The following is a 72,089-nucleotide window of genomic DNA, read 5'->3' as shown; positions in this document are numbered from 1 at the left end:
TGCTATCATTTTCATTGACTTCCATATACTTTTTAATTTCCTCTTTAACTGCTTGGTTAGCCCATTCATTCTTTAGTAGGATGTTTTTCAGTCTCCAAGTATTTGTTACCTTTCCAAATTTTTTCTTGTGGTTGATTTCAAGTTTCATAGCGTTGTGGTTTGAAAATATACACAGTATGATCTACATCTTTTTGTACTGACTTAGGGATGATTTGTGTCCCAGTATATGGTCAATTCTGGAGAACGTTCGATGTGCACTGGAGAAGAATGTATATTCTGCTGCTTTAGGATGAAATGTTCTGAATATATCTGTTAAGTCCATCTGGTCCAATGTGTCATTCAAAGCCATTGTTTCCTTGTTATTTTTTGATTAGATGATCTGTCCATTGCTGTGAGTGGGGTGTTGAAGTCTCCTACTATTATAGTATTACTATTGATGAGTTTCTTTATGTTTGTGATTAGTTGATTTATATATTTGGGTTCTCACACATTTGGCTCATAAATGTTTACAATTGTTAGGTCTTCTTCGTGGATAGACCCCTTGATTATGATATAATGTCCTTATGCATCGCTTGATACAATCTTTATTTTAAAGTCTAGATTGTCTGATATAAGTATGACTAATCCAGCTTTTTCTGTTGACTATTAGCATGATAGATGGTTCTTCATCCCCTTATTTTCAATATGGAGGTGTCTTTAGGCCTAAAGTGGGTCTCTTGTAAACAGCATATAGATGGATCTTGTTTTCTTAAATATTCTGTTACCCTGTGTCTTTTGATTGGAGCATTGAGTTCATTGATGTTTAGAGTGAGTACGGAAAGATATGAATTTATTGCCATTATGATGCTTGTAGAGTTGGAGTTTCTGGTGGTGTTCTCTGGTCTTTTCTAATCTTTGTTGCTTTTAGTGTATATATACTAATATATACATATATATGTATATATGCTAATATATACATATATATATATGTGTGTGTGTATATATATATATATATATATATATATATATATATATATGTATTTATGTATGTATTGTCATCTTTTCTCCCCTCAGAGAGCCCCCATTAAAGTTTTTGCAGGGCTGGTTTTGTGGTCACAAACTCCTTTAAATTTTGTTTGTCTGGGAAACTTTTTATCTCTCCTTCTATTTTGAATGACAGCCCTGCTGGATAAAGAATTCTTGGCTGCATATTTTTCTGATTCAGCACATTGAATATATCTGCCACTCCTTTCTGGTCTGCCAAGTTTCTGTGGAGAGGTCTGCTGCAAACCTCATCTGTCTTCCCTTGTTAGTTAGGAACTTTTTTTTTCCCTTGCTGCTTTCATGATTCTCTCCTTCCCTGAATATTTTGTGAATTTGACTATGATATGCCTTGTTGATGATCGGTTTTTGTTGAATCTAACGGGGGTCCTCTGTGCTTCCTGGATTTTGATGTCTGTGTCTTTCCCCAGGTTAGGAAAGTTTTCCATTATGATTTGCTCACCTAACCCTTCTACCCCTTTTTTCTCTCTCTTCCTCTTCTGGGACCCCTATGATTCTGATGTTGTTTCTTTTTAATGAGTCACTGATTTCTCTAATTCTTAAATCGTGCTCTTTTGCCTTAATCTCCCTCTTTTTTTCTGCTTCATTTTTCTCTTTATGTTTGTCCTCTATATTGCTGATTCTGTGTTCTGCCTCATCCATCCTTGCCGCTGCTGCATCTATCCGTGATTGCAGCTCAGTTATAGCATTTTTAATTTCGTCTGGCTATTTTTTACCTCTTTTATCTCTGCAGAAAGGGATTCGAATCTATTTTCGACTCCAGCTAGTATTCTTATTATCGTGATTCTAAATTCTAGTTCAGACATCTTGCTTGTATGTGTGTTGGTTAAACCCCTGTCTGTCGTTTCTTCGTGCTCTTTCTTTTGGGGTGAAATCCTTCGTTTTGTCATTTTGAAGGGAGAGAAGGAAGTAATGAGATAGAAAAATTAAAATTAAAAAATTAAATTAAAAAATATTAATATTAAAAAATTACACACACACACACACACTCAAATCGAATAAATGATGCTAGATCCTAGGTGTGTTTTGGTCTGGGTGTTGAAAGTGGTTTGGCAGATTAGAGAACAAAAAGGGGGGGGGACAAAAAAAAAAGGAAATCATTTGAGAATTTGAAAAAATGAATACACTGAAGTAGACTAAAATGAGATGATGGAGGTAAAATAGAATTTGAAATAATATACACAGACATAAAGAATATAGTAGAAAAAAATTAAAGAAAATATTTTTATTAAAAATTAAAAATAAAAATGATTTTTCTTTTTCTATATTCAAGAAAGAGAGAAGAAATGAAAAAGAGGAAAAAAAGAAAAAAGAAAAAAGGAAAAAAGAAAATCGTTTGGAAATTTGAAAAAATTAATATGCTGTAGTAGACTAAAATAAAATAATGGCAGTAAAATAGAATTTGAAAAAAATTACACAAAAGTGAAAAATGTAGTAATAAAAATTAAAGAAAAATATTTTTAATAAAACTTGAAAATAAAAATGAATTTTTTCTCTTTCTGTATTCAAGAAAAAGAAGTGTAAAATAGAAAAAAAAAAAGAAAGAAAATTGAGTAGATGGACCTGCTAACAGATTGAAGTAGGACTGAAATTACTTCATTTTCCCCTAGAAGTCAGTCTATGTAGCGCTTTATAGTCCATAAAGGAAACCGGCGGTGAGGTTTGTGTTCTTGAAGAGAGAGGTTGGCCCATTTGGGCGTGGCTCAGTGTAACGGCTCTGCTCTCCACTAGATGGCGCTGCTAGCCTACTGCGGTGGAGTGTTGTGGCGCTCATAGGTGCATATGCGCAAGCTCAGCAGCGGTGAAAGATGGCACCACCCAGGTACTCAGTCTGTTCTCCCAGATCAGCAATCGTGTGCCCGTCCTCTGTCTTCAGCTTTCGTCCACTCCCCTTTTTTTCACTCTCCGTGACCAGGCCCCAGGCAGTACCTCTCTCCCCGGTTTTGTCTCAGATGCGGCTGTTTTCCCCAGCCCCTTCCTTCTGAAGGACTGCGGCTTTGACCTGCTCCGACCCTCTGTGGGAGGGTCTCACCGAGCAATGGCCGAATGAGCAATGGCCGAATGAGCAATGGCCGAATGTCGGCTGCACCCAGGAACGCTTGCTGGGCCCTGCTGCTGCTGGTGGCTTGAGACTGCAGCTGGGTGCCAGCCCGCCCCAGAAAAAGTTCACGAGATAGTGTAGCAGCAGCGTTTCAGGGATTATGGAAGATCACATCACACATCTGGCACCAGGCTTCACCCTTAAGGACCTTGTTCCAGCAGCAGCGAATGTGGCCACCTTCTGGGGTCTGCTGGGACCAGGTGGCTTCAACAGTCTCTACCAAATGTCCTTCCAGCAGTGGAACCGCTTTTCCCTGTGTGGCCCGAGATCCTCCCGTCCCCTACTCTGTTCCTGGGGATTCACCCTTCCCACCAGAGTACCACCAGGTATGGAGCTGCCAAGTTGCAGACTGCACTCCTTTGTTTGTAGTCTTAATGGAATTTAAACCCTCTCATTTCTCCTTTCTCCTTTCTCCCTTTTTAGTTTAGTCCCTGAAGCTGTTTCCAATTTTCCACTTTCTCTCCAGCTGCTTTTGGGGAGGAGTGCTTTTCCCAAATTCTCCCCCCCCCATTCTCCGTCCTCTCTCCGCTTGCAAAAGCACCTCCCTTCTTGCGCCTTCTCGCTCCCCAAGTTCACTTCTCTGCGCTGCGTACCTGCTGAATTCTGCGGTCCAGGTTGTGCAGATTGTTGCGTTAATCCTCCAATCAGTTTTCTAGGTGTGTAGGATGGTTTAGTGTTGGTCTGGCTGTATTTCATGGACGTGAGACATACAAAAAACTTCCATGCTCGTATTCGTTTTCTATGCTGCATATAAAATTAAAACAAATTTAGTGGATTAAAACTATACACATTTAGTATACCACAGTTTCTGTGGTTCAGGAGTCTGAGCCCAATGTGGGGTGGGTCTCCTGTAAGCCTGAAATCAAGTTATCTGCTGGTCTGCTGGGATTGGATTCTCATCTGAAGGCTCAACTGGGAAAGCATCGACTTCTCAATGCCCAGAGGTTGGTGGCAGAATTTATTTTCTTGAAGCTGTAGGATTCATGGCAGTTTGCTTTTTCAAAGTCAGCAATGGGAGGTCACTAAAGTGAGTCTGCTATCAAGACAGAGTGTTATATAATGTAACATAATTTTGGGAGTGACATTCTCTCACTTCAGCCTTATTTTATTGACTGGAAGCAGGATACAGGTGTTGTCTGCATTCGAGCAGCACTATTATACTTGGTTATGATCACCAGGAAGTGGAGATTATGGGGGCCACTTTATTTTTTTAAAATATTTTTTTTCAACGTTTATTTATTTTTGGGACAGAGAGAGACAGAGCATGAACGGGGGAGGGGCAGAGAGAGGGAGACACAGAATCTGAAACAAGCTCCAGGCTCTGAGCCATCAGCCCAGAGCCTGACGCGGGGCTCGAACTCACAGACCGCGAGATCGTGACCTGGCTGAAGTCGGACGCTTAACCGACTGCGCCACCCAGGCGCCCCATATGGGGGCCACTTTAAAATCTGTCTACAAGAGTCTGTCTTCTGGTTTCCATTGATTCATGTTCCTCCTACATGCAAAACATACCCATCCTCTCCAGGATTCCCATGAATCTTGTTCCATTAAAGCATTTGTTTAGAGTAAAACAAAAAAACTTATCATGTAAATCAAGTGTATCCAGGTGAGATTCCCATGTGCAATCTGTTCATTATAGCTCCTAAGGTATGATTCCTCTCTGTCTGTGGCATTGCAACACTACAGAGACAAATTATCTGCCTCCTTCAAGACTATATGTGTGTGAATATATATGTATCTCACTATTTATTAGTCCATCAGCAGACATTTAGGTTGTTTCCATATCTTTACTATTGTGAATAACACTGCAATGAACATGGGAGTATAGATATCTCTTCTAGATACTGATTTCATTTCCTTTGGATGTATACCCAGAGGTGGGATTACTGATATTATGCTAAGTGAAATAAGCCAGACACAGAACAGCAGATACTGCATGATCTCACTTCTATGTGGAATCTGAAATAGGCAAACTCATAGAAGAAGAGAATAAAATGATGGTTGGTAGGGGTTGGGGGAAAAGGAAATGAGGAGATATTGGTCAACGGGGACAGTTTCAGTTATGCAAGGTGAGTAGGTTCTGGAGATCTAATGTACAGCAGTATGACTGTAGTTAACAATAGTGGATCATATACTTGAAATTTGCTAACAGTGCTTTCACTCTTAAGTGCTTTTCACTACACACAAACACACACAAAAAATGGCAACTATGGGAGGTGATAGACATGTTCATTAGCTTAATTGTGGTGATTATTTCAGTATACACACACTCATGTACACATGGAATGTTATTTGGACTTAAAAAAGAAGGAAATCCAAGTCCAGGTTTTTACTAACAGTCTGTTCAAGACCAGTTAGGCTTTCTGTGATTTCTTCCAGCCTCTCCCTTATGCTAATTTCTAAAGGCATTCCCATACTTTTATGTATTTCTTACATAAGCAACCCAGCGCTCATACCAAAATCTGTATTAGTTTTCTATCTGTGTAACACATAAACACAAACTTGGAAGCTTAAAGAAACAAACTTTTGCTATCTCATAGCTTCTATACAGGGGGATTCTGAGCATAGCTTAGCTGGGTCCCCTGCAAGGCTGTAAGCAAATTGTCAGCCAGGGCTGAGTTCTTGTCTGAAGATAGAGGTTATGGGGCTACCTTAAGGTTTATCTGCCATGCATGTTAAAAAATTATATGTGAAATAAATAAAATAGATTTTGCTATGTAAGACTATCTAAAATTTCTGATTGTAAAAATGATGAAAAGTTATTAAAACCAATTGAGATGTAATTTCAATAATTCTGATTTTAAAATATCGATATCATAAACATATATAAAGCTCACACAGATTGACAAGGAAAACAGTAGATGCTCAGTAAACAAGAGACACGGAACATGGAAACGTGTTCATAGAAAAAAATCACAAAAAAAGAAAATATATAAATATTTAACTTTGTTTATTATTAAAAAATAAAGCAATGATAATACTTTCAACTATCAAATTAATAAAATCGTATGCCAAATTATCAATTCTGGTAGAGATATAACAATCAGCCCCTGCCTCACCACTGCTAAGAGTGGAAAATTAGTATAACTGATATGAAAGCAATGTATTCAAAAGTCTCTGTTGCAAAATCTGCAAAGTTTTACATATTGTTTTACCTAGTAATTCCTCTTCCAGGAATCTACTATAATAAAATGATCAGCAGTGCAGACAAAGACTTATTCACAATGATTTTCTTTGAGGCACTGTTCATAATAATAAGACACTGAAAATAAACATCTATCAAGAGGGGAAACGTTGAGCAGATTATGGTATATCTACAGTGTGGAATGTTGTGTGGCCATTAAAATGATATTTAAGATGAATAATGATATGGGGAGAAATACTTAGGTGGGTACAAAAAAGGCAGGATATGAAATTGCTTATAACGTGGAACTAATATGTAAAATAATTTATTATTAGGAGGAAGTGTATAAAGATATTAACGGGTTTTCTTGGGGTTTGAAATTAACCCTGTCACATTATTGTTCTCAGTAAAGAGCTAGTTGCCTTATTTCTGAGCCTTTATACATGCATACAGCCTTTCTCATCCATATTCTTTCTCTCTCTCTCTTTTTTTTTAAGAAGAAATTAATGTTGGGTAAGCAAATTTGCTTGAAATGATGTCCATAAAAGCTAGTTTTGGACACTGGTAGAGGTTCACTGGATAAAATTGGTGGAAATGAAGGCAAAGAAATTGACCTCAGATTTAGTAATTATTCTTGGTCATCCTTACAATTGCCAGAATAGAATGACATGGTAAACAGTACACAAGTGTAGAGAAGACTTTAAAATAATAGAGTAAGTTTCGCATTTTGTTTGTTCACATTGTGAACATATTACCCACGAGTGGAATAAAAAAATTACTGATTTGTGTGAATGGGTACTTTTAGCTTGGGATGAAATATCTGGTGAGCATCACAAACATTTCGAAATATTTTACCTGAAGCAACTCAGTGGAAGTGAAAATGATGTGTACCAGGACACTGTTAGATGAGGCTGTGAGTTCACTTAAAATTATTTTAAGGAATATGAGAGAGAAAAAATATTTTTTCTATGTTCAATATAATAAGTGATTTAAATAATGCATACATAATAAAATTAAGACCTTAAATATTGTACGTATATATTTCATCATTTGATTTATATTACTAGTGAGTAAATATTTAGCTTGGCTAAAATAAACAGTAACAGCATCAAAACTTTGATCTCAATGAGAATTGCCTAATATACATGGTCATTTTCTATCTGAGATAAGCTGTTTTATCTCCTGTATTTTTTTCTGAGAAAAGTACCATGATAGGGACGCCTGGTGGCTCAGTCAGTTAAACCTCTGACATTGATTGGCTCAGGTCATGATCGCATGGTTCGTGATTTTGAGCCTTGAGTCAGGCTCTGTGCTGAAGCTAGGAGACTGGAGACTGCTTCAGATGCTGTGTCTCCCTCTCTCTGCCCTTCCCCTGCTCTATCTCTCTCTCTCTCAAAGAATAAATAAGCATTAAAAAATTTTTTTAAGTACCATGACAAAAGAGTAGATAGGAGTTTTCCTTTATAATTTGAAAGAAAATTTAAAATTATAAGTACCTGTAGGAGAGTGAAAATATCCTTAATTCCACTCTAAGATAAACAGATCCCAAATTCTTCCTACATAGGTGGTTTGGAAGTGTGTGTGAGAGTCTAGAAATCCCAGGAAACCTACAGTGGTGGATTAAGGAGACGAGAGAAAAATATACAGAATGGGCTGTTGTGAATGCTGGGAAATCAACTCTTCATTTTTTTATAATCCTTTTTATGACTTGTCTCTTGAAAACTGGTATGACATTTTTTCCCCTTTAAACAGAACCTTTTTCTTTCTTCTTTTGTTTCTTAAGCTTCAAAAAGAACTAGAGAGAACTCTTTTCTCCAGAAGGGGTAATGGAGCCTTATTTGGCACATTCAGCCCTTGATCTTGAGATGAAAGTCAGCTCTTTGGATTAATTGAGATGGTGTTGGTAGCCTTTGTGTTGTGGTCTGGGGCTTTCTGGGCAGAGGAAGATGAGAAAACAGGATTATATGCATCTTTACCCATTTTAGCCCCAAGTGCCTACACCTGGTCTTATTTAAAATAAAATAGTTACAGTTGGAAGCAGAAGAGATGTTTTTAAGTCATGGAGCCCTAACTTTGGAATTCAAAATTCATATGATAAAGAACAACATGTAGTTGGAGAAAAGAAAGTTATTATTTGTTCTTTGGTCCAATTCTCATTTTTTGTTTTCTCTAGGTTTGCTTCCTTCTGCTTTAAAATATATTAAGAAGGAGAAATTTGTACCTTCAGAAATTGTGTTAAAATTGAGTATTTAGGACGAATTCTGCCATCCTTAAACAACTAAAAAATTTTAAATTTTACGTCTTTTCTCAGCCCTCTTCCTCATTTTCTCCCCCCCCCCCCCGAAAAGAAAGGAGTTAGGCTCAGCATGCTCTTCTTCCCATTAACTGCTGACTTTTGTTTAAAAAACAGATAAAGACTTCTGACAGACTGACAATCTCTTATCCTTGAGTTATTTATATCTCAAGCAAGCTCCACATAATGATTATCCACCATAACTTCACCAGGGGCTTGAACTTCATTATTCTTATTAAGATACAATTTCCAGAGCCTCTCTATTCATTACATGTTTCAAATGATTGTATAGCCTAGGCTTTGCTAACCAGTTACAGAAATTTCTTACAAAATTTTATTGAAAATAATGGCACGAATAGCTAATATTTGCCAAAAGATATATGAGTTGTGTGAAAGAAGGGGTAATTAAGAGCAGATACTTTCAGGGGCGCCTGGGTGGCTCGGTCGGTTGGGCATCCGACTTCAGCTCAGGTCACGATCTCGTGGTCTGTGAGTTCGAGCCCCGCGTCGGGCTCTGTGCTGACAGCTCAGACAGAGCCTGGAGCCTGTTTCAGATTCTGTGTCTCCCTCTCTCTCTGACCTTCCCCCGTTCATGCTCTTTCTCTGTCTCAAAAATGAATAAACGTTAAAAAAAAATTTAAAAAAAAAAGAGCAGATACTTTCAAAGTGTGGGTAGTGTCCTCAAAGTGAATCAAAATGTCGATTAATCTTTTGATGTCCATTCCACATTATCCTAACATGATAATTTGTTAGGATGGAAAGATCTACCAATAGGTCTATAATGCATTTCTCCCTTTATAAGGTGATGCCTCAAGAAAGAATGATTATTTGGTCAAATCTTTTTTAAACATGTTAATAAAAGGCTTCCTGGAGACACATGGTATTTACTGGTAGGAGAATCTTCATCTGTGGAATCCTTTTAGAAGAGTGTACCTGGTCTACCTAGCACTATGATAAACAAACCTAGAATCTATTGATTCATCAAGAATGACTTTTGGAAAATGTCTATGTAACAATTAGAATATAAAATGAAAATGTATCATGACCAAACAAGCTCCCTTTTTTGTAAGTGATGTTCCTGAGGGCATGACTTCGAGATCTTATGTTAAATATGGTTTACAGTGTGTCCTTATGTGCATTTACGGCCCCACATTTTCCCCTCCCTGTCTATGTCTTGTGATAATTTGTATTTTTGGATTATTAATGTAGCTCGATGTTGGGAAATATCTCTGATTCTTGTCAGCCTGATTTTACAGACACTCCAATCCTTTATTATATCTTAAATGAAAACTTAATTTTTAAAGTTAATTTGTTTAAAAAAATTTTTTTAATGTTTGTTTATTTTTGAGGGAGAAAGAGAGAGAGTGAGGAGGGAGAGTAAGAAGGGGAGGGGCAGAGAGAGACACACACAGAATCTTAAGCAGGCTCGAGCTGTCAGCACAGAGCCTGACGCCGGCTCGAACTCACAAATCACAAGATCATGAGGTTGGATGCTCAACCGACTGAGCCATCCAGGCACCCCCATTTATTTATTTTAAGAGAGAGAGAGAGAGAGAGAGAGAGAGAGAGAGAGAGAGAGCAGGGGAGAGGTAGAAAGAGAGGGAGAGAGAAAATCCCAAGCAGGCTCTGCACTGTCAGCGCAGAGAGTGATGTGGGGCTCAAACCCATGAACCATGAGCTCATGACCTGAGCCAAAAACCAAGAGTCAGATGCTTAACTGACTGAACCACCCAGGTGACCCAAATGAAGACTTAATACAGGTTTAGGGAACATTTGTATTTTTTTTTTTAATTTTAATTTCAGTGTAGTTAACATAAAGTGGTATATTAGTTCCAGTTTACAATATAGTGATCCAACATTTCCATACATTACTTAGTGCTTCTCAAGACAAGTGCACTCCTTAATCCCCTTCACCTATGTCACCCACCCCCCACTCACTTCCCCTCTAGTAACCATCGGCTTATTCTCTATATTTAAGAGTCTGGTTTAAGGTTTGTCTCTTTTTTCCACTTCATTTGTTTTGTTTCTTAAATTCCACATAGGAGTGAAATTATATGGTATTTATCTTTCTCTGACTTATTTCACTTAGAATTACACTGTCGAGATCCATTCATGTTGTTGGAAATGGCAAGATTTAATTCTTTTTATGGCTGAATAATATTTCGTTGTACATATGTACCACATCTTCTTTATCCATTAATCTATTGTTGGATACTCGGGCTGATTCCATAGTTTGACTACTGTAAATAATGCTGCAGTAAACATGGGGGGAAAATATATCCCTTCAAATTAGTGTTTTTTTATTCCTTAAGTAAATAGTAGTACGATGACTGGATCATAGGGTAGTTCTATTTTTAATTAAAAATTTTTTCGTTGTTTAATGTTTTTAATGTTTATTTTTGAGAGAGAGAGAAAGAGACAGAGCGCGAGTGGGGGAGGGGCAGAGAGAGAGAGAGGGAGACACAGAAACTGAAGTAGGCTCCAGGCACTGAGCTGTCAGCACAGAGCCTGACACTTGGCTCAAACTCACAGACTGCAAGATCATGACCTGAGCCGAAGTGGGACACTTAACCAACTGAGCTACCCGGCCACCACATCTAGTTTTAATTTTTTAGGAACCTCAGTACTGTCTACCACAGTGGCCACACCAGTTTGCATTCCCAATAGTAAGGAAGAGTTATCTCGATCAAATAAGCAGCACATTGTAATCAGAAGTAGGGTCACCCTGAATAGTTAGACAAGTTGTTTATTTCACTCAGAATCCTTAAAGGTGGGAAGGTAAGGTCCATTGCTGAAAATTATTTATTAAATAATTAGGCACTGATCAGGAATTTCAAGATGGCACAAAGCAACTCATTACTTTTATTCTTGTTTAAGTTTGGGTTCACTCAGAAGCAGGCCTCGAGACACAGAGCAGAGTGCTGATAGTTTATTTGGGAGTTGAAAGGAGCAGGTGCAGTGTGATACGCTAATGGAGAACCATCAACCAGTGGTGTGCTATTAGGCCAACTACAACAGTGGGTGGCGAAGGTTAAGTTCCACGGGGAAGCTCCCAAAACGATGCCAATCATACACTCAGAGTGATCTCATCTGAGGACCAAAGGAACTGGGGTATTTATATACACTGAAACCTGAGGGCCCCTGGTTGAATATTACTTTCAAGATGTGCTATTGCTATTTTCCTGGATCTTCTGATCTGTGCTTGGATAGCATGGTCTTCTGTGGTTCTGGAAAAAAAGACCCCTCCCCCTCCCCATACAGAGATTTGCATACTGGCAGTTTGGAGTTTCTGTAACATATGAAAGCTCTGAAGGACAAGAGCACCAACACGCAATCATGTCTGTGACCATATCTGCTCCCTCTGGTTGGCCATGAGTGAGTCTTTGCATTCATTCTTGTAACAAATACTTATTTACTTATGTTGGAGATATGACAGGGATGTCAAATCAATAAATATATGGCAAATAAATAACAGGTGAGGTAGTGAAATGCATTATTAGAATAAATAAGACAGGATGTGGTAGGTTAAAAAATGGCCCCAAAGCTTTCAGTCCTAATTCCTGGAATTGGTAAATATTACCTTATTTGGAAAAAGATCTTTACTGATGTAATTAAGTTAAAGATCTTGAGATGAGGAGACTATCCTGGGTCATCTGAATGAGCCCTAAATGCCATCACAGGGATACTGAGAGAGACAGAGGGGGGTGTTTCACAGACAGAATGGGAAAAGGCCACAAGAAGGCAGAGTTTGGAGTGATACAGACGCAAGCTAAGGGATGCCAGCAGCCACCGGAAGCTGGAAAAGGCAAGCAATGAATTCTCTCCTAGTGCTCTGGAAAGAGCACGGCTCCACCAACATCTTGATTTCAGCTCAGTGAAACTGATCTCAGATTTCTGGCCTCTAGAACTGTGCGAGGAAATATCTGTTGTTCTCAAGCACCAAGTTTGTGGTAGTTCATTATAGCTGCATCAGGAAACGAATACACAGGTCAAAACGGGGAGCAAATGACTGGTGGTCACCAGTTTAGAGAGGTGAGGGGCCATCTTTCTCCTAAGGATACATTAGAACAAAACCTTGAATGACAACAAGAGAATGAGTCATTTAAGGGAGGGGCTGTCAGGAAGAGGGGCAGCAAATGCAGAGATCAGTGGGTGGGAGTAAGCTCTATCTGTCTGATGAACATCAGGGAAGTCAATGTGCCTGGAGCTGAGAGAGCTGAAGGGAGAGTGTCAGGAGATGAGATAGAATAGAGTGGGGCCCAAGTCACGTTAGGGTCTTGCATAACTTGGATCTTTATTCTGGGTAAAGTGGAAGACATTTGCAAGTTTCTAGAAAAGTGACTGGAATTGACTTTTAAAACTTCCTGTCCCATCATAAGGCCCTCTGACTCACTCCATCAGTCGTTAGGTTTCACTTAATCTTCCCCTCAGTAATATTGGAGGAAGTTTTTCTAGTCCCTTCAAGTCCTTGAGGTGAAGGAGATAGGGTATGTTCCCTCCACCCCTGCTCCAGTTCTAGCATGAATGATCTATAAGCCAAACATCAATTTCCTTTCACTGAGATTACTTCCTTCCTTTAGTTAACTCCTGTACATTTTTAATTCTGATATAGGCTCTATCACTTTGTCCTGTCTTTTTGTGGCTTGCTTACTATTGTGCTTTCAGGGCCCAGAAGGGATGTGAGTATCAGTCCTATCCCTAGGTAGATGAATGAGTGAGGCTGAGGATAGGGGTGTAGGACAGATGGGGACTGTAAGCAAACAATCATCCACAACCACATCCCTTGTTCAACCATTGGCACAAATAGCATACATGATGATGTGTCTTTTCTTAACCTTGGCTGGAGCCTTAAACTACTTCATAAGGTCAAGACCCATATTGCTGTGTGTGTTATATGATTCACAGTACATAATGCATTGCCTTATATAGATTAAGTGTTCAATACATATTTATTGAACAATTTGTTGGTCAGAGTTTGATGTTTAGAGAGAGAAAAAGGACTGAGCTATGAAGGGGAATGAATCAAACCCATGCTTCCTGCTTTTTCTTATCTGACATTCTTTATAAGCGCAGGTTGTAGGAATTGACTGTGTACAAGACCTTGGAGTTGTTTAAGCTGAACACCCACCTTCCCCTCCTGCACATGTATTCTCAGAGTTCTTTGGGGCCCTTATAGAGGCAGCTTCAGGCGTGGCCATTTCAGTTTGAGTAATAGAGCTGACTCATTAGCTCCTAGGAAAAGCTTTGTATTATGCTACCTTCTTCCCACCTCCCACTTATTCCCACCAACACTTCTACAGAGAAGAACATGTAGATCTAGATTATTTTGTATATATACTCTCTATGTTATGAACACTAAAGTCATTATCCCATTGGCTAGGTAATTTTAATTCACTTATCCATTTATATGCCCCAATTCCGCAAATTGTTCCAGAGATTGTTTGGTACAGATTAGAATGTAATAAGCGGACAAAGAATTGGAGAATCACAGTGGATGGATTAATCAGAAATACCTCCTCAGAAGCAATTAATTTGTTATGACACTCACTTATATTCATTCAGGTCCCTGAAGTTATTTTTTTCTGCAGAATTGTTGTTAGACGGATGGCATAATGAAAATACTCATCTTTAAATAATATTCAAAATTTTCATCATGTTTATTTCCACAACAACAACAAAAAAGAGGAAATCCTCTAAGGAATGGGAATTTATAGCTTGTTTTGGTAAGAAGCCTAGATATTTCACAGAGCACAGCATTTTTAGACATTATCATAGAAATAGAGAATAGCCTTTAGGAGGAGAATTGGAATTATCCAGAAGGAAAAGAAAATCAGAAAAAAATGGAAGAAACTTCAAGCAAAAGGTAAACTTTTTAAAGGCTCCTACTGTGAAAATAAATGACTATGGTCAAACCAGTTTAAAGCTTTGCTTTTCATTTTGAAGTTTTAGATCAGGGAGAGATCTTAGAGTTCATTTAGCTCAACCTCTTCATTTTACAGATGACAAAGCCAAGACCCAGAGAGGTTAAGTGATTTGCTCATGGTCACACAGACAGTATGGGGCAGAACTCTAATTGCATTTCAGATTGAATGACTCCTGGTCCTGGGCTGTTTGTACTATATCTCATTGCTGCCTCCAACTGATGTCATCTTGGGAGGGAGGCATCCAGGGGCTTCAGCAACATGGACCAGCAGGGAAAAGGAGAGAAGCAGGATACACAGGACAGCTGGAGACACTTAGTGGCCAGGCTGGAACCAGCAAGGACCAATGGACAAAGCTCTACAAAGGGTGTGGCAAATTTTGATATGGTTCTGGCAGAAAGCAATATTAGGGATTCACTCCAGTAAGCAGGACCACAAGAGAACTGCAGGACCAAGTACATTAAATGATGGAATCTAAGGTTTGAAATCATCCTTTTAGTAAAAGCAGGTCTCCAACTGTGGGTTGAGGTATCAAGATCCATGCCCAGAGGAAGGCTCTAGGCAGGACTAAGCAGCATATCAGAACCTCAGCATCCTAAGGTTGGGTCAGGGCCAACTTCAAATCCAGAATGGTGCTTACATAGCCCATAGAGAAAACTGAGCCCACACTTTATTTAATATAGAAAGAATGAGACTTGGAGATGAGATGAATAATCAGAAATCACCTGTTATATAAGTAATCATAATTTCAACCCTCTTCCCATGCTAGTCCATAGTTGGACCAGATATTTCTGGTGTTGAGCCAGATATTTCTTTCTGTCATCAGGGCAGACTATTTAAGAAGAGGAACTGAGCACGCAGATTAAAGACCTCTTGAATTTAGCTGATAGGGACCCTGGAACACAGGTGGATCCCTAGGCATATGCATATTGTTATCAGTTAGGATGAGTTTGACTACAAGTAACAGATTACCTGATTCAAGTCAGCTTATCCCACATAGATGCTTATTATTTACTGAACATTTATTCTGGAGTCACAGAGTCATTCTGTGCCTGAAAGTGAAACTGTTCAATTTTACCGCTCTATCACTCTTAGTGTGTTAATGATGACTCCTCTCTTACTTTAAGATGGTGACTGCAGCTTCAATCAATGTCTTTATGTGACAGTATTCTAAATAAGAAGTAGGAATGGAAAAGGAAAAAGACTTTTCTCTGCATACTTCTGTTATCATCAAAAAATATATATTTCACAGAGGCTCCTCTTGGGAAGTTTGCCTTACATTTTATTTTCCAAATCTGGGTCATGTGACATACCTAAACCAATACTGCCTAATGCAAACAGGTTTGCCATGATTGACTAAATGTAGTTGATCATTGAATTTCTTCCTAGTATTTGTTATTTGTCTTCCAGGGCTAGACATATTTTTACTTCATCAAAATTTGTTTCTCTGAGGAGGGAACACTGGGAAGAAAACTAACAGTTGGCTGTACTTTGTTAACTGACTTACCACTTCTATAACACTTTGAGCCACACCCGACTACAGATAGTACACCAACTTTTCATATTGTTTTACCTAGCCACATCCTGATATGAGAAATAACTTCAAAGCAAGTTTCTTTTTTTTTTTTTTTTTTTTTAATTTTTTTTTTCAACGTTTATTTATTTTTTTGGGACAGAGAGAGACAGAGCATGAACGGGGGAGGGGCAGAGAGAGAGGGAGACACAGAATCGGAAACAGGCTCCAGGCTCTGAGCCATCAGCCCAGAGCCCGACGCGGGGCTCGAACTCATGGACCGCGAGATCGTGACCTGGCTGAAGTCGGACGCTTAACCGATTGCGCCACCCAGGCGCCCCTCAAAGCAAGTTTCTTAAAGGTCCATCCATAAATTCGGAAGTCTCCCCTTTAATTTACTGTAGTAATAAAATACTGAGTTAATTAAATACATTCAAAAGTAAACAAAGGAACAAAACTTAAACCATTTGTCTTTTTTCTCTAATCCAAGTTGAGTGAAAGAAGTGTGAAACAGGAAATAATGCCACATTCCCTTTTCTGTCTCATATTCTTCCTTAACCCTCTTTTCTAACATTTTACCCCAATCCTATTTTAACTAAGAATACAGAGCATTTTCATTTTCATGAATGAAAATAGGTCAGTTATCTTTACAGATATGTATTTGACATAACTTAAAATTAACTCACAACCATGTTTTCAGTGTTTCTCACCAGTAGAAGGTAGAGAATTGAATTACTTGGGTTGTGCGGTTACCATTTGTGGCATAAGTGTTATGTATTTACCAGCTCCTGTGCTACACTGTATTTCTCAGACTCAGTTTCAGATCAGTGGACCCATATGACTGAGTTCTAGCCAGTGAAATGTCTTTAGGGGGAAAATATACTATTTCTATGCTGGCTCATAGAGAATTCTCTATCACTCTGGGTTGAATTGTGCCTACCTGTGCCCCCGCTGCACTTCCTCAAAATAAGCTGTGTTGAAGTCTTAACTCCAAGTACCTCAGAAGGTGATCTTACTTAGAAATATAGACATTGCAAATAAAATTAATTAAGTTAAGATGAGGTCATAAGGGAGCAGGGTGGCTCCCTAATCCAATATGACTGATGTTCTGGTAAGATGAAGAGAATGCCACATGCTATGGGCTGAATGTTTATGGTCCCCTCACCTGGCCCAAATTTACATGTTGAAATCTTAACATCCAAAGTGATGTTATTGGGAGGTGGGGCCTTGGAGAGATGATTCAGGTGATGAGGGTAGAACCCTCATGAATGGGACTGTCACCCTTTTGAAAGAAGCCTATGAAATATCCTTTGCTCCTAACACCATATGAGGATACAACGAGAAGTTGGTAGCCTGCAACCTGGAAGAGAACCCTCACTAGGACCTGACCATGCTGGTACCTGATCATGGACTCCCAGCATCCAGAACTATGAGCAATAGATTTCTGCTGTGTATAAGCCACTCAGTCTGTGGATTTTGTGACAACAGCCAGAACAGACTAAAACACCATGTGAAGGCACAGAAGCACAGAAGAGTGCCATTTGACAAGGGATGCAGATATTGAAGTATTGCATCCAGAAGCCAATGAGTGCCTGGGGCTATCAGAAGCTGGAAGAAGAAAGAAGAATTCTACCCTAAAAGATTCAGGGGAAACATGGCCTTGCCAGCACTTTGATTTTGGACTTCTAGCTTCCAAAATTGTGAGAGAATATAAAAGTGTATAGTTTTCAGTCACCAAGTCTGTGTTCCTTGTTACAGCAACCCTAGAAAACAAATGTACTATCCTCTATGCTCAATCCTTCTCTTCTTTCACCAGCTAGCCAAATCCAGTGATCAAATAGAAAATGGGATGTCAGAACCCCTAGTTGGAAGGAGCGCAGGTCAGTAAATAGCTACATGGAAAATTTTGTTTGGTAAGGCAAAAAAACTAAAATATTAAAGAAAAACATGTCCAGTTTAGCCAGATACAAATAGCAAGAAATGTAATCTAGCTTGTATTCAGCAATCTGGTTTGATACCCACAGTGAGCATTCATTAGCTGTGTGACTTAGAAGAATTTTCTCTGTTTTCAGAGCTCTCTTCAATTATCTGTCATAAGAAGGAGTGTGGAAGGATTTTAAAAGATGTTTGTGGCAGTCAGAACCTTCCAGGTGTTTCCTCAGAGGCTAACTCAAGAAGCTTCCACCAGAATCACTCTGCCTTTATATGTTTTACACATTAACTTCCGCAGAAACAAACAACAGAGAGACAAAATGAAAAAGGATGCAGCTGCTGTGGAAAACAATTTGATAGTTGTATAAAAAGTTAAAGATAGAATTACCATATGATCTATTAATTCCACTCCTAAGTATATACCCCAAAGAGTTGTAAGCAAATACTTGTATGCCAGTATTCATTGTAGCATTATTCACAATAGACAAAAGGTAGAAACAACCGAAGTGACCCTCAACAGATAAATGGATAAACAAAATGTGGTATACACATTCAAAGGAATACTATTCAGACATAAAAAGAACACATACTACAACATGGATGAACCTTGAAAACATTATGCTAAGTGAAAAAGGACAAATGTATGACTCTACTTATATGAAATATCTTAAGTAGGTAAATTCATAGAGATGGAAAGTATATTAGTGGTTACCAGGAACTTGAAGGGAGGAGAGTTGAGCAGTTATTGTTTTTTTGGGTACAGAGTGCCTCTTTGGGGTGATGAAGAAGTTTTGGAAGGTGATGACTGCACCACTAGTTGTGAATATTAATGACATTGATGTTATTAATGCCACTGAATTATACATTTAAAAATGATGAAAGTGACAAGTTTCATATCATACATGTTTTACCATAATAAAATAAATAAATAAATAAAAACTGCAATTAAAAACAAATAAAATTCTTTGACCAAGAGGTTCTATGCCAATGAAGGTTTGGAAACTACTATCTGTATCACGCTAAAAGACCAACATGACTTTTTCCTTGATGAACTGAATCTATGTATAAGATTGCCTAACTCTTCTGTAATTAGACACAGATAATTCTACCAAATCAAGCAAACTCTTAATTCTCATCAGCTCTAGATCTCAGAAGCAAGCCGTGTAATAATGGCAGTTGGTGGCAAACAGTGCTTGCATGGGGAGCTCCAGCAATGCAGCCAAAGTAAGTAACTGTCCCTCTGATCAGTGACAGTTTCACTGCTAAATGCTTCAGAGAGAACATATCTCTAGGTTCACAAAGTTAGGGTATTGTGGTTTCCTGAATACTGGAAGGTCAGTGCAATAAATGGTGGTGGAGTGGGATGGGGCCAGGAAACACTTCAAGCCTTTTTTTCTCCCATCTTATGTAATTGATGGCACTTTTTCTGAGGGTTATAAGGAGGGGGTAGTTTTGAGTGTTTTATACAATGATTGACATGTACAAATATTTTTTAAATGATCCTTACCTCTGATAGTGTCCAAAAATAGTGATTATGATTTATAATCATCAAAGAAGTACATATTCTTTTATCTTTTTCTTAGTGTATGGGCAACATGTGTGATGGTTGCTAGAGACTGTAAGTGGGCAATCTGGAATAGGTTTTCCCCTTCCACACCCTTTCTCTATGCCTTATGTTCAGAATCTATCCTATTGACAGTCTGATGAGAAGTGTTTCTTCTGTGAGCCTGATTGGAAGAGTGAACAGTTAGAAAAACCTTTTATTGTTTTCCTTCGAGCTTTCCCATGGTAGAGTCCTGCCATCAACCAAGTCTCTCCTCATTGTTTTATGTCTTAGAGAAGAGAAACTTTTAGAGGCACATTTAAAGAACTGCCACATGGATTTCAGAGAGCTTTACATAAATTAATTGGGAGCAACAGTTGCATATTAACATTTTACCATTTGCCAGTTACAGAACACTAGATGGCAAAATGGAATGACTCTTCTTTTTTCCTTATATCTTATGAAACATTACTAGTATGCCATTATATTAGAACATGTTTTAATTATTTTAAATAGTTGGCAATGGAAAAAATTAATTGGCAGTGTAATGCCCTCTTTAAGGCACTGTTACTGAAGATATTCTGGAAAATAATTTACTACATCTGGAAGTTTATTGTTAGCATTGCACTTCTGTTAAGTGATGCTCATATCAGAGCGAGTGTACCCCTTTCTTCCTCACTTTGCTAAATTCAGCATATATCTTTAAATATTAGACTCTTGTCAATTCCCAAAAAGTGCTGGGCCCCATTTCTAAAAGACAGGACTTATGTTTCCAAATTGCCATTACCAAACAAATTTGTAAAAGCACTATGGAGGATAAGACTCACCAATCTTGGATACATTTGATTTTTTGTCTGAATAAAAATAGGTTTTCAACGCCCAAATTCTTTCAACACTGCATTTCTCTTATCCTAGTTGTTGACCCTCAAAACTTTCTAGAGATAGAGAAGTTTCAGGAATTAAAGGAGGTGGCATCTTGAGTTACATGTGCATGCCAGCTGGATTGTTTCTCCTTAGAAGAGATGAAGCCAACAGCTAGAGTGAGATCAATTTTGATTATGATAATGTTAATAATAGCAGTTACAAAATTTTGAGACTCTATCACGTAGTTGGAACGTTCTACAATTATTTCCTTTAAACCTCAAAGATGATCCTACAAGATAAATAAAATGAAGGAAAACATACACTGTTCTACATGAGTATATTGGGGGGAAACTACTCTAAAATTTTCTTAAGGAAGAAAGACTTAAGAAAAAAAAAATCAGAAGATGAGTAGCCACCAAGAGAATGGAGAAAGTGATTCCCAGTAGATGATGGGAATATATAAAAGCTGTGAGGTTGGAGATGGTTCAAGCTATTTAAAAAGCAGAGACCAGACTAGTACAGCTGGAGGCTTGTGAAGGAAAAGGAGCATGACTTCAGGTAAGTAGGCAGGGGCTAGATCTCCAAGGACCTCTTGATATTACCTATTTCTAAGAATTAGTTACTTATATGAATCATTGCATAGACATTATGTTCTCTACCATGTCGAGTCAAATAGGACACTCAGTTACCTTCTTGATTACCACAAAAACAAAACTCACTCAAGGCTTTATGTGTGTAATAGACTTTGTTAGAATAGTGGATGCTAACCAAAGTTACAGTATGGCGTGTAAACAAATTAAAAATTGCATAATAGGCATCAATCTTTTAATATCTTGTACTGATACCTACCAATGTGGACTCTAGCCTCTCAAAAGGTTGCTTCTCCCTCTTTTATCTCCCCTCCCTTAGTTTTCTCTTTCCTTCTCTTAACCCTCCCTCTCTCTTAGGCTTTCCAATTAGCATACTTATTTCCAATTCCTCAGCTCATTTTGGATACAGATCAGTTTAGCAATCTTTTCTTTCTGTTAACTAATATCCTCAGGGTCTCACTTTCCACCCCAAATGACTTGGATAGAAAAATAAGTTCATAGAACAATGACAGGTCCTATTCCATGAGGAATTCTGATGACATGTGTTAAGGTAATTATTTTTTCCCTTATACCTATAAATTGTACAATTTTATCCTTACTGGTTCCTACACACAAGGAAACACACAAAATAGTATACATTTTATACATTTGTTTGGTGATAAACTTATTGTCAAAGGCCAATTTGGATAAGAAAATGAATTAGATGTGGTTGCATTAAAATGCTGTCAACATATTTCACTTTTCTGGGTCAGTTACATACAATCCAGAAAAGTGAAAGTCCTTTTTGTTTATGGACATAACCTGTTGTGACAACTTATTATCTAACTGTCCCTTTTCACCTAACCTGGAAAGGTTTTCTTCCCATTTTTTTTTTCTTAATATAGAAGTTAGGATTCTTGATTGTAAACAACAGAATCTTCTCTGACTGGTTTAAGAAGAGGATATTAGTTAGAGGATTTAGCTATCTCACACTTGCAAAGTTGTAGGAGAACCAGTCTCAGAAGTTATACAACCAGCAATAACACCCAATTACATTGAAATCGAGCAGGGGTGGGGGTTGCAGGAGACAAAAATATGATCTGCCTAGAGACATTAAGCCTGAAAATCAATATAATTTGAAGATTAATTGGATATGGAGATAAGAGAAGGGTTAAATTAAATATGAATCTCAGATTTATGGTTTAAGAACTATGGTTTGATAATTCCATTTACTGATCATGGTGGGCATTACCAGGTGTGGCTATTCAACATTTTTTTTTGAATTTTCTTCTTGGACCTGCAAAAATTCTTACATTACAATACTGTCATACCAAAGTGGAAGCTAGAGTTTTATTGTGACAACTTTCTTTATTGCGAAGTTGCATTACAGGAGATATCCCCATCCCGGCAGAAGGGCAATGTAAGGAAATAGCATGTAAGCATGTGCAGACTCAGTCTTTGGGTGAGCCTGGTGGCGAGTCCCAGAGCTCTTGCCTTCCAGTTTGGAGCGTGATTTGAGCCACAGAATTGCTGCCAGGCAGCGGAAGCCACGGTGTTTTTGCTAGAACAACTCTAATGGGATATAATTGGGTGTGATTCTTGGCAGCACAACTTCCCGTTTTACTGCTACAGCCTCCAGTTTCTCTTCCACCAGCCTTGCTCTCCTGCCAGTCTGTATTTTCTAGTGTAGTCAGAGCCATCCTTTTAAGCTGAAAATCGATGAGATTGCTCCCCTAATCAAATCTTGCCAGTGGCATTCCTCTGGCCAGAGGGAGTCCAAACTCTTAAGGTATCAGTTTCCTAGGGGTTGCCAAAACAAATTACTACAAATGTGGGTGGCTTAAAGTGAAAGACGTGTATTGTTTTGGAGGCTTAAGGTCTGAAGTCAAGTTCCTCTGAAGGCCTCCTAGGGGAAGGGGGATCCTTCCTTGCTTCTTCTAGCTTCGGATCCCCCCAGGCTTGCTTTCCTTCGTTTGCGGCAGCAGACCTGCAGTCTTCGTACCTCTGTCTTGACATGGCAATCTCCCTGCTGTGGGTCCCTGTCCTTTCACATGGCATTCTTCTCTTATATGAAAACCACTTACAGGGCACCTGGCTGGCTCAATTGGTGGAGCATGTGACTCTTGATCTCAGGGTTGTGAGTCCGACACCCACACTGGGTATAGAGATTGCTTAAAAACAAAATATTTTTAAAAAAGAAAGAAAGAAAACCAGTTCCATCAGATTAGGACCTACTCTAGCTCAGTATGATCTCATCTTAAATGGATGACACCTGCAAGATCCTATTTCCAAATAAAGTTATATTCACAGGTACTGGTGATTAGGATTAGGACATCATCATGTCTTTTGGGAGGCACACAATTCACTTCAACCATGGCCTACAAGGGGGTCTGTGGTGTGACCCCCTGTGCTTGCCCGGGTTCGCCTTGTTCGTTTTCCTCTCCTCTCATTCTACGTTCCAGCCACTCCTGACCTTGAATTCTCTGAAGTGACCATGATCCCTCTAATCCCACAAATGCTCAGGAGAACCCCTCGCCCTGGAATACGTTTCCTATATCCACCTTCCTCCTCGTCAATCATACCTGTTCTCCCATATCCTGTACAGGCCCTGGGTACCCTACAACGAATGGGCTCTGTGTCTCTTCTTTGTGCTTCCACAGCTAACTGGACTTTTCCTACATAACATGCATCACACTTTACAATGATTACGTGCCTGATACCCTGGCTCCAAGAAGTCTGGGGCGGTGTCTGTTTTGTTCAATACTATAGTCCCAGCCCTTGGCATAGTACTTGTCACATAGCAGACTTTCAATAAGAAAAATAAATTTAGCAACTGTTTGTAGTTTTGAATACCTGTGATGCATGTAGTATCACATGATTTATCCAGTTTAGCTTTGGATCTTGTTGGAAGGGCCTAGTATTTTGTCAATACTCCTTAATGTAGGGTCTATTAGAGGGAATAAATCGCAGTTATTAGAAGGTTTTCTGTCACAGAAAGTTTCTACAACCTCGTCTCTATAGGAATGACCTTGAATAATAGTCCTGTGATAATCTCGCATTGGTAGGCTGGATCCTCTGGCTAGTTAATGGAAACACAATTTCACAATACTCTTTTAGACTTTGCTCATTTCTCATTGATTTATTAAAGTCATTTTATAACTTAATTTTATACTAGTCATTACAATGATAATTAATCTATTACTTTCTAGTTACTGCGATCATTATTAATTTCTAGCAATGTCAAGACTTCAAACACCAAATATTAAAATCATTGTTTTGTGCAAGCTCCATAGATTTACTGTTTGTTTATATGAACTGCTTAGCATTCAGGGCTAAAATTTTTGATTCTTACTCTATTTTCTGTGTCAACTCCTCTCTCAATTACTCCCATGGAAAGAGTAAGGCTTTGTATGCTTCGAATGACAGCTAATACAAAAGTTTTTTATATTCATCTTTAGATCTTTTCTGTATTTATAGGTGAATACAGATCAACTACACACTTGTTTCTGTATTTACAGATGGATGTGAGTAGGTATATTTTGGCAGTGCAAAAATGTATATGAAATGCACTAATTTAACATTAGCATCTCATTTTCTGAAGCCTGCCCTTTCTGCTTCTTTTATGGCTCTTGAAAAAAATGTATTTTAATGTTTTTATTTTTTTAAGCTCCTCCTATTGTAATATAGGTTGTATGAAGAATTAAAAGAGAAAAAGAAATAGAAAATTTGGAAATCTTTTCTTAACTTTTCTGCTAAATTAATTTAGGGAGTACGTGTGCAATAGTATGTATAAAACAAATAGATGCTCTTTAGTTTGTCATAATATAGTTTAGGAATAATTTTTCATAAGAAATTGCTAAATATCAGAATCAAACATGATATTTATGTCTATTTTTAATATCTGTTTAGTCTCTACTGAACACACACACACACACACACACACACACACACACACGCCTGGAATTACATGAGTGCCGGAACCACTGTTCTCAGCCCAGCTGGGCATCCAGGAGGTGGGTGAAGCAACATAAGGACATTGAGATGTGTTTTAAGAAGTGAAATCACCCCCCATTATTCCTCCACTGGATGTTTCCATGTTCCTGTCCCTCTCCAGGGGTTCTCTGAAGCTGCAAAGTATGTATCAAGGAATTTAGGGGCTTGATTAATTTCACTGGAAAAGTTACATCTTTGTGTTCACTAACTTCTAGGTGACATTTAGCATTTTCCTCTGAGTGTAAGCCACAAGCCATAGTAATTTTAGCAGCATTTGTAACTTTGTCACTGAGAGAAACCACAAATATTTCCTATTACAATTATTGTATATACCTCAAAGATATTTTTGAAACAGTGGTAGTTACTCCAGCAAGATCTTAGTTTTTAGTGCATGTGCTAAATGCATGGCAGTGCAGTGCCTGCTTGGGATTCTCTCCCTCTCCCTCTCACTGCCCCTCTCCTGCGTGCTCACTCTCTCAAAAAATAAATAAAACATTAAAAAAAACTGTTGTTAACTAATTTGCTTTCCTTTAAAATAATCAGTTGCATTTTATGCATTTAAAAATATTACTTTGTCTCTAGAAGGACAAAAGAATCCCTGGAGCAAAATGTTTAAGAACTCCTGCTCTTGGCATTATGGGCTGTAGTATTCCTGATGGTTGGCAGCTCAACAGGTCTCAACAGAGTAATTCAAGAGCTCCAGTACCATGGGCCATGTGCTATGGTCACTGCCGGCTGATTAGTCCCCTGAGCATAGGACAAAATCTTTCACATCCGTCTTCACCCCCAGGACCACCCCAGCTCCAAACTAGTTCCAGCCTCTAGTTGCCTACATGTTTATCTCTTCTCTTATTTTAAAGTTATTGCAGAACCATATACCTTTTAGGCAGTATAAAAATCTGAGTTCAAGTCCTGGCTCTTTCACGTACTAATATTGTCTCCCTAACTAATTTACACAACTACTCTGTGCCTCAGTTTCCTCATTTGCATGATTAACTTCTCGTCTAGGTTGATGATGACTGTAAATGACTTAACACTTATAAAACTTTAGGATGTCTGGCAATAGAAACTGTTATGCAAATACTTGTTATTACTCTTGGATGACTATGTTCATGAGTCCTATAACTGCATGATAGATAACTATAATTTTAACAGTTAGAGCATTGTTTAAAAAGGAAGCCTTATATTATGTGCTACCTGAGATCATTTTGGCCTCACCCCCGTCTTATTCCAGCTGCTGCTAAGGCAACCAGCAATCTGTGGGCTCTCACTGACACATACAGATCCTACCTGACAGTGCTCCATGCAACTTGTGCTGCACACCTTTTGTTTTCTGCTGATGCAGAGGTTTGGAGACCCTGTGCATTTACATGCATAGCTCAATGCCCAATCCAGAAGCAGGGAGGAGTTAGTGTCCTTAGAGACAGTGGGCAATGGATATATTTTCAATGTTTCCATGTTTCTATGTTTCTTAGGGATGGCAGAAGTTCTCTCTTTCCAGAGGTGTACAACTTCTGGATTTGTTTGCCTTCACTAGCTCCCCCCCCCCCCCCCCATTCCTCTGCTGGTGTCTTTTCAGAAGGCACACGGAATGCCCCATCTAATAGCAACATTGCCTTAGATTGAAGAACCCATTTGATGGCAAAGAAAGATAAGGATATGTTAGCTATCATGTACCCCAGAACCCAGAACTGGCTCAATAAAATGATGATGATGGATTGCCTGTTAAGTGTTAGCTACCATTCCAGGTCAAAAATAACATCTTGTGGTTTGGGGATTCTGACCTCCAAAGTGCAATACATGAGCTGAATCAATGAATAGTATGGTGTCTTCAAGAAACCAGGAACCAGGGATGGAAATAGAACTGGTCCATTTTACCATAACTCACAGGGACCTATTTGATACAAGACATTTGTGTTTATCACCCTACAATTTAGTCCTCTTTTCTAATAGAGATTCCAGGTCCCAGGAAGGAATACTTCCATCAGGAGACAGTAAAGAATTTATTCACTGAATTTGCACAGTTGATTTCTTCAGGTTTGTCCTGCTAATGGACCAGTGAAGAAAGAAAGAAGCATTGAATTTATGGCAGCAATCAACCTTCATTAGAATGAAGAAGTAGGATTTCTGCTACACAATAGGGGTGAGGAACAGGCACCCACCCTTTCGGGATCTCAAGCCACTGGTAGTGGTGACAAGGGCAATACAACTAATGGCTCAAATCTCCAGGCAAACTCTTATTTTCACAAAACATAGTTCATAAATAATTTAAAACACTAAACAAAGAGTAGGAGTTGAATAAAGGCAAAAATAAAAGAAAACAAAACAAATCATAAAGGGTTAGAACATCTTTAAGGAAAGCCTGAGACCCTTTACCACTTGATTCTGATATTAGGCTTTGTGGCACACTCTATTTTATAACTATATGTTTATATCATATTTGTAGAATGAATGTGGATTTTGCGTTAGAGGTACATTAATACTAGATCATTACTGATGTTTTTGTTCCATTTGCATTTCTGTGCTGGTATTCTGCAGTGATTTCTATGGGGGTGGGCCCAGAACAATTGCTTCACTGATGCCTGTTCATTCCTTGACTGTCTTGTTTCTATTCATCCAGTTAAGAGTTGGACAATTGCCCATAACATAAACTCATGTTAACAACCCCATTAAACAACTGAATTATTTAGTTACTCCATGAACCCTGATTTTAAATGACTTCTTTGGGGGTATATTAAAGGGTTTCATATTAGTCAGCCTGTTTTCTAATAGTCATTTTCTGAAAGGCTTTCATTTTATTTTAAAAACTCTATTTTGTGCAAGTCATATTTATATTAACATTCCAACACATGTTTGTGCAAAAGCGGGGAGTTCTTATATACCTTGTAATATAGTCAAATGATTCTATGATTTCTTTTCATCACATGAATACGGTAAAGAAGATGAATCTAAGTTCTAGCTCGATCATTTTCTAATCAAATATCAATTTCAAATCGAATTGGGCAGGTTATTTTTATAAGCTTGATTTCCTTATCTGTGAACAAGGGAATGGTTCTGGTAAGAAGAGAAAAGAATGAAAGATGTAACGCTCTGAAAGAATATATGCTACTGGGCAAGTTATAAACCTTGCTTGCTGTACTTTGGTTTTCTGACCTATAAAACATGGATAAAAGTGTATCTACTTTATCGTGAGTACTAAATTAATTGATAGATGTAGAGAACATAGAATTGTGCCTGTCATGGAGTAGGTATTTATATTGTGCCAGGTACTTCATATGCATTATCAGATATATTTATTCTCCAAACAATAGAAGTAGGTGCTATTTTCTATGATCCCATTTTATAGATGAAGAAAGTGACTCCCAAGGAGATGATGTAACAGAATTTCCTTGACTTACGATGGGGTTCTATCCTGATAAACCCCACTGTAAGTTGAAAATATTGAAAATGCATTTGATGTACCTAATCTACCAAACATCATAGCTTAACCTAGCCTACCTTAAACATACCTTCAACACACTTACATTAGCCTATAGTTGGGCAAAACCATCTAACACAAAGCTTACTTTATTAAAAAAGTGTTGACTATCTCATGTAATGTGTTCAACACTGTACTGAAGTTGAAACATGGAATGGTTATGCGGGTACAGAATGGTTTTATGTATACTGGTTTACCCTGGTTGATGGCATGGCCGATTGGGTGCTGTGGTTCACTGCCCCTACCCAGCATCATGAGAGAAGACCACACCATATATCGTTAGCTTGGGAAAAGAGCAAAATTTTAAATTCTAAGTACGGTTTCTTACTGAATGTGTATTGCTTTCGCACCATCATGAACTTGAAATATCGTAAATTGAACCATTGTAAATGGGGGACCATCTGTACCCAGTCAAGTTTGTACAGACATAAGTGATAAAATCAGGTTTTCAACCAAACATTCTGACTCCATGCTATAATACTGCCTTTATAACAAGTACCTGACTTAACTGCAGATATTCTAAGAATCACATGAAATCATTGATGCACAAATACATGATGTACTGTAACTGATGTACAAATGTTAATATATTAAAATCATATAGAAATTGAAAAATACGTACAGTAATTTTATCTTAATTATTTATAAATTCTCCAGCTGGCCTTTTTAAGTGTCAATTCAATGTTTCAGGAAACTGACATGGTATTTTCTGAAACTTTGTTGTCTCCTTACTTTGGGCATTTGGCTTATTTTTACTTTAAAAAATATTTATTTGTTTGTTTATTATAATTTATTGTCAAATTGGCTAACATACAGTGTGTAAAGCATTCTTGCTTTTTGGGGTAGATTCCCATGGTTCATCACTTACATAAAACACCCAGTGCTCATCCCAACAGGTGCCCTCCTCAATGCCCATCACACACTTTCCTCTCCACCCCCCTGCATCTACCCTCACTTTGCTCACTGTATTTAAGTGTCTCTTATGGTTCACCCACCTCCCTCTCTGTTTGTAACTATTTTTTCCCCTTCGCTTCCCCCATGGTCTTCTGTTAAGTTTCTCAGATCCACATATGAGTGAAAACATATAATATCTGTGCTTCTCTGACTGACTTATTTCACTTAGCATAATACCTTCCAGTTCCATCCACATTGCTGCAAATGGGATGATTTCATTCTTTCTCATTGCCAAGTAGTATTCTATTGTATATATAAACCACATCTTCTTTATCCATTCAGAAGTTGATAGACATTTAGGTTCTTTCCATAATTTTGCTATTGTTGAAAGCACTGCTATAAAAATTGGGGTACATGTGCCTCTATGAATCAGCACTCCTGTATCCCTTGGATAAATTCCTAGTAGTGCTATTCCTAGGTCATAGGGTAGTTCTATTTTTAATTTTTTGAGAACCTCCACACTGTTTTCCAGAGCAGCTGCCTAGTTTGTATTCCCACCAGCAGTACGAGAGGGTTCCCATTTCTCCACATCCTTGCCAACATCTGTTGTTTCCTGAGTTGTTAATTTTAGCTTCTCTGACCAGCGTGAGATGGTATCTCAGTGTGGTTTTGATTTGTAGTTCCCTGATGATGAGTGACGTTGAGCATCTTTTCATATGTCTGTTGGCCATCTGGATGTCTTCTTTGGAAAAGTGTCTATTCATGTCTTCTGTCCATTTCTTCACTGGATTATTTGTTTTTCAGGTGTTGAGTTTGGTAAGTTCTTTATAGATTTGGGATACTAACTCTTTATATCTGATATGTCATTTACAAATATCTTTTCCCATTCCGTCAGTTGCCTTTTAGTTTTGTTGATTGTTTCCTTTGTAGTACAGAAGCTTTTTATCTTGATGAGGTGCCAATAGTTCATTTTTGTTTTTAATTCCCTTGCCTTTGGAGATGTATAGAGCAAGAAATTGCTGTGGCTGAGGTCAAAGAAGTTGTTGCCTGCTTTCTCCTCTAGGGTTTTGATGGTTTTCTGTCTCACATTTAGGTCTTTCATCCATTTTGAGTTTATTTTTGTGTATGGTGCAAGAAAGTGATCTAGTTTCATTCTTCTGCATGTTCTTCCAGCACCATTTGCTAAAGAGACTGTATTTTTTCCATAGGTTACTCCTTCCTGCTTTGTCAAAGATTATTTGACCATACATTTGTTGGTCCAGTTTTGGGTTCTCTATTCTATTCCATTGGTCTATGTGTCTGTTTTTGTGCCAATACCACACTGTCTTGATGATTACAACTTTGTAGTAGAAGCTACAGTCTGGGATTGTGATGCCTCCCAATTTGGTTTTCTTCATCAATATTACCTTGGCTATTCAGGGTCTTGTGTGGTTCCATACAAATTTTAAGATTGTTTTTTCTAGCTTTGAGAAGAACGTCGGTGCAATTTTGATTGAGATTGCATTGAATATGTAGAGTGCTTTGGGTAGTATTGACATTTTAACAATATTTATTCTTCCAATCCATGAGCATGGAATAGTTTTTCCACTTCTTTGTGACTTCTTCAATTTCCTTCATAAGTTTTCTATAGTTTTCAGCATATAGATCTTTTACAGCTTTTGTTAGGTTTATTCCTAGGTATTTTATGGTTCTTGGTGCAATTGTAAATGGGATCAGTTTCTTGATTTCTCTTTCTGCTGCTTCAATATTGGTATATAGAAATGCAACTAATTTCTATACATTGTTTTGTACCCTGTGACTTTGCCGAATTCATGTATCAGTTCTAGCAGTCTTTTGTTGGAGTTTTTCGGGTTTCCATTTAAAGTATCATGTTGTTTGTGAAAAGTGAAAGTTTGACTTCTTCTTTGCCAATTTTGATGCCTTTTATTTCATTGTTGTTGTCTGATTGCTGATATTAGGACTTCCAACACTATGGTAAACAACAGTGGTGAGAGTAGACATCCCTGTCCTGTTCCTGATCTCACGGGGAAAGCTCTCAGTTTTTCCCCACTGAGGATATTAGCTGTGGGCTTTTCAAATATGGCTTTTATGATGTTTAAGTATGTCCCTTCTATTCCAACTTTCTTGAGGATTTTTATTAAGAAAGGATGCTATATTTGTCAAATGCTTTTTATGCATCTATTGACAAGATCATATGGTTCTTATCCTTTCTTTTATTAATATGATGTATCATATTGATTGTGAATACTGAACCAGCCCTGCAGCCCAGGAATGAATCCCTCTTAGTAATGATGAATAATTCCTTTTATATGCTGTTGAATTTGATTTGCTAGTATCTTGTTGAGAATTTTGAATCCATGTTCATCAGGGATATTGGCCTGTAATTCTCCTTTTTTGTGGGGTCTCTGTCTGGTTTGGGAATCAAGGGAATCCTGGCTTCATAGAACGAGTCTGGAAGTTTTCCTTCCATTTCTATTTTTTGCAACAGCTTGAGAAGGATTGGCATTTACTCTGCTTTAAATGTCTGGTAGAATTCCCCTGGGAAGCAATCTGGCCCAGGACTCTCATTTGTTGGAAGATTTTTGATAAGTGATTCAATTTCTTCACTAGTTATGGGTCTGTTCAAATTTTCTATTTCTTCCTGTTTGAGTTTTGGAAGTGTGCAGGTGCTTAGGAATTTTTCCATGTCTTCCAGGTTGTCCAGTTTGTTGGCATATAATTTTTCATAATATTCTCTGACAATCACTTGTATTTCTGAGGGATTGGTTGTGATAAATCCATTTTAATTCATGGTTTTATCTATTTGGATCCTCTCTCTTTTTGAGAAGTCTGGCTAGAGGTTTATCAATTTTATTTTTTTCAAAAAACCAACTCTTAGTTTCATTGATCTGTTCTATTGTTTTTTGGGGTATTTTTTGGATTCTATATTGTTCATTTCTGCTCTGATATTTATATTTCTCTTCTGCTGGTTTTGGGGTTTCTTTGTTTTTCTGCTTCTAGTTCCTTTAGGCGTGCTGTTAGATTTTGTATTTGGGATTTTTCTCGTTTCTTGAGATAGGCCTGGATTGTAGTGTGTTTTTTTTTTTTTTTTAAGTTTTTAATGTTTATTTATTTTTGAGAGAGAGACAGAGTGTGAACTGGGGAGATGGCAGAGAGAGAGGGAGACACAGAATAGGAAGGAGGCTCCAGGCTCTGAACTGTCAGCACAGGGCCCGACGTGGGGCTCGACGTGGGGCTCGAACTCATGAGCTGTGAGATCGTGTCCTGAGCCGAAGTCGGATACTTAACCGACTGAGCCACCCAGGCACCCCTGGATTGTAATGTATTTTCCTCTTAGGACTGCCTTTGCTGCATCCCAAAGGGTTTGGATTGTTGTGTTTTCATTTTCATTTGTTTCCATATATTTTAAAATTTTTTCTTTAATTGCCTGGTTGATCCATTCATTCTTTAGTAGGATGTTCTTTAATATCCATGAATTTGGAGGTTATCCAAAATTTTTCCTGTGGTTGATTTCACGTTTCATAGCATTGTGAGCTGAAGGTGTGCATGGTACAATCTCAATTCTTTTATATTTATTGAAGGCTGTTTTGTGACCCAGTATGTGATCTAAGAGAATGTTCCATGTGCACTTGAGAAGAATGTGTATTCTGCTGCTTTAGGATGAAAAGTTCTAAATACATCTGTCAAGTCCATCTGGTCCAGTGTATCATTCAGGGCCATTGTTTCTTTATTGATTTTCTGTCTAGATGATCTGTCCATTGCTAGAAGTGAGTATTAAAGTCCCCTGCAATTACCACATTCTTACCAATAAGACTGCTTATGTTTGTGATTAATTGTTTTATATATTTGGGTGTTTTGAATTCAGTGCATAGACATTTATAATTCTTAGCTCTTTTTGATGGATAAATCCTATAATTATGATATAATGCACTTCTTCATCTCTTGTTACAGCCTTTAGTTTAAAATCTAGTTTGTCTGATATAGGTATGGCTACTCCAGCTTTCTTTTGATGTCTAATACCATGACAGATGGTTTTCCATCCCTTCACTTTCAATCTGAAGTTGTCCTCAGGTCTAAAAGGGGTCTCTTATAGACAGCAAATAGATGGATCTTGTTTTTTATCCATTCTGATACCCTACATCTTTTGATTGGAGCATTTAGTCCATTTACATTCAGTGTTATTGAAAGATATGGATTTAGATTCATTGTGTTATCTGTAGGTTTTATGCTTGTAGTGATGTCACTGATCCTTTGTGGTCTTTGGAACATTCCACTCACAGAGTCCCCCTTAGGATCTCTTGTAGGGCTGGGTTAGTGTTTGTTTGGGAAAACCTTTATCTCTCCTTCTATTCTGAATGACAGGCTTGCTGGATAAATGATTCTTGGCTGCATATTTTTCCTATTCAGCACATTGAAAATTTCCTGCTACTCCTTTCTGGCCTGCCAAGTTTCAGTAGATAGGTCTGCTACTACCCTTATGTGTCTACCCTTGTAGGTTAAGGTCCGTTTATCCATAGCTGCTTTCAGATTCTCTATCTTTGTATTTTGCCAGTGTCACTGTGATATGCTGTGCAGAAGATTGATGCAAGTTACGTCTGAAAGGAGTTGTCTGTGCCTCCTGGATTTCAGTGTCTGTTTCCTCCCCCAGATTGGGGATGATTTGTTCAAGTACAAAGTACAACATTCAACGTTCAAGTACAAGTTCAACATTTCAGCCCCTTTCTCTCTTCTTCTTCTTCTGGAACTCTTACGATATGGATATTGTTCCATTTCATTGAATCAGTTAGTTCTAATTCTTCCCTTGTGGTCCAGAATTTTTTTATCTCTCTTTTTCTCAGCTTCATCTTTTTCCCTAATTTTATCTTCTGTTTCACTTAATCTCCCCTCTGCCTCTTCAATCCTCACTGTCACCACCTTAGTTTACTTTGCACATCATTCACAGCATTTTTAAATTCATCATGACTATTTTTTACTTCCTTGATCTCTGCAGCAATGGATTCTTTGCTGTCTTCTATGACTTTTTCAAGTCCAGCAATTAATCTTATGACTATTATTCTAAATTCTTGTTCAGTTATATTGTTTATATCTTATTTGATCAATTCTTTAGCTGTCATTTCTTTCCAGAATTTCTTTTGAGAAGAATTCTGCCTTTTTCTCATTTGGCTAGTTTTCTGTCCCTTATGTGTTTTCAAAGCTTCTTATATGCCCTGCACTTGCAAGCACTACTGTATTAAAGAGGGGTCATATACTTTCCAGGGCCTGGACCTTCAGGAGGTGTTTTTCAGTGAGTGTTACTCGCTCTCTGTTGTTGTGACTGGTTATTTTATTCCCCTGCTTCTGGTGATGTTTTGGACCCTCCACCAGGTGTGCTTTGATTTGTTTGTTGAAGTAGCCCTTCTGAATCCAGCCCACACAGGAGCCAGGGAGATTATCCTAAAACACAAATCCAGCCACGATACTGCTTGAACACAGTCAATAGTTCTCTTATAATTCCTATTCCCAAAGAGAGTCTGTAGAATCCATGTAGACAGGTGTCTGAGATGCGAGCAGACAGCACTGCAGGGTTTCTCTGAGGTGCCTCCTGAGGTCGTAGAAGGCCAGGTGCCTTGTTCAAAGCTGGCTTCCAAGGATGCTGCACTTTTCACACTCCCCAAGGGGTGTAGAGATGCTCTTGGGATTTAGAATGATCATTGCACTTGAGCTGAGGGAGAGCTGAGAGTCAGGAAGAAACTTTCCCATGTGGAGAGGTGAGGCTTATTTTTACTCTTTATATAACTTTATTTTTTACAACTCTAAGAAAGGGTCCAGACCTCAGCCAAATAGATTGCTGTATTAGGTAGAATTTTAGCATCAATAAGGGTAGTGTGATAGGCAAAGAAACTGAGGCAGTTGAGTACAATGACCTGGGGCTGGGCAGGACATGGGAGACATCTGTGAAGAAACAAAACCTCTCCACTGCTAGACAGTTGAGTTTATTTATCTATTTTTCACATAGTTCTGTGTTAGAAAAATGCCAAGTTAACATACTCATGAAATACTCCAGTGTGTTGAAGATGCAGATTTTGAAATACTTCTTTGGTTAAAAGTTTATCACATCTGTTTCCTAAGGCCATAAAAAAGACTGAAGGTAGAAGTGGGTTATAGTTGCTGAGTCTAAGTATATTCCCACGTGGCACAGTGATACTTATGGGACTTATGTTATGGGGTTGGTGTAGGGATTGAGTGAATACAAGAAAAGCAGTATATATAGTGTCTGGTGCATAGTCATTGCTCATAAAGACTACTTATCCTCAATATCCATATCAGTGAGGTCTCACAGCTCTGAGAAATTTCTATTATTTCTGGAAGTCACCAGGGCATATCATTTGTGTGTTCATAAGGAAGTCTTTCCTGTGATGACATTATGGTCTTCATCTCATTTCTTGGGCTGGGTCTGCAATCCTTGCTGGGCTGTGGGAGGCCCTTCCTTAATTCAGCTGTTGCCTCAGCTGGTGGTTGCTGGTGCTGGGTCAGAAGGCACCATGGTAGCTTTGTGGAGTGTCTGGTGTATTGATGTGACAGAACCCTCCTCCTCTCAGGCTGTACTCCATTCTGGAGTCCCAGTGTGCTGGAAGCATGTAGTCTGTCTCATCCTGTATTTTGCAAATAGATATTTCAGGTTATATTGCTCTCAACCTTCTCTCATAGGGCTGGAAGGAAAAGTTCTTGAGGGCTGGCTGCACTATAAGACAAATTTGGGTGAAAGACAACACTCTGTCCTCCATTTTGCTTTTCCTCTTGGCTCCAGACTTTGTCTTTTCTTAAAATGAGTGCTTTCCTGGACAGCCCATCCATTCCTCTTGCAAAAATGCACACATACCCTTCCCCCCAACCGAACCTCCAGATATTTGTTAATGTCATTAGTAAGCAATGCTTAGGGTCAGACCGGACCTATACCCCAAACATATACATGATGCATTTATAGTAGCAAACAGAAAAAGAGTATTAGTGTGCCAGAAGGCACTGATATTTTCTTCCAGTTGATTATGTGTAAAATGTGTAAATACTTTATTACTTTTCTTTTTTTTTTTTAATTTTTTTTTTTTCAACGTTTATTTATTTTTGGGACAGAGAGAGACAGAGCATGAATAGGGGAGGGGCAGAGAGAGAGGGAGACACAGAATCGGAAACAGGCTCCAGGCTCCGAGCCATCAGCCCAGAGCCCGACGCGGGGCTCGAACTCACAGACCGTGAGATCGTGACCTGGCTGAAGTCGGACGCTTAACCGACTGCGCCACCCAGGCGCCCCTTACTTTTCAATTCTAGCAGATATTGGCTTCTATGACTTAGGATGACATTGTACAGTATAGTTTTTTTTTTTTTTTTTTTCCAGTAATAAAGAACTGTTTTGTTGGAGGTCATTCTTTCTCTAGAATGAACTAAGCAACACAACAATAGATCATGCCACTCACTCTCATTTGAGCCATCGTCAAGCATCCTACTCTTTTTTGAGAGTTCAAATATTGATGGCTGTTAGTGTTCTTATAGACAATTGTTAGTAAATTATTTGGTATCTGTTATAAAAACTTTTTTCAAATGATGAGTTCCTTGGACACTCAACATCTAAAGGAGAAAGGAAATATTGATATATCCCATACTTTGTTAAACCCAATGCAGCTAGAATTAGGTTCTAATCTGTAAAGATTTTGTTATTAAGGGAACCTGAAAGCATCAAGCCAAAAATAAATCAGCAGGTAATAAGTATTCACTTATGACTTTGTACCATTGCTGTTGATATGACACCACAGCTGAGACACTGTCATTTTTGAATGTCTAGTCAGAAAATGACAGGTCTATTTTCTTTCTCTAACACTGAGTAACTTCTATGGTATCAACAGCTTTAGTAATATTGCCTTCGATGTCTATATTTACCTTACCTGAATTATAAAAATATAACTAAGTTGATGGTAAGACCTTGAATTTTTATAACTTTTTGTTTTTTAAAGTGTTTTTTCTGCAAATTATTTAAAAAGTCTATTTTTAATAACACACAAAAGTGTCAGCTTATTTTGCTTATGAAACTATGTATTTTCATTATCAGTTTTTTGAAAATAAGCTACTGTTGTATTGTCATTTTTTCTAGATAAGAAGAGGTTTAAAAACTTTATAGATATAAGTCTCTTAAACCCAAGAAAACTGAATTTATACTCCAAACCTCAAATTTTATATTCCAGTAAGCAATGAATCTTCTGTTACAAAAATTTAGTGCTATCTCCCACACCAATAAGAGTTGCACAGAGGATCATTATTATTTTTTTTTAAATCTGAAATGCTCTTTCTGTTGGCAAGTTTCCTTGCCTTAGCTAATTCCTATACATTTCTGCAATTCTAGCTTACATGATGCTTCTTAAAGAAGGGCCTGTTGGGCCCACTAGCTTATGTTACATGTCCTAATCTCCCAGGTATTCCTATTTATTTCTTATACTTTCCCTTTTCATAACAAAACACGTATCAATTGTTTATGCGAATTTCAGGTTTACATTGCACTGCTAGGATTTCTGTCCTGCAAACCTTCCTTAAACTTCAGATAAGATACAAGAAAACAGTGGAAAAAACAGTCATATTGTTGTGGAAGAACTTAAAACTTGTTAGAAGGGTGTAGAGTCACATGAGTTTCCTGTCTTAATAGCTTTTATCTTGAGGATAGGCCAATGTCAGCACTACATAGGGTGCTCAAAATTCAGAAAATCTGAAGCTGTCCTGAAGAGCAGAGTACATATGTGGAGGCCCTTAGCCATGAAAAAGAGAAGGGGGCTGTTGTGAGGGAGAAAACCAAAGAGAGGGAGCCTCAAATTCTATATAAAAATACAACTGAAGTCTCTGGCTGACCTCCTGATCCATGCAAGGGCAGAGAAGACTCAAATTTTCACAGCTAGTGATAAAAGACTGAATTGAAATTGAGCTGCTACCCAAAAGAGAGTTTGCACATTGGGTGCGATAAAGTTAATTGCCTACAAAAACTAAGATGTCAGTACTTTTTTGATGAACATGATAGGATCTAGAATCTCTATGACATAGTATCTGCACTGTCTGCGATATAATACAAAATTATTTGATATATGGATAATCATACTTTTTTAATGTTTATTTATTTTTGAGAGAGAGAGTGTGAACAGGGGAGGATCAGAGAGAGAGACAGGGAGACACAGAATCCAAAGCAGGCTCCAGGCTTCAAGCTGTAAGCACAGAACCTGACATGGGGCTTGAACTCACAAACTATGAGATCATGACCTGAGCAGAAGTCAGATGCTCAACCTACTGAGCCACCCAGGCACCCCAAGAACCATTCTTAAAAGAAAAGGAAGTCAGCTGAGATCAACCATGAGATGATTTAGATGTGGGAATGAGCAAAGATTTTAAAGCAGTTATTATAATTCTATCAGTGAAGTTGAGGAAAATAAGCTAATAATAAATGGAAACATGGGAAGTCTCAGCAGAGAAATAGAAGTAAATGAAAATTTTAGAACTGAAAAATAAAATACCAGAATTAAAATTCCCTAGATAGGTCTATTGGCAGAATAGAGATGATAGGGAAAGTCATCAATAAACTTAAAGTTAACTCAATAAGAGACTAATCTAAAGACAGAGAAAATAAGATTGAAAAAAATGAGCAGAGCTTTGGGGACCTGTGGGCAATTACAAAAGAGCAAAAACAAAAACATAGCATAATCAAACTGCTGAAAGCCTAGGATAAATAGGAAATTTTGCAGCAACTAGAGAATAATGGCATTTTACATGCAAGGGTATAAGTGAAATTAATATATGGTGAAAGAAATTAGAACAGTGGGGGCAGCAGGCAGGGACTGCTTGGAATGGACAAGAGAAACTTTTGATATCATGATAGAGCTTTGGGTGACATAGATATATGCATTTGTTAAAACAGCAAATACACACTTTATATCAGTATATCTCATTTTGTGTAAATTTAAATTTTTCATTAAAAGAAAAAGTCTAAACTAAAAATTCTAGTTTCCTCCCAGCTTTGGGTATTCTGAGTATAGAGCCCCACTTCATTTCTATCATTGTGTCCCTTGGGCTGAAAACAATAAACAACACGGGGTATGTGCTTAGAAAATTTTTGTCAAGTTAAATTTCATGTCACATATTCCTTTTTTTTTTTTTTTTATCTCTACTGATCTAATGCAGAATGACCAAACCAAAACCAAGGTCCTGGAAAATAAATAGAAGTTTGAAATAAAGAATCTATATAAACATGAACATTGCATGCCAATGAGAACTTAAATATAATATACAGTGTAGGCCATGTAATAACATGTTAGAGTTTGCATTTTTAGGACTGTTGCTCTATATCAAATCCCTAACATAAGCCAAGCACTTAACATATATGATCTCAAAGAACATATATATTATCTAGAAGAATACTGCAAAATAGATATTACCTCCTTTTTGCAATTGATCAAATGGAGACTAAAGAAAGGTAAAGGATTGAGGTTATATGGTTGATAAATGAGTAGCTGTGTCAGTTTAGGGTACTGACAGGAAACAGTTCTTCCAAGATGGTTCAGATGAAGAGAATTTAATGACAATCTCCATGTGGAGGTGGGGGTAGGGTAAAGGGAATAAAAAAGAGATGACTGGGTACTCAGAGAAAACAAGCAACTTAAGGAAGCCATTAAAACGCTTCAGGTCTGGAGAGACCAAAGAAGAAAATACTATTTCCAAAACCCAGTGAAAACTGGAAATACAGAGGAGAAATAGTTTGCTGGGAACTAAATAGTGGAGGCTTGCAGCTACTGCCAGAGCTGTACAGTGAAGGAAGGGAAAAGACATTTAACCCTTGCTTCCTGCCTTCTTATCTCCTGCAGGTGCCTCCCACTGGTTGAACCCAACTGGATGTCAGTAGCCAAGGGAGCTGCCAGATGCAGCCTCCCAGGGCACAGAGCTGGTCAGGGAAGAATGGAGAGTAGAATGGGGTGAAAGGAATTGGAAATTAAACGCTACTTGTAGCCATATCCAGATTTGATCCCATGTTCTTGTGTCTTCTTGGTATATGTTCCTTTTCGTACATCATGTTGACTCTCATTTTAGACACACATTTTAGTAGTAACCACAAATTTTATTATAGCTAGAGACTTGTTGAACTAGGCACTCTCAATTTCTTTTCTAGCAGTCAGAAGGTCATCATGTACCTCCTAAGTTTAGATGGGAAAGAGAGGTTGGGCATGAACTACTATCACCTAGGTTAATCCCTGGATCACTAGTTCACAAATCCCCAACCATCTTTCAAATTCAACATACACTTGTCTCCAGGTTAGTGGGCTCTTTCAGGACTTTCACACGAATAAAACCGAGTTACTAATTAAATACCATAAGGCTAACCGATGGATGGATACTCTTTAGTGTGACATTTTAGAGCACAGAAAAGACAGGGACTAAGATAATTGTTCTCCAGCTAGCTAAATGTAGTGCAGCTAAGAAAAAGGATGAGGGTGCAGGGCCTGGCTTCAATTATTTCTAGCCCAGCAGGTCTTTTAGAAATGACTCTTAGAACTGTCAATTGTCTTGGCAGCATGAATTGTCTCTGAATTGTGTCTGAGAATACAGATCAAATGAACTTTTTTTTCTAAGTGTTAATTAAACAAGTTAATTAATTTCATGGAACCTCAGCTTCTTGTATGCAAAATGGGAAGAATAATAGTATGTACCTCATGTCATGGTTTAATTTAATGAGGTAACAATGAAATGAGGTAACAAATGAAAAATAATTTAATGACGTAACAAATGAAATTTAATGAGGTAACAATCATAAAGCACTTATAACAGTACCTGGAAAATAATAATCATTCAATAAGTGTTAGCTATCATCATCAATACTTTGTGCCAAGCAATCACCTTTGCCCTCTCTTTGTCCCAGTTCCCTTTAGAGGTTGTTTTTGAAGGGCCCACTTGAGATTTTTCTCCTTATATTCTTTCATTTTCTCTTAAATTTCAAGTTTGTTATACTGGCAGAGACCCTTGCACACTGGCCTTTCCAACTCTGGTTAACTAAAAGGCGCCAGGAACAGGAGTCCCTGCATGCCACTGCCTTGGGAAATAAACCATATATTCATGGATTTATTCTGGTTTGAAGCCCCACAAAAAGCAGCCTCTGACCTTTCTATCTAAATTCTTATTTTGCCATTTACCAATAAATGACCATGGGGAAATCACATGTGTTTTCCAAATCTCAGTCTGCAATACAAAGATGACAGGTTGCCTATTCCATATGTGTATTTGTTAGCAGAATGGAAAGCCTTAGTTATTGTTAGGTAAATCTTAAAACTCTATTTTCTTTAAGTTGGAGAATGGAGTTTGACAGAGTAATTTCTCTTCTGCTTTTCAAATACACATATGTGTGTGTTTATGCATGAATGTACATATAATTATATGTATGCATACACATATATATGTAGATGTGTAGATATAAAATCCCAAAGAAGCATAAAAATGGCTGAAGTCACTAAGATCAAGGCCAGAAGGTTTCAGACTCTGTTGCCATTTGAGTGTTATCCTGGCTAACTTAACCTCTCTGTGTTTTAGTTTTCTCATTTGTGAAGTGAGCAAATTGGACTAGAACTGTGCCAGATAAAGTTAGGAGGGAGTGCATATATAGTATAGCTTCCTCTTGGAAATTTATAATGTATGTCAACATAGTAAAAAGTCTGAGAATTCTCTTCATAAGAATGTGTACTTAGCTCTGCTTAATTTAGTGTTTCTCTGACTTGTTTGTGCAACTCTATTCCAAAAATAATGAATTAATACCTTGGCAAATACTGGTGTTCTGAACATAAAGAAGGGGTATCAGATTCTGGAGTAGATGATGTTCAATACCCTCCTCCTCATGTTAGAGTTCAGTGAGTTCATGATTACTCCATAGCATAATATATTGGTGTCCCTATTGTGTTATCCTTCCCTACACTTATAATATTCATGTAATGAGTTCTTTCTTTTTTCAAAAGGAAGAGAGTTAATAAGATTGATCATATGGTTCACACAGGTTCTCAGTTTACTAATGGCCAGTATTACATCTCATAAAGGTATTATCATAAGCTTCCTTTGCCCTTTGGAATTATGTTTTTCTTCCACTGGCTCAAAAATGTGTACTTATAAGTGGGGAACGTGATATTTGGCTTTTCATTCTATTATTGTTTATGTGTATTAGTTACCCTTTAGAAGTGAGTAGGATCAAGGCGAGCATGATTGGCGAAGCCCACTTCAAATGTTCTGAGGTTTCTGGCCATAATATGCAAAATGTGGGCACCCCACCTTGGTTGTGCAATGGGAATACCTTTTCTATCAATTTGTTTTCTAAGTGATAAGGATAAGAAAATCCATTTTGACTTTGGGATTGCTTCATTTAAGCTGGGGGACCTGGAATTTAAATAACTCCTCTATGGGAGCAATCTTAGCATTGTAGGACTTAATTATGAGGAGTGAGTGATGAGAGGACGTTTTTGCCATAGGGCTGTCGTAGAGTCCTGGAAGAAAATAGATGGTTCATTCAAACTGGGTAAATGAGGAAGGATTCATAAATATCTATTTACAAAGTGGGCCAAACCAAGAGAAAATGCAAGCTAGGAGAGAAAAATTCTCAATCATACTGTTTCCTACTTTTATAATCTCCTGAAGATGTTTCAACCAAATCAGAAGCCAGAGGGCAAGGGAGCCTGTTAACTCAATCAGATCCCTATTAGAGTGAATAATGTTATCTGATAGGCAAATGGAAAATATCTTGCATAAGTACCAAAAGGTCAGGCCACATGCTTTGATAACTTTCACAAGAAAGAAAAGATCATAAATGAACCTGTTCAACACAATCCATCTTAAGTGTTAAATTTTCACCTTGGCATAATTCTCCAGCCATTTTTAAGTTAGCAGTACTGTTTTCATTGTGATAAGATGAACAATCTCTATTTTTGAAATCAATATGCTTTAAGTTTATTTAATCAATTTTATTTTATAAACATGTATAGCAGCTACTGTGTGCCAGGCCCAGTTCTAAATACTTTAAACATGCTAATTCTTTAATTCTCATAACAGCTTTCCTATTACTACTATTATTCTCCCCATTTTGGAAATGGAGAAACTAAACATCATAAGGCTAATAAGAAGTGAAGTCAGCTGTATTTAGGCAGTCTGATTCCATGGCCTTACTTTAAATTATGAGGCTATGCTGCTTGCCCATATGGTATGTTGTTTTGCTAGGCAATCAGCCTATGCATGCCCAACTCCCTCTATTGAAGAATTAAAGTAGTGTCCTTTACTTTTTTTCACACATAGTGGAATGGTGTTGTAAAAAGACCATGCACTTTGGAATCCAAGGGTCTTCCTAGAAGAGCCTAGAAGGGCCCTAAGCAAATTACTCAGGACTTCATCAAAATAAAAGTGCTTGAGAGGAGGCTGTGATCTTAACATCCTTCCTGGGCACCTTACAATATCACTAAGGGAGATATTACTAAATTGAGTTCTAGTAATTGTTTTAAAAGAGGATTTAGTGTTCTGAACACTGCTTCCTATCAAGTTTGGAGGCTGCCAAATTGAAGAATGAAGACTAAAGAAGACAATGAGGTCAGACACACCTAGGTTCCAATCCTAGAAATGCTTATTTGTTATATGAATAAATTGAGGGATGAAAATGGCAGGAGACGTTTAGCATGGTTATCAAAACATGGGTTTCAAAACCAGAGAAAACAGATATCAAATTTTATTTGCATCATTAATTTAGTATATGTTGTTATTTAACTTCTGATTCTTAGTTTATTCATCTACAAAATGGGGCTGAAAATACCTACTTTCCAAGTTGTTCTATAAATCAAATGCAGGAATGCATATATATTTAGCAGTGTCTGAAATATAGTAAGCATTCACTGAGAGTTAGCACCATCATCATCATCACCATCATGTCTCTTGGGGAAATGCCCCACCCCATTGTGTATGGTTCTGATGAGACTGCCAAAAACAATTTTTTCTATGCCCTGTGCTTGAAGGTTTGAGCAAGAGACTGAGACCTGACTGACCATAAATTTTAGGAATTGGTCCAAATGATGGTGTATTAGTTTTCTTGGACTACTATTAAAAATCATCACTTAACAACAGAAAAAGAAATTAATTGTTACAGAAATTAATTCTTAAACAGCAGAAACATATTCTCTCACAGATCTGAAGGCCAAAATCAAGATGTCAGTAGGGTTAGTTCCTTTAGAGGCTCTAAAGGAAAATCTGTTTTATGCTTTTCTCCTACCTTCTGGTGGTGGCTGGCAATCCTGATGTTCCTTGGTTTGCAGACATAACACACTACTTTCTGTCTCCATCTTCACACCAACTTCTTCTGTGTGTCTTCTTCCTTTCTGCATCTCATTAAGGGCACTTGTCATTGGAGTTAGGATCCACCCAGTTAATCCAAGATGACCTTATGTAGAGATCATTAACTTAATTACATCTGCAAAGATCCTTTTCAAATAAGGTCACACTCACAAATTCTGGGTAGACATATCTTTTGGGGGTCACAACTCAATCCATTACAAATGGGCACTCGCTCCAAGTAGGGTTCATCCATGATCATCAAGCTCATATTTTATAAAGAGAGCCTGTATAAAAATCAAGACCACACAGAAGAAAACAGGGTGAAATTATGTGGCAATGGGAAAAAAAGAGGGAAACAGGAGTTGGGGGGCGGGGTATAAAGAGAGATATCAAAGGAACATCTGGATTCAGTAGAGCCCTAAATCATTTCTGCCTCCAGACTTCTCAGTTCCATGAGCCAATGTTTTTTGATTTTTTCTTATGCTTGTGTAAGTTGAGTTTTTATCACTCATTTCTGAAATAATACTGAATAATACAGCTACTAATATTAAACAGATGTTAATCCCTTTTCTTTATCTGCCCTGGGTAGGAAGGGAATGAGGGGTTGTTAGAAAGAGCTTCCTGATGTGTGATTATTTCAGCTAAAAGCTGGAGCTGGATGAGACACTAGCCCTTCTCTCACTGGATTATACTTGCCTGTTTATCTGTCTCTCCTCCTTCTAAGGGTGCTCAGATATTGTGAGCTATCATATATTGAGTGCTTTCTATTTTTAAAGTACTGGGCAAAATCTTTGCATATATTATATTTTATCTAATCTTACAGAAAACCCGTGAGATAGATGATGCTATCCTCACTTCAGACAGGAAAAGTGAAATTCAAAAGGTGGAAATATTGTCAGTTTTTTGCAATTAGCAAGGGGTTCTGTCAGGCAGCAACTATGTTGTCTTCACTATTGTATCTTCAGGATACATCCCAGAGCTTGGCACATAGTTAAGTAATGGTTCTCAAAACGTGTTCATTGAATAAATAGCATCAACATTACCTGGGGACTCAGTAGGAATATAAATTACTAGGCTCTACTCCGTGCATACTGAATAGAAACCCTGGGGGTGGGACGCCACTTTCCACATGACTCTGGGACACTAAAGTTCTGGGCCACTGAATGGATATTTGTTAAGAGTAGAAAAACAATGAAAATGTTGAATCCCAAACTCAAAGTCTTAGTTAAGGGAAAGGGGTTAGTCTAAGGTCTATGGTTTCCCAAGAAATAATTTTCTAGTAGAATCTACTTCTACTTCTAATCTAACTTTACTTCTAATAGTAGAATGACAGAGAATGTCTGTGGTACCCTAAAATTATTCTTCACATCATTCCTCTTGGGTATGAACCCACCTACAGTGATTAGTACAACCACAGACACAGAGAAAACAATGACTTCTCACTTTCCAGAGAAGGGTGGCTTCCTTCTGTCTTTACCCATGATTCTGAGCTCTGTTCCTAGTGTCTCTCAGCCTTTCCTTAAAGCACAAACTTGCAGAGGAAAAAAAAATAATCTTTCACACCATTTAGGCCATTGCTTACCTAATGGGACATATAATGTGATGAAATTGCCACCTGGTGGTTGAGATATGGGATGGTTCCCAAGGGTATAATTACACAGGCTATTATTTAATATTTTAACTATACCTACTCCAAAGGCATGCCTGCAGAGTTGGTTAATGTTATGACAAGCTGTAGATTGGAACTGAGGTTTTTGACACTTTTAAAATGGCAGAACAACAAATGACTAGATTTGGTAGGGGGAAAAAAAAAGCCTAGTAACTTGATTTTTAAAGAAAGATTTATCATAAATACAGGCAGTCAATACATAAAATAACCATGACTAGAGGACAAAAAGCAAAGTGTGGCAAATAAAAGCCCAAGGTTTGAAAATCAGGTACATTTATTCATTTTGAAAACAATGCTCTATTTTAAGAATGGAATATCAAATGTAGAAATGAAGTGATATTGATAGAAAGTTAAATATGTCTTTATAATAAAATGTATGTTTTTAGGAAATTCCAGGATGCAGTCCCTCCCTGTGGAGTGTTGAAGTGCTATATTAAGTCAGGATACAGTAGGCTTGGCTGCAAAAACAAATTAACTTTGAAATATTGAGGATCTAACAACAACAACAAAGGTTATTTTCTGTCTCATTCTACATGTCCAACATGGTTTGGTAGGGAACTGTTTTCCACATAGCTGCTAAAGACCCAGGATAATGGGATTCTCAGACAGCTTGTATTTTCATCATCTGAACATGAGCCACCAGCATTGCCAAAGAAAAAGAAAAAACACACCATCGGCTCTTCTATGCTCTGGCCTGGAAGTGATACATATCACTCCCGCTCATGTGCTAGTGGCCAGAACTTATCATATGGCCTCACTTAACTGAGAGAAACTTGGAAACCTATGGATAGTACATAGATTTTTGGTGAGTAGCAAATATCTTTGTCCAAAGTACCTACTTGTTCTAATTAATCTGATTTCCTTGTAGGTCACTTTGTAGCTCAGCTGTGCATTCTGATATCCTCTTAGAACTTCAGATCAAAATCCTCGATTCTTTATGAGAGAATGTGAATATTTTATCTGTCTCCTCAGCCACAGTATGTGAGTCTTCCTTTCCTAGCCAATAACCAGTTTCTACCAAAAGAGTAAGAAAAAAATGTCTCAAAAGCTTATAAGGGATTTTCTTTTCAATTATTTCTTCAGGACTAAGGAAATTCTTGGAATCAAATTAGATCATTAGAAAATATGTCTTTAATTAGTGAAGTTTTCATGCCATAACTTTAATGTTTATCAAGAGTCAATACAAGAGCACCTGTAGAGCACAAATCTAAATTATTGACTACCCTATGCATAAAGACACATGTGGGGCACCTGGGTGGCGCAGTCGGTTAAGCGTCGGACTTCAGCTCAGGTCACGATCTCGCGGTCCGTGAGTTTGAGCCCCGCATCGGGCTCTGGGCTGATGGCTCAGAGCCTGGAGCCTGTTTCCGATTCTGTGTCTCCCTCTCTCTCTGCCCCTCCCCCGTTCATGCTCTGTCTCTCTCTGTCTCAAAAATAAATAAACGGTAAAAAAAAAAAATAAAAAAAAAAAAAGACACATGAGTTACCACCCTTCTGGGGACCACAGTGGAGTTCAGTGGAACAGGTGTAAGCTTTGGAACTGATTAGTACTAGATTTGAACCCAAAGTCTGAAAATTCTTGTCTCAGTGATCCTCATTTGATAACTCCATCCTCTTCCTTCTAGTACTCCACTATAGAAGATTAAAATGAGCTCCAATATAGTCTCATGGTTAAGAGTTTGAATCCTGGAACCAGGCTTAGGTTTGAGGAGTTCAAGTAATACTACTTACTGGTGATGTGGCCTTGGACAAATCACTTAACCCTCTGTACTTTGATTTACTCATCTGTAAAATAAGGATAACAATTGTACCTATATCCAAAGTTATTATGAATATTAAATTGGTTTAATATTCACTTAAAACAGTGCTTGGCACAGAATAAGTACTAGTTAGTGCTGACTATTATTATGATTAAACTAGAGATGAAGAGCATTTTTTCACATAGTAAGTGCCTTATAATACAGAAGCAGCAAAAAGTTAGTCATTCATGAAGATATTGGCTCCTTCATTATCAAATAATGACAGTGTAAATCTCTGTATACTTTTTTCCCTTTTCTTTGGCTACTAGGAAACTCAGAGCTAGATTTAATGTTCAGTCATAATATCTACACATCCTTACATTGGTGGATTTACAGGTTTATCATAAAAAATGCTGAAACCCTTTTTTAAAGAAGATAGGGTGTAAATAAATTTTTAATAACAGAAATATAGTAAGATCATCTTTTTTATTATAAGAAGATTTTATTTTCTATCTTCTTTCTTTCTTTCTTTTCTTTTTTTCTTTCTAATGTTTATTCATTTTTGAGAGACAGACTATGAATGGGGGTGGGGCAGACAGAAAGGGAAACAGAATCTGAAGCAGGCTCCAGGCTCTGAGCTGTCAGCACAGAGCCCAATGTGGGGCTCGAACCCAGGAACCATCAGATCATAAGATCTGAACTGAAGTCAGATGTTTAACTGAATGAGCCACCCAAACACCCCTCTTCCTTTCTTTTGTAAGACAGGTATTACTGAATTGATTTCCATCCTAACCAGTGTAGGAGCTAGATATTGTTCTAGGATGAAGCCAGCAGCTAACTGAAGTACTCCTTTAAAAAATAGCCATGATTTAAATGAATGAAGGGCTTCCCAAACTCTCTACAGACTATTGTCAAGTTTCAGTGTCTCCTCCTCTTTCTAAAGCTATTTCCTCCGACTATGCCTTTTATCTATCACTGATTGGCAAAGCTTGTGCACTCTTAGCTCTGCTCTCCTTGAGAAACATTTTTGTGATTAAATACCCCACTCATGACGTGCAGAAGGGAGAACTAGAACTTAGGGGGTTTCTTGCAGGCAACTCCTAGCTTCATTTGAACCGATGTGCTCCTTTGCTTGGTGAAGAGGCACGGCTCCAGAAAGATAGGACTGTTGGAAAGAGTTCAATGAAATGAAAGAAAATATGGTCTGTGGCAAGTTGGAAGTATTGAGTTCTTAGGAACCATCAGAGGCCAAGTATATAATAAACTTGAGTAAATAACAAGATGATGGGAAGAACAATTGCCCAGAGGTTTGTGGTGTGTATAAACACCTAGGAAGGAAGCAAATGGGGAAAAGGATTTCAGACAGAATGGCTGCAAGCAACTGAAAAAAAGAAAGCTCGCTCTCTCTCCCTCTCCCTCTCCCTGTCTCTGCTGAACTCCAAGTACTTATTGTTTATACTATTCTTTTTGGAATTAGTCATTTTTACCATCCAGGACATTTTCTATGTGCTCCTGTATTATATCACCTGACCTCTTACCTGTAGATAATTATTTCCACAGTATTATTATAAATTATTGGATAGCAGGAACCATGGCCATTCTTCTTTGTCTCCCTGTCAATGAATAAATCATATGGTTCTAACCCAGCTCTGCTATTCACTAGTGGCACAAACTAGGACAAGTTACTTGACTTCTGTAAGTTTTAATTTCTTCTGTAAAATGGGACTAATGATAGTCACACTGCAGAGCTTTAGGGAAATTTAATGATATATAAAAATGTTTGGACATGTTAGGATGTAAATGCCAGTTATTACCTTTCCCTCTCACAGTGGCTGATCCCATGATCTGACATACAGTAAGCATAATATTGTACTGTCATAATACAAATCAGCATAATATATACTATATAAATAGGTTATAAATATATAATAAACATAGGTACTCTACATAATATCATACATAAAATAAAAATATATAGCCTGTTCACATATTATAAGCTTTTATGACTTTGTAAGCCATGCTTTGCCATTTATGTGTGTACACATTATGTATGTGTTAGGTATTATATATCTATGTACATATTGAAAATACACCTGGACCCTCAGAAAATGAAATTACCTTGAACATTTCCCGTGTTGGGGAAGTCCTAAGTAAATTCACCAGAGCCACAGTCCAGTTTCACATTACAGAATTTGGCTGTATGTAAAATGCTGTGAGCCTCATCTGACTGTGACCTATAGGTCCCTGGTGTCTGGAAAACACCAGCACGGTCTAAAGCTGGACCGCATCAAGTTGCACAAACAGACCTTAGGGAGCTGACTCTCTGTAATGAGGAAGGCTACAAGGAGCTTGGTTAGTGTGGCCTAATGGGGATTTTTCATTTCCAGTTGCCATTTTTAGAAAACCTCTCCTAATTGATTACAGAATCCGAATTCAAGGAGAACAATCAGCTGTCAGAATTCCTTTTAAGCTCTCATAGACTGGAGCACCACTTTCCTTTTCAAGGGCTCTTGGTTCTGTGAGGGGTGAAGCAGCACAGAGAGGGAGGGTAGGTGGCTGGTTTACATGCAGTGCAGACAGGCAGATCAATCAGGCTCGCGCGGGTGTCTTAATCAGAGGCCTGCGGTTCACTGTGGTGGCTGAGTGCTACCTCCTTGCCAATGGCATCTTCTGTTTAGAGATGCTATTGATTGCTCCTCTCCGCTTCTCTTCTGGGAGTTTCCGGCTGCAAGGCAGTGTCGAGAGAAGGGCAAAGGGGAAGGTGTTTGGTTAACGGTGCATGGGATTTGGAGCCAGGCTCTAATTTCCGAAGTGGAAATTAGATACAGTGCCGCTCAACACAGACTTTCTGGAACGGTGATGAGTAGGGATGTATAAGGCAGCAGTCCTGAGCCAAGGATATCCCTGGAAAGATGGGCGGGAGGGTGCTCCAGTGAGCGGATCAGAAGTGAGTTCAGTTGAAACAAGAAGAGGGCAGTGCTCTGAAGGAGATCATGCCCATTGCATCAACTCTGCCTGGAAAAAGCTGCAGGTTAAAGTGACTTTTCTGGAGAAATGTAAAGTCTGGAAATCAGGCAGGGACTTAATGGATAATGGATCTGTTTGTAAACTTTACCTATAAATCAATATTCTCATACAGGTGAGTGTGCAAGAACATTCTTAGAAACTGAGACCCATCCCAGAAGAAACCTAAAACTATTTCGAGCATAGAATCAGGGGTGGGAAATATTGAATTTAATTATTCTTGATTCCAAGTTTGCTGTGAGGATGAATAATTGAGCACAATCAAGGACATTTTATTTTTCTTCCAGCCAGAGAAGCAATGCTGGGGGAGAGACACAGTGGGAGGGACACTCAAACCAATTTGAGATTATAAATGAGAAGATAATATAATTTTGTATATTGAATGGTTATGAAAATCAGAAATGACTTCCTCACCGCTTGACTGTTGTTAAGCAATTCATAGGCAGATATACAAAATGAGGCAAACTTAAACTCTGAATGCTATAAAGTAGCAAGCTGTGAGAGAAATTTGAGAAATGTGAGAGCAAAACAATTTTCGAGTCTCAGACAGGTGGAGTATCAAATTTTAGGTCAACTACATATTATGTTACTTTGGTTGAATTCCTCATTTTTCTGAAACTCATTTTTTTACAGGTAATATAGGGATAATATGTGTCCTTCCCCACCTTCCAAGTCTGTATCCAGGTTCCAACTTTTTCTTTCCTTCCCTTTGCCTCAGAGACTGATTCCTGTGACTGCTTTCCCTGAAGCCCCCTGCTGCCTGACAGCAGGTTGGGATTGGCCAAAGGGAGGTACCAGAGGCAGGGCAGAGAAGTCCAGATATTTAGTCCTCACTCCCTCACTACTTTGACACCAAGTTCTAGAAGTGGCTATGTCCTGTCATGACTACAGCTTTTGCCAGGTGGATTCTTCTCATGGTTCCTATTCTCACCCTACATCAATAATAATTTCTCTTTGTGCCTAACAACCTGAGGAAGTCAAGTCTTCCCACTGTTGCTAATCTCTGAGTACCTCACATGCCTTGTTTATTCCCTTAATCTTGTCCTCTGTATATTCATTTGAACCATCTGGGGTGAATTCTATTTTTTGATGGAACCTTGATTGGTACATAATGGTTGTAGAATTTCTAAGGAAATGGTTAAGTATCCATCCAACAAACACACAAAGGTGTATGCTTGAAAAGTCATTGAAAGATGATGTGGTAGACTGAATAATGGCCCCCAAAGACATCCAGGTTTTGGGAATACCTGGAATTTGTAAATATTATCTTATATGTAAAAAGAGATGTTATTCAATTAAATATCTTGAGGTAAGGAGATTTTCTGGGAGGGACATAAATGACATCATAAGTGTTCTTATAAGAGGGAGGCAGAGGGAAATTTAACACAAAAAAATAAGGCAATGTGACCACTGAATCAGGAAGCTGCCCCACTGGCTTTGAAGATGGAGAAAGGGGCCAAGAGTCAAAACATGCAAAGAATGGAGCTCTGGAAGGTGGAAAAAGTGAAAAAACAGATTCCTCCCTAGAGCCCCCGAGGGAGCATGACTCTGATGACATCTTGACTTTGTCACAGTGAAACCGATTCCAGACTTTTGACCTCTGGAACCGTAGGAGAATAAATAGTTGTTTTAAGCCACCAAGTTTGTGGTAATCTGTTATGGCAGTCACAGGAAACTCTCAGTGAAAATACCAAAGTCTAAGGCTTAGCTTGCAGGTTGTTGTCTCAGAATGCAATTCGTAGTGACCACATCCCTTTTAGAAATGCATTCACATGAACCAGGATATGAGATTGATGTATAGAGTCACAATGATGAGTTGTCAATTTCCCATGTGCAATCTAACCCTCCCATGCACTGGAAGGCATGTCTTTCTGTCCAGTCCATTTTCTCTCTGTAGACAAGCTTGGCAAACCAGTCCATAATCAGAATGCCTGCATACTGATTTGTGATTAAAAAGTAAAATTCTGCCCCAGAGATGGGAATCTTCAAGGATTCCACAAGCAGCCTGTTTTCCACCCTCCAGCAGACAAGTCTGGAAAGTCAAGTCCTAACTGAAGGTTGTTTGTAGAACGCTAACTCTGAACAAAGGCAGGTAGGTTAATTACTTGCTGAACAGCAACAGGATAAGACATCCTGAGACATTCCTTTGAGACTGGAGCATTTGGATTTCTTTGGCTAGAATCTTGTTATCCATCTTCCTTGCAGGGAAGGCCTTGCCATTGGGATGAGGATAGCTGTGCTTGTTTTGTAAGGATCCTTCCCTTCTAGTATATATCTGGAGAATCATTGCCAAATTAATCCCTGTGACTCTTTCTTCTCACGTGAATGACCATCCCTCTTTCTTTCTGGAGAATATGCAGACACTTTCATTCTTGCCAAAATCAAGTCTTGCTGGCACAGAACCCGTATCATTTCTTTAAAATGTTATTGCAGGGCACCTGGGTGGCGCAGTCGGTTAAGCGTCCGACTTCAGCCAGGTCACGATCTCGCGGTCCAGGAGTTCGAGCCCCGCGTCAGGCTCTGGGCTGATGGCTCAGAGCCTGGAGCCTGTTTCCGATTCTGTGTCTCCCTCTCTCTCTGCCCCTCTCCCATTCATGCTCTGTCTCTCTCTGTCCCAAAAATAAATAAACGTTGAAAAAAAATAAAATAAAATAAAATGTTATTGCAGATCTCATTATGTGTTGATGTAATAATGAAGCGGACAATCTTATTTTCCTTCTCTTTAAGTTTTGGTGGAGAGGTATGCCATAATGTTTTTCTATAAACTTATAACAGATCTTGTGAGGATCATACAAGGTAATATACATAAAAGTTTAGCTCTCTTCCATATAGAGGACAATCAATAAATGTCATTTCTCTAACCTATATTCCTCGAATGTCTGGAGTGTGGTATGGTGTAAGAATATGTCAGAAGGTTAAAATTCAGAATGAGAATATCAGAACCTGTCATCCTCTGACGATCTTAAACATCTCAGAGAAGCAGAAAAAACAGCATTTAGAGCTCTTTGTCTTTGTTCTTTTGATGAAACATGTATTGTTCATGAAAGAAATCTATTTTTTTTCTATTTCATTCTGATCTAACTACAGAGATACTTTCAGGCAAGGGCTAGATTGCATTATTCCAAGACCTATGAAATTCTCACCAGGCAACACATCTTAAAAATTTTTTTAATGTTTATTTTTGAGAGAGAGACACAGAGTATGAGTAGGGGAGGGGCACAGAGAGAGGGAAAGACAGAATTTGAAGCAGGCTCTAGGCTTTGAGCTGTCAGCACAGACAGTGACGCGGGGCTTGAACCCACATGCCGTGAGATCATGACCTGAGCTGAAGTCGGAGGCTCAACCGACTGAGCTACACAGGCACCCCACCAGGCAACACATCTTTAAAAGACAAAACCTTCATTTTGCATGTTGATATATCATAGAAAAATAAATTCAATGATAAATGTATATCTCTTAACTCAAAGGTTTGTAAATCAGATTTTTGTATAATAGCCATCTTTCCCCCATATATAGTATAATTTCTGAAATATACTCCCATCAAAATTGAATCCTGAAGAATAAGAAAATATTCCTCCTTAGGAATGTAGCAAACTGAACATTATATAATTAACCAAATACTAATAATTTCATAATGAAATCTTCTCACAAATTGTTTTAACAGTAGTATGTTTAGTACATAAGTACAGCACAAAAAAATGAACTCAGGCTTCAAAGTCAGACAGATCTATTTTTACATGCTGGTTTGTTAGCACATAATTCTTTATCTCTAAAATTGGCTGATAAATACAATTATGTGGGGTAAATAACCTGGTTTGTAATTAGGTATTTGTTAACAATAATGGGAATAACAATGGCATTTTGTTGATGAGGATACAGGTAAACTCAGTAATTTATGACAATAAATTGACAATGACTTACGGGAAAATAAAGAATCTTTTTATGGAAAAATGCTTAACTATTTTTTCCATTTTCCAAGATTTCCAGCCTTAAATAGTCTTTTTTCCCTGTACCTATCTTATTCTCTTACCTGCTCTGTCTAGAAATGTTTAGTAGAGGCAGTGAATTCAGCTATAATAGAAATACTGTGTTGTACCCTGTAACTTAAAATAAAACAGCACTTAAAAAAATTAAGAGTTAAGGAAGAAAATACATTTTAGCATTACGGCAAACCGCAGGCACTATTCCACATGCTTATATCAAATCATCTGGTAGTGAGCTGAGTCACTGTTTTGGTATTGCTTGACTACAGGCAATGGGAGAAAATGATTCCAGGAAAAACAGAAATGTCTTGTCACCCAGTCCCATAGAATTTTGGAAAATAGTTAATAAAAGTCTTCCTTTCCTGAGAGTGTCTTTGTCTCCTTAATGCAACAGCTAATGCTTTCATATTGTCTTCCTATAGTTTTGATGTAATCTCTTCAAAATGGAATAAAAACATTTAGACAGATACCCCCTCTGTTTTTAATTTGTTTTATTTTGTTTTACCGCCAAGAAAACAGAAGCTCAGTTGGTTAGATAATATTCCAAGTTCATTTAGTTGAACTCTGGATATGAGTTTCCTTTCACTAGAAAAACACCTGCTTCAGTTATTTGTGGATAAATAAAGTGAGTAGATCAAGGAAGTAAGCACTGAATGAAAGTATTAGACTGAAGCCTCTAGAACATAGACCTACAAGATAGTACCAAGATAAATGATTGAAGTTTCTTTTACTGCCTAGAAATAGTTTATTTGTGACAAGAGATGTCCCCACTGCACAGAGAAGGGATAATGTAGGCTACCAAGTGATATTACCATGTGACTGTGGGGATGGTTGGGCCATGATCTCCAGGCACTTTTCCTTCTTACTAAGCAGTATTAGAGTGTAGGCCCCCGTGGAGTCTGTGAATTTATTAAAAATTGTAGCTATGATTATTACTGATGGCAACCATACCCGAAGAAGCTGGAAAAAATATAATTCAAAACTGGGTTGAAGCTAACAGTGTAACATGTTGTACAGAAAATGTGCACAAAATTATAGTTTGCTTCCATTCTATATAATCTAATTATCTTATATATTTACCCAAGTTTACAATTCAAGTTCCTACACATAAGCTCCATCCCATCCCCAACAGTTCACGTCCTCTTCTGTCACTTTTTTGTCCACCTACAGAAATCTAACTGTGAAGCCTGAAGGCGTAGTAGGGATAGAAAGAAATTCTAAAGATATTAATAGCTCAGCTCTGGAATTTGATAGATTTGGTTCTGGATTCTAGTCTGGCTTTTTTGATGCTGTGTGACCTCTGACATGTCACTGAGCCTCAGTTTCTCCATCTATAAAATAGACATAATAATGGAACTTACCAAAAGGGGTTGTTGTGGTGAATATTCATTACTGAGTGCAAATATATAAGCACCTGGCATACAGAAAGCACTCAACAAATGATGGGTCCACTGCTGTTGTTGCCAATGCTAATGAAAGTTTGATTTGGTAACTATAAGCCTTTAGGTTTAAGTGCTCCCATAATTTTATCTCTGCTTTATCAATTTATTCATCCATTCATTCATTTATTCAACACATATTTTTGATATTTATTCTTTCAGAAGTTGTTATGAGCCATCAGGTGACCAATTACAGGAGAACTTTCAGAAAGAACAAGAGGGCTACAGTGAAAAGACTAACTGTGTTCTTGTGTTCCCTTCCTGCTTTCCTTTGAAGGGTAGTCATTGGTTTAACCAAAAATTCACCTGCCATAAATTATATTATATGCCCCTAAAAATATGGGCAAAGAGAAATGTTGCAGTCTGACTTGTGTTATGTGAATTTTGGGGGGTTAATAGAAAATTTTCAAATTCTTCAGTATTCTCTGTGCCTACATGAATGGAAAGATGTTTTGTTTTATTTTTGGCCTAAATTACATGAATTGGTTCTGATGGTAGAAAGCCTGAGTTTAACAAGCCAGTATTCAAGTTAAACTTCATAAACATGAGCATAAATTGACCTAAGGCATAAATCGCAAACTGCATGAGAAAAAGAATCCCTCCACAGAGTATTTCCCTGAGGAAAGCCCCTCTCAAAGAGGACTTAAAATTGGGAGACAGATCTCTGTATTCCATGCCCAAAGGCATGTATGCACTTAGAAAATATCTCTTTTACCATCTGATTATATTTAGGCCAAACTTTTAAATGAACCCTTTACCATGAGCAAGGTGGAAATGACAAGGCAATGGGCACTCTTACACAAAAAATGAAATTCTAAGCTAATGTGACCTCTCATTTCCCCCAATGGCCTTTCTCTTATGAATCCTTGTCTGCCTATTATTAATTCTTTCATTATGCTATACTTCTAATGGCTTTGCCTGGGAGGATTAGAAGTTTCTTAAAATTTGCAACACTCCTTAGAAGAAGAACTTAAAAAAGGAATATTAATTAAAAGCTACATTTTGGGGGACTCGGTTGAATGTCCTACTCTTGATTTCAGCTCAGGTCATGATCCCAGTGTTGTGGGATGGAGTCCCATATCGGGCTCTGCGCTGACAGCACAGAGCCTGCTTGAGATTCACTTTCTGCCTCTCTGCCCCACCCCAGCTCTCACACACACACGCACACATGCTCTCTCTCTCAAAATAAATAAACAATAAAAAAAGTAGCATTTGTCAGGCTTTCCCTTCTACTCAACTTGTAACCATCTTTTAAAGTATAGCTTACCTTCTACCTTCCATGAGCTTTCTTGGACTATGCCAATTAAATGATTCTATTTTTGCTTCTACTGTTCACTCGACCCAATTGGAACTTAATATTCCACTCTAATCTATGGTAAATTATTTGTACAGAATTGTCTTAGGTCCTTCACTGATTTGTAACGTCTTTGAAGTCAGAGACATGATTTATTCTCATAGTCTTAAGCACTTGTCTCTTTGTCAACAGTAAACTTTAATAGTAATCATTTTTATGATATTAATGCCATTTTATATTTGCATCATTGTATGATTTTACAAAATATTCCCTGTATATTATCTCTTGAGAGTCTCCCAATTTCCAACTACCCAATGAGTGAAATCTCTAATTTCACGTATGAGGAAATGGAATCAAATAAAAAATTTAAAAATCCTTATCAAAAGTCACAACATACCGTAGAATCTGCTGACTATTAAGTAGGAAGATTGTTGTTACTATCTCACCTCTGATTTGTCTTTATTGTGGTTAATGCATAGATACAGAAATAGATTTACAACATTCACTCTTTTTAAAAAATTTTTTGTATGTTTATTTTTGAGAGACAGAGCATGAACAGGGGAGGAGTAGAGAGATAGGGAGACACAGAATCAGAAGCAGGTTCCAGGCTCTGAGCTGTCATCATAGAGCCCAATGCGGGGCTCAAAATCACAAACTGTGAGATCATGACCTGAGCCGAAGTCAGACGCTTAATCAACTGAGCCCCCCAAGTGCCCCACAACATTTCTACTCTTTAGAAGACCTAAGAAGGATCAAGGTTATGAGATGAAAGGGGACAAGTTATGTATGACTTCCTATTTTTGGATCTGTGTATGTTATTCTTTCTAGTAAGAAGAAAAAACAGTGTGAAAAGGCAGGGCAGCTGCTAGCCCATGCACCACTTTTATGTGAATTTGAAAAAAGGCAACCTCTTCTGGGTAGATGCAGCACTAGGTTGATGCATGGAGCCACATAACTTCTTGCCCCATGTCCTTGAACATGGCCAACTTATTTAGCTGTACACAGTAATCTAGGGTAAATGATGAAAGAAAGGTGACTATGGAAGGGATTATATGTTCTATAGCAGATAATGATATAGAAGGAATAAATAATACTAGAGTTTGTTGGGTGGGTCAATAAAGGAAGGTGTACAAGCTAACAGGAGTATCTAGAAATAATTTTTTGGTGTAAAATCAGAACCATCCTATTATGGTTTTTTAGACCCATGAGCTCTGGAACTATAATTCTTCTTCATAAACAAAGAACAGAATTTAGGAAAGGTGATTCTATTTTGTTCTCATGTCACGGGACTTGAGGTCCTAAAATACTCTAAATCTTTCAGTATATGAATTATTCTCATTTTTGTGTCTGTCCTATTCTTAAAGAGGACTTTTAGAATTTGAAAAGGGAAAAGTATCCTCTCTCCAAAAAAAATACGTTAACACAGGCACAGAAGTATTTCACAATTAATTTCAGTGGTTACATGGATCCATTCTTGGACTTGGTGGAGTGTTTCCAAACCTAGCTAATCATTACAATTATTGCAGGTGATTTAAAACATGTAGATTACCTGCCTCCTGTCTAGTAGATTCTGATTAGTAAGTTTGGGAACAAGCCTAATATATTTGGATCATTTCTTTATATATAGGATGAGATAAAAGGAGAAAAGGTTAACAGCTGTGACCAAAAGAGCTGTTTTTACACTGTCAAACATAAACCAGTGGAGGACTTATACAAATAAATCAATTGGCTATATGAAAAATGCATTCCTGAAGTGACTTTATCATAAAAACATTACTTTTGGGGCACCTGGGTGGCTCAGTTAGTTAAGCATCTGACTCTTGGTTTTGGCTCAGGTCATGATCTCATGGTTCATGGGTTCAAGTCCCACATCAGGCTCTGAACTGGCAGTGTGGAGCCTGCTTGAGATTTTCTCTCTCCCTCTCTCTGCCCCTCTCCTGTCACACACTCTCTATCTCTCAAAATAAATCAATAAATTAAAAAAAACAAAACAAACAAAAAATTACTTTTATGGTGTCCATAAAAGTCATACAAAAAGAGTAGATAATGGAAAGCTATGGGTAGAAGAAGCATTTTCAGAATGTGGTATGGGCAGGAAGGGTCTGCAGGATGTTGTACAGAGGGCAAATTTCTTTTTCTACAATTGGTAACACCCACGAGTACCTGGGAATGCAGTCAGCCTGGAGGCACAGAGACTTCCAGAAGGTGATACTGTGTTTTCATTTTGTCAGGTTTTAAATGGCATAAAGAGTTGAGTAAAAATATTCAGTTCATTTTGGATGTGAAACTAATTAATGAGTCACAGAAGGATTATCAGTGATAATGAAATCATAAGCAGCATTCTCTGATGAAAGAAGAGAAAACTCCTACAAAAAGTTAACAGATTGGCAATGAGATATTTTGAAATGTTTAAAAAATTTCCTTCATAGATTTTCATTAGGAAAATAAAGCATATCATCTATAAGCACTTTTTTTTTTTCTGCCTTAAGCAGAGAAAAACTTTGGGCCCAGAGTGTTAGGTTGAACATTAGAGATAAACTGTCCTTTGAGGCCAAAATAGCCATTACCACATGTTAATTTCTTTCCTCTTCTGGTTTAGCACCAATTCCAAGGATTGATCCTAGTTGGAGTTCTCAATATTAATTAAGATTGTAAATACAGTGAATTTACACATGTTGAAAATGCTAGGATGTTGATGTAGAAAATGTTTCCATCAGCAGAAAATTTCTTTCTATAACTTGTTCCTCTTAAATCTAATTTGTTGAGAAAAAGCTGTAAAGATGTTTTATAGCAGAGCTAGGATAAGGAAATTCATTGAACACATTTACATGTAAACAGCTGGAGTAGCAGAGCATTATGGAGAATATTAATCTGAGGAGGTAGGATACCTGGATTTTGTTCTGGAGTTTTGAGGTATGTTATTTCTCTCCTCAGAGCCTCAGTTTTTATAAACTTGTACATGATGAAAGGGAGTGGGGGTGGGGGTGTGCACACCCGTGGATGAGCAGAGTATGTCATATCCTGGAAGGTCACACATTTATTCAAAAGGCATTAACTGAGTGCCTACTTTATTAAAATATGATGGCAGACCCTGGTGATCCAGATGTGATAATGACTCCATCCTCAAAAAAGCCTCTGAAGCCTTGAGCATCAGTGAGATGGTAACTAAAGAAGTTATAGGACAGTGTGACAAGGGGAAAGAAACAGAGCAAGGGAGATGCGTGGGGTTTGGTAAGAAGCAGAGGCTTGAGGACTATGTGATTTCTAAGGTTCCTTCAACTACTTTTTAAGATGGATCTTTATTTAGGATTTGATGATCGATGGGAAAAGGGTCCCAAAACCATGACGAGAAACTGGAGCCTAAATGGGTGGGAAGGAGTGAAAGTCTTTGGAGAACATGGAATTCAACATTTGTTGCATTCTTGTGGTCAAAACCTCCCTCCTTCCCCAACCATTTAGTGAAGTCTGCTCTGCTCACACAGGCTTCATGCAAGGACTGCTTTGTAGAAATCAAGGGAAAGCAGCCAAGTCCGAAGCCCGAAGTGATCTGCAATGAGATAAAATGACCTTCTTAAGGCAAAATGAGCAGTAAGTCTAAACTTCAATAGGACAGTGAATTCAGAGGTGTCTAAGAGAATTGCTAAGCCAGTGGGAATTCGCAAAAACCTCATGTTGGGCTGCCATTGATTTCTACAGAAGATATAAGGGAAATTGTGCTGGAAATTTTTCTAATTTTTTCCCTTCTAGAATCACTCTTCAAAATAAAATAAAAATAAACTTTAAAATACTGTGTTTATTCAACTCATACAAGATACCCTCTCTGAGTGTTCCAACTGCTTACTTTTAGAAAGCTAACTAATATAGGTGTATAAGACATGTACTCACATATACCATGGATGAGTCCTCTCTAAATACGGATGGGCAGCTTAGAAACACAAACAGAAAAGAAAACAATTAAAGAGAAAAAACTCAGAGATTAAAAAAAAAGTTGGTGCTTTAGTATTAAGGTAAAATGAATAACACTGTCACAGACACTGCAGTAAAGTTCAGCCAAGTTTTTGGCAAATGAAGTCATAGATATTTGTGCCACAGAGAAGTTAGTCCAATAATTTTATTTTGTAGATGAGGAGCTTAGGCTGTTGTGTGTGTGTGTGTTTTTTTTGTGACTGAATATGAACGCATATGAATGCATGTGTGTGTGTGTGTGTGTGTGTGTGTGTGTGTGTGTGCACGTGCGTGCAGATTTCCTTATTTTCTTATTTATCACTGACCAATACTAAGAATCATATAGAGGTGCTTCCATGAGTTCATTGTGATTACTCTGGATTGTTTTTCCATCATGCTGTTATGCGTCTCTACATTTTCAAACAATGTTAATTTCTCATTCATTTAATGACCATTTTCCAGGGAAGATATTTTTCCTTTTTTGGGGGGGAGGGAAGGGGAAGCCATTTTGTGAGGATCACTTCAAAAATAATAAGCAGACAAAACAAAGCCATCTTGAGATGTGCAACATATTAGCTTATTGGCTTGCTTCCACAAGCCAAATTCATTCATGCTGTGCATGGGTTTCAATTCAGTGCTTCAGATCTATTACAGATGACATTCGCAGTTGAGGTTTGATTAAAAAAAGAATCAAAACTGAAAAAATTTAGTCCATGGATACTATTTGTGTAAGTGCCAATTGTGTGTTCCTTGCTGTTTCTTAAGGTCTAGTTTGACAATTTCTGTATCACTATAACTTAAGTTCTTTTTAGTAATAATACAGATTCTTCAGCTCCACCTAAGACTTACTTAATCAGAACTTCCAGGGGTGGGGTCTAGAAGCATCCATTTTTTTAATGTTATTTATTTATTTATTTATTTATTTATTTATTTATTTATTTATTTTTAATATAATTTATTGTCAAGTTGGCTAACATACTGTGTATACAGTGTGCTCTTGGTTTTGGAGGTACATTCCCATGATTCATTGCTTACATACAACACCCAGTGCTCATTCCAACAAGTGTCCTCCTCAATGCCAATCATCCATTTTCCCCTTTCCCCCACCCCCAATCAACCCTCAATTTGTTTTCTGTATTTAAGAGTCTCTTATGGTTTGCCTCCCTCCCTCACTGTAACTATTTTTCCCTCCTTCCCTTCCCCCATGGTCTTCTGTAAAGTTTCTCAAGTTCTACATATGAGTGAAAACATGTGATATCTGTATTTCTCTGACTGAGCTTCCATTTTAATGCATTTTCTAAGACAACTTCTATGAACACCCAAGTCTGAAACTATGATACTGGGTTTGGTAGAAGAACTTCGAAGATACATCAAAAATGACCAAATGCACTTAGCCTGATATTCGTTTAGTTATTAAAGAAGAAAGCTGGCTTTTAAGATGTTTCCCCCTAAAAAACAATGACTATCCTGCTTGGATTTAGTTGAACAGACAAACTGGGTATGTTGGGTGTATATTGAGATCTGTAGTCTGGGTAACAGATTTGGTTCTTCAGCAAAAATAACATTCCAGCTACAGTGAAGCTGAGGAAAAACACAATCACTGATTGATGGCCAGACCCCTACGATGTTCTGAACCTTTCAGGAAGGTAAGACTGGGTGTTTGAGTTGTGGTTGAAAGGGGCTAAATGTTCTCTCCTGGAGTTCAGGGAACCAGCTGCTTCCTGAGCTGGCATAGGGAGAGCAAATCTTGAGGCACAGAAGCTTCAATTTGCATGAGATGTACTAAGCAATCCTCCCATTAGCTGGCTGTTGCCTCTCTTGATGACTACCTTGGGGAGGAGATGGGGGTTGTGAACTTTGAAGTGGATTATTAATTATTCATGCCTCCTTCGCCTGGATGGAGGTAACCTGCATCTCAGGAGCCAGGCCCAGAATTCATTATCATCCTGTCGATGTTTGCAATAAAAATAAGGCTGAATATTAATCCTTTCACTTTCATCCTTAACTCCCTCCTCGCCCCCCCCCCCCCCCCCATTCTCTGGATGGGTTATGTAAAATCGTGCCTCTCCCTTAATTCTCCCTGAGCCATTTATTGTTTATTCACTTATTTGGAGGCCCTTTAAACTGAGAATTAAGTCCAAGGGCTAGTTGCTTACTTGTAAATTCCAAAGAATATCTTTCCCTACTGAGATTTTCCATTTATTTTTCAGCATGTTTATGATAATCATGTCATGATTATTGACTTGTCATCTGTCTCTTTTTAATTTCTATATTTTGAAATTTTAGGAGTTTCATACTTTTCATGTTCCTTGGGTAGAGTTCTCTAGTGACTTTGTTGTCAGGTTTAGTCAGGGTTTGGTAGTAAAAAGAGGCTTATATTTGTCAGGTGTACGTATTTGTGTGTGTGTGTGTGTGTGTGTGTGTGTGTGTGTTGTATGTATATATATGCCTCTTGAGTCTGTCTGTACATTACTTTTTTTAAGGATGCCAATAGATAAATCATTATTTATGGAAAATATAGGTTAATTAAGTGGGACATCATTAAGTCTTTATAATAAAGAATAATCTGTCTCATCATCTGATTTGTTGACACAAGGATTGATTCAGAGGTGGGTTAAGATTAATTTGCAGATGACTTGGTATAAAGATTTATGAACAGGAAAGGGAAAATATGAAAAGAAGTATTACATAATAACAGTTAATTGAGCAAAGGTAATGACAGCCCCTGAGCTAATGCCCAGAAATGTATGTGGTCAGCAATGATGCCTCTAGCCTTTGCCTTCTTGGCTTTGTTCCAACTTTCCTTTTTTTCCTTCTTATTATCTCCCTTCATTCTTTCTTGCTCTCTTTTTAAAATTTGTATTAACTAAAGCACATAGTTTACATTAATGTTCACTCTTGGCGTTGTACATTCTATGAGTTATGAAAATGTATAACACCATGTTTAACATCATTATGGTGTCATACAGAATAACTTCACTGTTGTAAAATTCCCTATGCTTCACCTACTCATCCCTCCCTGTCTCACTTCCAGAAATTCTGGCAACCACTGATCTTTTTATTGTCTTTCCCCAAATGTTATGTGGTTGGATTCATGCAGAATATAGCCTTTTCAGATTGGCTTTTTTCACTTAGTAATATGCGCTTGCTGTTCCTTCATATCTTTTCATGGCTTGATAACTCATTTCATTTTGTTGCAGAATGATGTCCCATTGTATGAATGGACAGTTGATCCTTGAACAATATGGGGGTTGGAAAGCCAAACTTCCCAACAGTCAAAAATCCATATGTAATTTTTGACCTCCCAAAAACTTGACTACTAATAGCATACTGTTGACCAGAAGCCTCACCAACAATGTAAACAGTCAACACAAATTTTATATGTTACATGTATTATAATATGTGATATAGTAATATAGAGAAAAGAAAATGTTATTAAGAAAATCATAAGGAAGAGACAATACAGTCATAGTACTGTAGTGTATTTATTTTTTTTTAAAAATCTCCTTATAAGTGGACTTGTACAGTTCAAACCTGTGTTATTCAAGGCTCAACTATATTCAGTCTGTTTATCCATTCACCAACTGAAGGACGTTTTTGGTAATTTCAAGTTTTGGCAAATTTGAATAACGATTCTATGAAATCCACGTGCAGGATTTTGTGTGGACATACGTTTTCACTTAGTATAGGTAAATACGAAAGAGTCTGACTACTGGATGTTATGGTAACACTATGCTTAACTTTTCAAGAAACTGCCAAGCTATCTTCAAAGTGACGGTACTATTTTGCAGTTAATGAGACTTCCTATTGTTCCAGATCGTCCTCAACATTTGAGGGTGTCACTGCCTTGAATTTCAGCATTCTAATAAGTGTGTAGTGGTATTTCATTGTTTTAATTTGCAATTACCTAATAACTTATGATGTTGAGGATATTGTCATAAGCTTACTCACCTTTTGTATATCTTCTTTGGTGAGGTGTCTGTTCAGATCTTTTGCCTATTTTTAAATTGAGTTGCTACTTTTCCTGTTGTTGAGTTTTAAGAATTCTTTGTATATTTTGGATACTTTAGTTCTTAAGCTGATATATGTTTGGCAAATGTTTTATGCCACTTTTCTTTCTTTTTTCTTTTTTTAAGTTTTTTTAATCTTTATTTAATTTTGAGAGAGAGAGAGAGAGAGATAGTGAGCAGGGGAGGGGCAGAGAGGGAAGGAGACACAGAATCAGAAGCAGGCTCCAGGCTCTGAGCTGACAGCATAGAGCCTGAAGCGGGGCTTGAACTCACAAGATGTGGTATCATGAACTGAGTGGCAGTGGGATGTTTAACCGACTGAGCCATCCAGGAGCCTCTCTTTGCATTCTCTTAATAGTCTTTCATGGATCAGAAGAGTTTAATTTTAAAGAAATATCATTTAGGAATCTTTTATTCTATGAATCATGCTGTAGGTGTCTTTCTTGTTTGCATCTGCCCTTCTTATTTTTCTTTTTTCTTCAGAACTCAAAATGAAGTTCTGAGTGAGCCATGGCCTTGCCACTTTATATTCATATGGCCTTGGATAAATTTTATTTTCTAAGTTTTAGTTTCCAGCTTCTTTGCCTATAAAATAGAAATAATAATGTTGCTCACTCCTTGAGTGTACTAAAAAGATTATATAGAATTATGCACTGAAAATAATTATTTAAACAGTATGTTTATGTGAAATGTTACTTTCATTCATTTTGTCTCATCATCCTCATTTGTCTTTCTTGCTGTACTCTCTTACGTGGCCATGAATATGGGAGGTACACTTGCCAGCCCGTCATCCTGTGAATGAATGGTAGGTAGTTAATAGGATGCTTCATGTATAAGAGACCAAACCAAATGTAGATTTAAAAATGTAAACTATTTGCACCTAAATCAATTAAATTAAAAGGGTGAGTGATTTTTTTTTTATGTTGAAACTTGTCTTTTTGTGCATTAGCCTAGTGAGCTCAGATAGGTACACATAAGATGAGTCCAAGATCATATTTTAACCTTAAAAATTGATTTTATAGAGAGAATGATTCCATTTTAGAACCTCATTTTCAACCCTGTTATAAATATTGGTTCAATAACAATACCTCAAATACATTGAGGCAGTGGTTTTCAAACTGTGTTCTGCAAAGACTTTGGGGTTTTACAGTATGTCTATTCCTGCAGTGACGTTTTGTGAGGGGAGGAAAGTACTGTCAGAACTTTGAGACCAGCCTCCTGATTTCACTAGAACAGCTTTGCTTGTTTTAATGAAGATTTCATGTGAAACTTTACTTGTAGAAATGGTTTTCCTGCTAGCAAAATGTCTTTTTAATCAAAATTATAAATGGAAATTTATCAAAATTTTAAATAAGTTCACTGGTACTCTGTCTTAGAAACAGGATCACATGTTTCAAGCCCTTTTCTGGGAAAAGTTATATTAAATGCATTAGTTGTTTTATATGATTAGAAGGCCTTTGGGTCTGTTGTCCTAGGCATGGTGGTTGATCAGGGAACTATTCTCACCTTAGTTCCTTCTGTTTTTATAAGTGCTTATGACAGAGCCACTACATCTTATCACTGATTCAACTCAAGTTGAAAAGAACTTATGCCCACACTACACTGTATTTTCTCTCACTTGATTTATAAATCTGGCCTTTATATTTTGAGAGCCAAGGATATGAATATAGACTTGAGACATAAATAATGAGGTTGTTTATTATTCTTTTTCTTCTCCAAAGAGACTGGTCAAGCGAGGGTTAGAAGTAAGAGCTGTGTGAATGGAATATAAAAGAAGAAGCCTCAATGGAAACATTCAATTCTTTAATTTTAGATATTTAGATTATTTTAGACATGTAGTCCATTAGTTTATGCTGATCCATCCTTTGAAATGTCTTGTGCATCCAATTCTTTTTTTATTTTTTTGTATTCTCATAGCTTCTATTGTCTTCCAAATAGTCCTTGACTCACATCGTTCTTTCCATCCCCATTCCCTCTCACTTTCATTTCCTTCTACACATGGCTTTATAATTATCTTTCTAAAATGTCAATCCCATGCTACTGCTTTCATGGAAAAAGAATACATAGATGTGTATTCTCAAGCGACTACCCATTATGTCAGAGTCAAGTCCTCACTCAATGGCATGACATTCAAGTTATCCACAAGTTTTATTGATCTTTAAAAAGATTGAAATTCTTTTATGATTTCTCAATTCTACCTTAAAAGCCTTTGTTCAAGCTTTGTTTGCTATAGTCTCATCTGGTTGTCCAAATAACTGGACCATTTGCCCTTCAAAGTTCATTCTGATCCTTCATTCCATCTATGACCATTGCTGGATCACTAAATTCTCCCTCTATTTGGTTTTATCTAAATATACTGTGTGAGAAAATAATTTTGATTAAATTAATATTCTCTTTTTTTATTGTTCATGCTATATTTATAAGTTAATTGTCATCTCTTGAAAAACAAAAGCTAACTCTTATCACAGAAACACAACCACTGACAACAATAAAAACAGCCTCAATTTTTTATGAGTACTTATTATGACCAGTACTTATTATGATTAGTACTATGATTCCACCATCTCTTTTAATTCTCAAAATCATTGTAAGCTAATTATTATTATTCCATTTCACTCTGAAAAAATAAAGTCTTCTAGATATAATGACTTTTCTAGGATACCACAGATAACATTTGGCAGAGCTTGGATTAATACCTAATTTTGTCTGACAAAACAAAATAACTCTTTTCAATTTATACATTGTAGAATACTTCTTTGGTTTCCACTTCAGCAACCAGGACAGCTTTACCAAAAAGACAAACTTGACTGAATTTTTGAAATCTTTAGAGAGAGAGAGAAATATGAATCACAATAAGAAAACAGAGTAAAATATTCCCTAAAAACTAAATTCCTATCTCAAAAAAAAATAAAATAAAATAAAACAAAACAAAAACCCAAAGGCTCAAAAACACATTCACACAAAACCAAAAAACAACTAAATTCCTGTTAGTGAGGCAAGGAACTTATACTGGAATCAAGTTAGAGGTCATTGCTAATTTCATGTTGTGCTCTGACATGGAATTTTCCTGGATTATGCAAATATTATAAAGCCCCATGAGCAAGAATGAGTGAGCAAGGATGGTTCTTGGAGAATCCCATGTAAAGTATGGGCTTTAGATTTTTCTTTACTGAGCTGGAATAAATATGCTAAGTATCATAGAATGTTCCTCCTATCTAAAATTACTAGTGAGATCAGAAGTAACATTTTGGTACAATAAACAGCAAAATTGTTCTGAGATCCTTTATTAATTTCTTTGGGAATGAAGGCCTGTGTAGAGAACAAATCATTCACTACCTAGTCATTGGTACACTTTTCTAAGAGAAGAGTAAGACTTGTAAGTTCCCTGATGCAGAAAGATATTTTTCTTCCATGTTTAGAACATGGAACAAAGACATCATTGATAATGATTTCTTTGTTGATTTTTTATATTGATTATTTTTCTCATCTTCTTTTTATTTGATCACTACAAGCTGTTATTTTCTTTTCTTTTCTTTTCTTTTCTTTTCTTTTCTTTTCTTTTCTTTTCTTTTCTTTTCTTTTCTTTTCTTTTCTTTTGCCTACAATCCTTTTGGCCATTTTGAATACATATCACATCACAAATATTATCCAAAGATTTGGGGGAAAGGCAATGGTTCTATTAGTAATCACAGACACGGGAAAGGGCATATTGAAATCCCTGTCTGTCCTCTCACTTATAATTTCTTTCCCTTTTTCGAAGTCATTAATTTAGAGCAATCAGTAAGGCAGCTATACTGGGAACTAGGATTTGTTAATATTCTGTTAGATAGTTTTCCTATCTCTGTGGGAAAGACATTTTCTGGCTCTAATCTACTTATTGTATCAGATCATTGACTGAGAAAATAGAAGCTTAGAGAGATATTGAATAAAATTCAAAACAAACAAACAAAAAAGAAGCCTAGGGAAACATGAGCAGACTCTTCCAAAAGAAAAAAAAAACAATAAATATAAACTAAGTAAACTATTTTCCCCTCAAAAAGGTTATTTATTTAATATTTGGGCCATATCATTAATTGGGAGGTGTAATAGGCATTGAATATTTTTTAACCAAAAATTTTAAAAAAGCCATCTGATTACATTTTTTATTTGTCATAGATTAAAATCTCTGCACGAGCTATGCCTTCTCTATCTTCCCCTTTACATAAGTCAAATAAGAAGTTTAGACAATCATCTGTCAAGGTAAAAGCACTTAGTTATGAAAACTTGGGGAGAAGAACAGAGTGTTCAGGTAGGGTTAGGAAACAAATCTTAAACCCCAAGAATTTCATGGGATTTAAAATTGTTCAGATGATATGCTCCCTAAAACTTTATATGGTTTGTATAATTGTTGCTAACTTGTTATAGAGGAGAAACAAGTACATTTGCATTTAATTAGGCTCCAAACCATAGAAAAGTGACTTGAGAACATTGGGTGACACAGCAGGATTTGTCTATTCTTATTAATTAGATATTATTGATAAGGGACTCTAAAGGTGAACACTGTTACATAAAGACTAGTCTTGTAGAGAGGTCAGTAAGCATGAATTTATGTATATTTAAGGAAGTCTTCAACCTTTCTTAATCTTAATGGGCTGAATTTTCCTACTGTATATTTCCTGCATGGTTTTGAAACTCCAACCGACTTTTGAGTTGTCATTGTTTAAGATAAGTTTTCAAAGATGAATATGGATACTTTATGACTCTATTGTTGGACTCTAGAGTTTATTGTTATAACTCTAGTGTAGAAGATATACATACATTCTTTGAAATAAAGTTTAATGCAGCATTTTGATAATTTCTACACTTATATGGGGATTTTTTTACAGTACTGTCCTATAAGTGTTTTTTTCTTTTCCTTATGATTTTCTTAATAACATTTATTCTCTAGCTTACTTCATTGTAAGATTACATTATATAATACATATACAAAATATGTGTTAATTGACTGTTTATGTCATAGGTAAGGCTTTAGGTCAATAGTAAGTTATTAGTAGTTAAGTTTTGGGAGAGTCAGTAATTATATGCAGATTTTCCAACTGTTGAGGGAAGTTGGCACCCTTAACCACCACATTGTCCATTACAGTAAAACCTTGGTTTGTAATCATAAGTTCATTCCAGAAACATGCTTATAATCCAAAGAACTTGTCTATCAAAGCAAATTTCGAGAACCATTGGTTCAGTTATGATGAGGTGACATTTGGCCTCATGTACTACTCATATTGCAAAACATCACTTGTTTATCAAGTTAAAATTTATTAGAAATGTTTGCTTGTCTTGTGGAACACTCACAGAACAAGTTACTCGCAATCCAAGGTTTTATTGTATATATTTTAGTTACCTTCCCTCCTCTTAGTCTGTACGTCTCTCTCACTTTGAAAACTCAAGTAATGCAAGGAGTATAATAGTAACCTAATTACCTACTTCAGTAAGGAGCAGTTGATACCTAGCTGTCGTGAGAGAATTTTATTGAACTTTGAATAAAGCGTTCTACATTTTCCTTTTGTGTGAACAACATACACAACAGGAAGTGTATTTGTATGTAAGTACATATAGCTAAAATCTTGGAGGTATTCAAATATTAAGGATGTAAAATTCCTTCATTTAAAAAATTTTTCATTGAAAATGTTCATATCAGTTGTTAGGGAATTTTTTTGTGGATGTGAAATAAACCTTTAATTTGGTAATCTCCAATAAGACACTCTGCTTTCATTATTCATTTTATTTGTTTTGTGATGCTTTTACTTGGATACTGAAGAATACCTATATTAATACCATTTAACTGTAATAAAACATTTCTTTCTAATTAACAAAAGGATTTCCTTCAATGAAAAAAACAAAATCCATAAACATAGAGGGTTGAAAAGAGAATACAAACATCTATCAAATATTATATAGTCTGCTCATAATTTTTCATTTATTCATTCAATACTTATTGATTACCTGCTTGGTATTAATTTGAGGAAAGGTAACATATTGTAAAAGTTTATTTCTTAATTGGTGACTTTTCTTTTTGTAGAGAAGATTTATTGTTCTTTAAATTCAGCCCAGTAACTGGGTTCAGAAATTATTCAGGAAAATAATTCTGCAGAGTTCTTGTTACAGAAAATTACTCCAATCAACTTCATTGTATCTTTATTCAATTATTCTCACTTCTTCCTCCTCCACTAGTTTGGATAACGACACACACAAAATGACACCCCCTGCCCCAAAATCTTTTCCAGATGATGAGGCCTATGATGGTTAGTTTAATGTGATAATGTAAAGGTTACAGTGCCCAATTAATCCATCAAACACTAATCTAGGTGTTGATTTGAAAGTATTTTGTAGATGTGGTTAACA

Source organism: Puma concolor, chromosome B3, assembly GCF_028749965.1.
Source record: "Puma concolor isolate L17-30 chromosome B3, mPumCon1.1.hap2, whole genome shotgun sequence".
Lineage (NCBI taxonomy): Eukaryota > Metazoa > Chordata > Mammalia > Carnivora > Felidae > Puma > Puma concolor.
Note: the sequence above shows the minus strand (reverse complement) of the source record.